Genomic DNA, 72,089 nt, shown 5'->3' with positions numbered 1-72,089 from the left:
TACCATATATATAGAGAGATAGAGAGAGATGAGGAGGAGAGATATATGAGGAGGAGGAGAGATACCATATATAGTGAGAGAGAGAGAGATGAGGAGGAGAGATACCATATGTAGAGAGAGATACATTTTTACATTTGAGTCATTTAGCAGACACTCTTATCCAGAGCGACTTACAGTTAGTGAGTGTATACATTTTCATACTTTTATTCATAATGGCCCCCCGTGGGAAACGAACCCACAACCCTGGCGTTGCAAGCGCCATGCTCTACCAACTGAGCTACACGGGGCCAATGTAGTGATACCATATATAGAGAGAGATAGAGAGAGATGAGGAAGAGAGATACCATATATATATATATATAGAGAGAGAGATAAGGAGGAGAGATACCATATATAGAGAGAGAGATAGAAAGAGATGAGGAGAGAGAGATACCGTATATATATAGAGAGAGAGATAAGGAGGAGAGATACCATATATATAGAGAGATAGAGAGAGATGAGGAGGAGAGATACCATATAGAGTGAGAGATGAGGAGGAGGAGAGATACCATATATAGAGAGAGTGAGAGATGAGGAGGAGAGATACCATATATAGAGAGAGATAGAGAGAGATGAGGAGGAGAGATACCATATATATAGAGAGTGAGAGATGAGGAGGAGGAGAGATACCATATAGAGTGAGAGATGAGGAGGAGGAGAGATACCATATATAGAGAGAGTGAGAGATGAGGAGGAGGAGAGATACCATATATAGAGAGAGTGAGAGATGAGGAGGAGAGATACCATATATAGAGAGAGATAGAGAGAGATGAGGAGGAGAGATACCATATATATATAGAGAGTGAGAGATGAGGAGGAGGAGAGATACCATATATAGAGAGAGATGAGGAGGAGAGATATATACCATTTATATACAGAGAGATAGAGAGAGGGAGGGTAGAAGAAGGATGGAGATAGAGGAATGAGGAGGAGAGAGGGAGGGAGGGAGGGAGGGAGGGAGGGAGGGGAATAACGGATGAGGCATCCATCACTGTGTTAGTACATCAACAACCACTACGACCTATGTGATGCCAACCTGGTACATCATAAGACATGAACAAAATGCATCAGTAGCTAAGGTTGCATCCAATTTGCGACAGATTCTCCTGCGAATATTCTAGATTTAGCTAAATGAAAATATGCGCATATTCCCACCAGTGGTGTGTTTCCACCAATCGTACTTGTTGCATATAAAGATCAGTGCGTGGTGATGTAGTGCACACAAAATGTACTTTTTTCGCTTAAGTTTTCGTGTACCAAATAAAAATATGAAGTTCAATGTGTTTCCGTCGCATTTTCAACTCTACTGATAGTTTTGTCACGAAAACTGTTGCATTAAATAGCAAATGTACGTACGCTCTAGCTAGCAGCTCGGAGATACAGTGCAGTCAAGCAACGATCATCATGTCACCAGAATAAGACCCTCAATATTTATTGTAAAGGAGCATCCAGCTCACCACCGTGCAATTTTACCACCCTGTGAAATTCATCATACCTTATTTCATCTGTAGCCTAATAAACTGCATGCTTTCCCGAGTCGTAGTGGGAGGATCACGCACCATATCATCACGTGACTCCAAATTTATTTTGACGGTTATTACATCACTTTGTTTAGCCGTTAGTGATGATGCTAATGTTATGACAACCATTTTCTGGTAGATAGAAAGGCTTTCCCAAAAACCTTCTCAATTAAACTAAACTGAACAAAAATATAAACGCAACATGCAACAATTTCAATTAAAATAAATAAATTAGGCCCTAATCTATGGATTTCATATGACTGGGCAGGGGCTCAGACATTGGTGGGCCTGGGAGGGCATAGGCCCACCCACTGGGGAGCCAGGTCCAGCCAGTCAGAATGAGTTTTTCCCCACAAAAGGACTTTAGTACAGACAGAAATACTCAGTTTTATCAGCTGTCTGGGTGGTTGGTCTCAGACGATCCTGCAGGTGAAGAAGCCGGATGTGGAGGTCCTGGGCTGGCGTGGTTACACGTGGTCTGCGGTTGTGAGGCCAGTTGGACGTACTGTCAAATTCTCTAAAACAACGTTGGAGGCGGTTTATGGTAAAGAAATTAACATCTCTAGCAACAGCGCTGGTGGACATTCCTGCATTCAGCATGCCAATTGCACGCTCCCTCAAAACTTGAGACATCTGTGGCATTGTGTTGTGTGATAAAACTGCACATTTTACAGTGGCCTTTTATTGTCCCCAGCACAAGGTGCACCTGTGTAATTATCATGCTGTTTAATCAGCTTCTTGATATGCCACACCTGTCAGGTGGATGGATTATCTTGGCAAAGGAGAAATGCTCACTAACAGGGATGTAAACAAATTTGTGCACCAAATTTGAGAGAAATACTATTTTGTGCTTATGGAACATTTCTGGGATCTTCAATTTCAGCTCATGAAACTTGGGACCAACACTTTACATGTTGCGTTTATATTTTTGTACAGTATAAAAAGTAGTGAATGCTTACCAGGCAGAATGATATCATGATTATTTGCGTCAATCCAGCGGCCATTTGTTATGCAAATTCTGCAATCCCATGAGCGCTACAGACATATTGCTTGCCAAACAATGGTCTCTGGCTGGTGCAAAGTTGAATTAAAGGGTAACTACACCCAGAAATCAAAATGTCTTAGAAGCCTTTGGTATGTGGTGAGCCCCCAGCATCCCTGGGATCGCCTCCAGAAGTATTCCACTTCCATTTGTCATCCCTAGAATATGGTGGTATCAGCGCTTCTGTCACACCACGGAGAGAGTCCATCCTGAGGTTACTACGGCCACTGGCCCACAGCATAATCTGATTATTCTGACCAATGACCAGTCATCTTTTATTTGCCTATGTATCTTCCTACTTTGAAGGCGTAAGCGCTAGTCTAGAGTCTAGACGATGTGTTCATGCAGGGATCATCTGCGAAAGAGACCGTGGTCTCAGCATGACTCCCTGCTTAAACAAAGGTTAAACAAAAAAAACATCTGCCAAATCAGGGCTGTGTATGTAAATATATAACAGTTTGTATCAACGCGCCCACACGATCCGACTGAGCGTTTCAATGGCAAAGGAGGCTCAGGGAAATAAAAAATAAAACATGGAATTATTTTCATTACATAAACACACAGTGATTTATTAGAAATGCAGTGATGATTTAAAAAATACTATTAACAAGACTGCATGGGGGCTTTAAGAGGCCATTTATCAAAGATGTGAAAAACACTTCTGAAAACTGTAAAACAAGATAGTGATACATTATTGAGTGCTACACTGATATGTCAGCTGGTCAAACGTGGTCTCGTTGTTAGGGATATGTGATGTGTAGCCTGAATTTATATGCAGTAGAGTGCGTCCTAGATTCAATCCATAGCGCGGAAGATCCACGCTATAGCTCAATTGAAATGTAAAAGGTAATTTGTGTTGAGGCAGCCTTAGTCTGTAATAATTCCTGCAATCTGTAAAAAATTAAAGTATTGTTTTTGTACAATCATGGGTCCTCCTCATTCCAACCTATCACCTCCCTTGGATACTCTGGGTCCGCTATTCTACATCATTTCCGATTGAGCCGACATATGCCGAGTGGCGCAGTGGTCTAAGGCACTGCATCGCAGTGCTAGCTGTGCCACTAGAGATCCTGGTTCGAATCCAGGCTCTGTCGTAGCCGGCCGTGACCGGGAGACCCATGGGGCGGTGCTTCAATTGGCCCAGCGTCGTCCAGGGTAGGGGAGGGAATGGCCGGCAGGGAGGTAGCTCAGTTGGTAGCTCAGTTGGTAGGGCATGGCGTTTGCAACGCCAGGGTTGTGGGTTCGATTCCCACGGGGGTATAAAAAATAATGTAAGTGGCTCTGGATAAGAGCGTCTGCTAAATGACGTAAATGTAAATGATGCAACGTTAACGGTGACGGCTGTCTCTGCGAACGCGGGAACGTGGCCTTTAAATTCCAATCGCCCTACAGCTTGGCTCTTACGCGCTACGGGTTGAATCTAGCCCTACGTTTGGATACTATTAAGTGGAAAACCTTAATATGAACAATTCATCTAGGTGTAGGGGAGAGTGGGGCAAGTTGAGCCAACCCTTGTTTCTGGGAAACCATACCCACAAAATTATTAATTTGACCAAATATCTCGGAAGAGGTCATCATTTCATGGAGTCTGTAAAAGACGAAACCACATGTCCAAAAAAAAAGATTTTCACCAAGTCAAATAAATGTATTTTGTTAGAGGTTTCATGATGGTTGTATCTAAACCAAAGTAGATAATTTAAAGATTGTTCTATACATCAGTTGGGATCCTATACACACTTAGAACAAAGGTGCTATCTAGAACCTAAAAGGGTTCTTCGGCTGTCCCCATAGGAGAACCCTTTAAAGAACCCTTTTTGGTTCCAGGTAGAACCCGTTTGGGTTCTTTGTAGAACCTGGAACCCAAAAAGGGTTCTCCTATGGGGACAGCAGAAGAACCCTTTTGTGTGTCAGCTTCAATATGACGTCCTTATCCTAGCATGAAAGTGCATCCTTGTAGCTGTGTGGGCTAATATAGCCAAAATGTTTGCCATGGGGTAAGTTTAGCTAATGGTTGAGCCAATGTTGCTGGGATATGTGATAACAACGGGGCCTGGCTAATGCTAAAAGTGTTTGTTAGGTGTCAAGCCTGTGGTAACCCCTTTACACCCGTATACTGGTTGAAAATTGATTTGGACACTGATAAGCGCCTAATGCAGTAGCTGTACAGTCAAGGCCCTCAACATTGCCAAAGACTCCAGCCACCCTAGTCATAGACTGTTCTCTCTGCTACCGCACGGCAAGCGGTACCGGAGCGCCAAGTCTAGGTCCAAAAGACTTCTCAACAGCTTCTACCCCCAAGCCATAAGACTCCTGAACAGCTAATCATGGCTACCCAGGCTATTTGCACTGCCCCCCCCCACCCCATCTTTTTACGCTGCTGCTACTCTGTTAATTATTTATGCATAGTCACTTTAACTCTACCCACATGTACATATTACTTCAACTACCTCAACTAGCCGGTGCCCCAGCACATTGACTCTGCACCGGTACCCCCCTGTATATATAGCCTCCCTACTGTTATTTTATTTTACTTCTGCTCTTTTTTTTCTCAACACTTTTTTGTTGTTGTTTTATTTTACTTTTTTTTATAAAAAATAAATGCGCTGTTGGTTAAGGGCTGTAAGTAAGCATTTCACTGTAATGTCTGCACCTGTGGTATTCGGCGCATGTGGCCAATACAATTTGATTTGATTTGAACATTCTGTACATGTAGTCAGAGCTCTGGTTCTGCTTCACAGCGCTCTGTGGGTTTTGACTGACAGCCGTTATGAACTGGGGCACTGCGTTAGATCCCTCCCGCTAATTGGGCAACTTTTGCAAAATGTTTCTCTGAGTGAGGGAGAATCTGTAAATTACGAGGACTCTATATATATTTTTTAATAAATACCGCTTTGATGTCATACAAGCAAGTCTAAATGTGCACTTCACATTTCCATATCATAAAACTCACGTAATACACAGTGTCAACATTTATGATCTCTATGTTTGATGTACAGTTACCAGATGACATGGCATCATTCCCTGGGTTGTCCTGAACAGAATGAGCCTATGTGTATTGTATTGTGCAGACCATTTGCCACAGACCACACCTCTGAATGCACTCATGACTGTATTCTATATGCACCAACATTACAATCTGTTTCTCTGAATTGCCTTGTGAAAGCCTAACACTGTGAGATCGTATTTCATAACTTAGCTAGTCATGTTGGCAATGGAACAAGCTTTTCAAATTATGCCCACCTTGACCCAGATTGTGATTTATAATGGACCGTTTTTTGGAATGCGTAAACAACAACAGTAATTGTGTGATGGCGGGGATGCAGGGCTGTGTTCCAAACAAAACAACTGCAAATCTGCTTGCTCTAGTTCCTCAACGGCACAGCTAGGAGAGCTCAAAACAGCCCATTATTGTTGAAAGCTCTTTGTCATAAAAGTGCATTGAAATTACGTAGAAACTGTGCTAACTTTGGAGAGGTGTGTGGCCACTTGGAGACAGCAGTTACAGCTCTCACTCAAACCCACAGTGTGGAGAGGTGTGTGGCCACTTGGAGACAGCAGTTACAGCTCTCACTCAAACCCACAGTTTGGAGAGGTGTGTGGCCAATTGGAGACAGCAGTTACAGCTCTCACTCAAACCCACAGTGTGGAGAGGTGTGTGGCCACTTGGAGACAGCAGTTACAGCTCTCACTCAAACCCACAGTGTGGAGAGGTGTGTGGCCACTTGGAGACAGCAGTTACAGCTCTCACTCAAACCCACAGTTTGGAGAGGTGTGTGGCCAATTGGAGACAGCAGTTACAGCTCTCACTCAAACCCACAGTTTGGAGAGGTGTGTGGCCACTTGGAGACAGCAGTTACAGCTCTCACTCAAACCCACAGTGTGGAGAGGTGTGTGGCCACTTGGAGACAGCAGTTACAGCTCTCACTCAAACCCACAGTTTGGAGAGGTGGGTGGCCACTTGGAGACAGCAGTTACAGCTCTCACTCAAACCCACAGTGTGGAGAGGTGTGTGGCCACTTGGAGACAGCAGTTACAGCTCTCACTCAAACCCACAGTTTGGAGAGGTGTTTGGCCACTTGGAGACAGCAGTTACAGCTCTCACTCAAACCCACAGTTTGGAGAGGTGTGTTGCCACTTGGAGACAGCAGTTACAGCTCTCACTCAAACCCACAGTGTGGAGAGGTGTGTGGCCACTTGGAGACAGCAGTTACAGCTCTCACTCAAACCCACAGTGTGGAGAGGTGTGTGGCCACTTGGAGACAGCAGTTACAGCTCTCACTCAAACCCACAGTGTGGAGAGGTGTGTGGCCACTTGGAGACAGCAGTTACAGCTCTCACTCAAACCCACAGTTTGGAGAGGTGTGTGGCCACTTGGAGACAGCAGTTACAGCTCTCACTCAAACCCACAGTGTGGAGAGGTGTGTGGCCACTTGAGACAGCAGTTACAGCTCTCACTCAAACCCACAGTTTGGAGAGGTGTGTGGCCACTTGGAGACAGCAGTTACAGCTCTCACTCAAACCCACAGTGTGGAGAGGTGTGTGGCCACTTGGAGACAGCAGTTACAGCTCTCACTCAAACCCACAGTTTGGAGAGGTGTGTGGCCACTTGGAGACAGCAGTTACAGCTCTCACTCAAACCCACAGTGTGGAGAGGTGTGTGGCCACTTGGAGACATCAGTTACAGCTCTCACTCAAACCCACAGTGTGGAGAGGTGTGTGGCCACTTGGAGACAGCAGTTACAGCTCTCACTCAAACCCACAGTGTGGAGAGGTGTGTGGCCACTTGGAGACAGCAGTTACACCTCTTACTCAAACCATTGTAATAATTTTTTGTCTTATGTTGCACCTGACCCAAATTATTATGTTTCTGGATGTATCCAGAGTAAATTTGAGATGTTATCAACAAATATGGCGAAAAGGAGAGTAAATGTAAATTGCACATAAAATCAACAGTGTAATATTTGGATTCAGTCTTGTGACAGGTGAACTGTTGTGTCCTCACCTTTAGTCTAATAATTTCCCCATAATTTCCAAACTGTTCCCTTTTAAATGCTACCATGCTATGCATATGCTTTCCACATTTCTTCTGTAAGAGATATTTCATTTTACCCCTCTCCGTATAGGCCAATACACACAAGTGTATTGTATGGTTTCCAAGATGCTTAAAATGACAATAAAGCGACCGTGATTGTGCTGAATTGTGTTTGGAAAATAAAGAGATACGGTTTTAAAAACATAGTGGTACTATTGCGCGGCTCAGTTAACCCCAGTTTACCCCATATCCGGGGTAAGTTGTGCCAAGGGGACCGCTTTTCCTGGACAAGCTATGTTTTCAAAACTGTAACGTTTACATGAATTCTGATTATTTCCAGGGATACACAACATCCTGAAATATATGTAGATATCTTTGTTAGAAAGAATACTATATTTCCCTTGTCGGAGTGATGCTAAATGTTGAAATGTCTCAACCTACCCCACTCTCCCCTGCTGATCCTCTATCATCTCATCACCCCTCTCACAAACACAGTCTGTCTGATTATCATTTTCCTCCTCTCCTCCCTCCCTCCCTTTCCCCCTTCCCTTCTTCCTCCCTCCCTATAAAAGAACCCCCCCGCCTCCCTCTCTCTTCCCTCTCCTCCCTCCCTCCCTTTCCCCCTTCCCTTCTCCTCCCTCCCTCCCTTTCCCCCTTCCCTTCTCCTCCCTCCCTCCCTTTCCCCCTTCCCTTCTTCCTCCCTCCCTATAAAATACCCCCCCGCCTCCCTCTCTCTTCCCTCTCCTCCCTCCCTCCCTTTCCCCCTTCCCTTCTCCTCCCTCCCTCCCTTTCCCCCCTTCCCTTCTCCTCCCTCCCTCCCTTTCCCCCTTCCCTTCTCCTCCCTCCCTCCCTTTCCCCCTTCCCTTCTTCCTCCCTCCCTATAAAAGAACCCCCCCGCCTCCCTCTCTCTTCCCGCTCCTCCCTCCATCTCCTCCCTCCATCTCCTCCCTCCATCTCCTCCCTCCATCTCCTCCCTCACTATACAACAAAAGCTCTCTACACCATAAGGCCAAACACTCAGTCACACCAGCCCTGTAGGATGACGATGTAATAAATTAAGCTTAATTAATTACAATGTTTCGCATAATTCCAGAGTTTTACGAAGGTCTTTGTATCAGTATGTGATTACTCAACACCATGAGTGTGGATTATAAATGAGGCAGTTAAGACACTGTCAGATTGCTGGGAAAGAACCTTAGTCTCAGAGAGACACACTCTCTCCGCTCTCTAACCCATTGCTCCCGTTTCACTAGGTCTTAGCTAGGCTACTCTTAAAGACTTCATGAGAGTCATGGTCTTAGGCTAGGCTACACTTAAAGACTTCATAGGAGTCATGTTAAAGCTGGTGTCTAGCTGTCAGCCCAGGAGACAGCAGGGCGAGCCAGGGGTGATGTGGTGAGGTTAGAGGTCTGTCTGTGGTAGCGGGTTCATTAAACGTTAGAGAGAGAAAGTCAAGAGTCCTGCCTCTGTTGAGGCATGTTAACCTGATCAAATGTGGCTTTTTAGAGTTCATTCCTGCACACACACTCACACACACACACACACACACACACACGCACACACACACACACACACACACACACACACACACACACACACACACACACACATACACTTGGTGCTGGCTGCCAGAGCAGAGCACAGAGCATAGCTGTTACCCAGGAGAGGGGCTGGGGAGAGGGGAGCACATTAGCCTAATAAGGACCATCTGGTGGCCATTCATTAACTTGACCATCCTTGAAGTCCCGACACGATATGTCATCACTTTGCAGAGAAATCAGTTTGGTGACAAGATGAAATTGGGCAAAATTATAGAAGATGGAAGACAAGTCAAGGAGAAAAGAGAGAGACGGAGACGGAGAGGGAGAGAGAGACAGAGAGAGAGAGAGAGAGAGAGAGAGAGAGAGAGAGAGAGAGAGAGAGAGAGAGAGACGGAGACGGAGAGGGAGAGAGAGAGACAGAGAGAGAGAGAGAGAGAGAGAGAGAGAGAGAGAGAGAGACAGAGACGGAGAGGGACAGAGAGAGAGACAGAGAGAGAGAGAGAGAGAGAGAGAGAGAGAGAGAGAGAGGAGAGAGACTGAGACGGAGAGGGAGAGAGAGAGACAGAGAGAGAGAGAGAGAGAGAGAGAGACAGAGACGAAAAGGGACAGAGAGAGAGACAGAGAGAGAGAGAGAGAGAGAGAGAGACAGAGAGAGAGAGAGAGAGAGAGAGAGAGAGACAGAGAGAGAGAGAGAGAGAGAGAGAGAGAGAGAGAGAGAGAGAGAGAGAGAGAGAGAGACAGAGAGAGAGAGAGAGAGAGAGAGAGAGAGAGAGAGAGAGAGAGAGAGAGAGAGAGAGAGACAGAGAGAGAGAGAGAGAGAGAGAGAGAGAGAGAGAGAGAGAGAGAGAGAGAGAGAGAGAGAGAGAGAGACAGAGAGAGAGAGAGAGAGAGAGAGAGAGAGAGAGAGAGAGAGAGAGACAGAGAGAGAGAGATCTTGTTCCGTGTAAGGTATGTTGTGTGTGCGCTACCTTGGTTAGTTTGTTGTTTTGTTGTGGTGTTTATCAGTGAATAAACATGTACGTATATCACGCTGCGCCTTGGTCTGTCCCGTCCTTCAACAAACGTGACAGAGGGAGAGAGAGAGACTGCCAGGGAGGGAGGGAGAGAGACTGCCAGGGAGGGAGGGAGAGAGACTGCCAGGGAGGGAGAGAGAGAGACTGCCAGGGAGGGAGGGAGAGAGACTGCCAGGGAGGGAGGGAGAGAGACTGCCAGGGAGGGAGAGAGAGAGACTGCCAGGGAGGGAGGGAGAGAGACTGCCAGGGAGGGAGGGAGAGAGACTGCCAGGGAGGGAGGGAGAGAGACTGCCAGGGAGGGAGAGAGAGAGAGCTGCCAGGGAGGGAGGGAGAGAGACTGCCAGGGAGGGAGGGAGAGAGACTGCCAGGGAGGGAGGGAGAGAGACTGCCAGGGAGGGAGGGAGAGAGACTGCCAGGGAGGGAGGGAGAGAGACTGCCAGGGAGGGAGGGAGAGAGACTGCCAGGGAGGGAGGGAGAGAGACTGCCAGGGAGGGAGAGAGAGAGACTGCCAGGGAGGGAGGGAGAGAGACTGCCAGGGAGGGAGGGAGAGAGACTGCCAGGGAGGGAGGGAGAGAGACTGCCAGGGAGGGAGAGAGAGAGACTGCCAGGGAGGGAGAGAGAGAGACTGCCAGGGAGGGAGGGAGAGAGACTGCCAGGGAGGGAGGGAGAGAGACTGCCAGGGAGGGAGGGAGAGAGACTGCCAGGGAGGGAGGGAGAGAGACTGCCAGGGAGGGAGGGAGAGAGTGTGAGAGAGAGTAAAGGAAGTTAGAAAGGTAGGTTAATTAGCTGATATTGTATTCACAGCAGCGGTTGGAAGCAAAATGATTTTCCAATTGTTTCGTTCTGAACAGAACCATTGTATGGGAAAAATGTATGCAATCACTAACTGTAAGTCGCTCTGGATAAGAGCGTCTGCTAAATGACAAAAAATGTAAATATATATATATTTTTTTCATTCCGTTCCACTGTTCCAACCAGCAAAATAAAGTTCTGCAACTGTTTGAACCCCCCCCAAAAAGCAAACGGTTTATAGTGTTATTTTCTGTTCCTTTTTAAACCTCTGAAATCAATTTGATTTTACATTTAGCTGGACATTAAATGACTTCACCCATCAGTGCAGATAGAGCAGCGTGCTGTGGAGCGGCCAAGCTATTGACATGCATTGGAAAAGACGAGTGTAGGGTTGACTGAGATGCGACAAACTTTGCGGACAGAGAACTACAGATGGTGGACGCTTTGGGCATCTTGTTATGACATTATCTGCATTATTATGACACGCATGAGCATTATCTGTATTAAAGCCCACAGAATTATCCCTACGGAGGAGCAGCTTCTATGACGGAACTTTGAATGTGGCACCAGAAGTCTTACCTTTTTGTAGTTTAATAAATCCAAATGTGAAACGTGATAACTATAGTATCCTTAACTAGCATTGAAAAGGTTAATCCATTCTTCTCTAATATATATATATTATTTTTTTTCGTAATCACGCTTGTAACATCAGCAGGCTACTAAGACTATGCTTCAGAGGAGGGGCCTAAACACTGGCAAAACATGTTCAGCTGGCAGGCAGGCAGACACTGGAGGCAGGCAGACACTGGAGGCAGGCAGACACTGGAGGCAGGCAGACACTGGAGGCAGGCAGACACTGGAGGCAGGCAGACACTGGAGGCAGGCAGACACTGGAGGCAGGCAGACACTGGAGGCAGGCAGACACTGGAGGCAGGCAGACACTGGAGGCAGGCAGACACTGGAATACGTTTCTGAGTGACAGAGTGGGGGCTTTGCATAGGCACCTTGCTGTGTTTTTTTGTGGAACTGTGAAAAAAATGCCTGGAACATAAAATAAAGTAATTAACCGGTTCCCATGCTTTAAAATAACGGTTCTGTTCCGGAACAGATCACTTTTATTTGCTGTTCTGATTCTATTCCTTGAAAAAATGACGTTTTCGGTTCTGTTCCCTGATTCAGAGGGATGATCTGGAGATGGTGATGATGACAGGTCATGTATATCTAATTAGTGAGTGTTTAATGTGGATAAAACACACTCCACATCACTGTTCCCTTCATGTCTAAATATACCTTTTTAAATTGTCTCTCGTTGTAAAACATGCAGCTCTAAAATGGTTGATTAAGATCCTCAGATCCTCGCTTTGATCTTAGGGAGATTATTCATCATCATCCGAACTCTGGATCCTCTCCCCTCTCCTCTCCTCTCCTCTCCTCTCCTCCTCTCCTCTCCTCTCCTCTCCTCTCCTCTCCTCTCCTCTCCTCTCCTCTCCTCTCCCTCTCCTCTCCTCTCCTCTCCTCTCCTCTCCTCTCCTCTCCTCTCCTCTCCTCTCCTCTCCTCTCCTCTTCTCTTTTTCCTCATAGGCCTGTTCTTCCCTCATTCCGTCGGCAGGGTAACGACCGGCTGGGCTGTAAACATGCTGAATGATGGACTGTTTAATGTGAGCCAGGACGGAACCATAATGGGCACATGAATGGCATTATATGGACAGATGAGTGATTGTTTGCAGTAAAAGTTAAGGGGGATAAACTACGGGACGCAAGGGAGTCGAAGCCATTGTGATTTAGACAATGCATCAAGCAATGCTAAAGTGCTAAGACAGTGTCACGCTCTGGCTCCGGGACTGTGTATTTTGAGCCAGGGTGTGTTCATTTTGGTTGTGTTTCCTTGTTTGGTCGTGTGACTCCCAATCAGTGGTAACGAGTGTCAGCTGTCGGCTCGTTATCTCTGATTGGGAGCCATATTTAAACTGTCAGTGTTCACCTTAGTGTGGTGGGTTTTTGTTCCGTATCAGTCATTGTAACTGAGGACTTCACGGTTCGTCATTGTTTGTTGTTTTCGTAGTGAGTACTTTTATTTAATAAAGTCATGTTCGCTCAACGCGCTGCGCTTTGGTCTCCCTCATTAGACGATCGTGACAGACAGCATGTTTGTCAGCTAATGCCTGCAACCCAAAACCCCTCCTGAGAAATAAGCATATACTGGCATTATTAATTCGGAAAGAAGAATTCAGACCCCTTGACTTTTTCCACATTTTGTTACGTTACAGCCTTATTCTAAAATTGATTAAATTGTTTTTTTCCTCATCAATCTACACACAATACCGCATAATGACAAAACAAAAACAGGTTTTTCGAAATTTTGCAAATGGATTACCAATAAAAAACTGAAATATCACAGTTACATAAGTATTCAGACACTTTACTCAGTTGAAGTTCCTTTGGCAGCGATTACAGCCTTGAGTCTTACATTTTAGTCATTTAGCAGACGCTCTTATCCAGAGCGACTGCATACATTTTCATGCTGGACCCCCGTGGGAAACGAACCCACAACCCTGGCGTTGCAAGTGCCATGCGCTACCAACTGAGCTACAGGGGACTACAGGGGACTTCTTGGGTATGACGCTACAAGCTTGGCACACCTGTATTTGGGGAGTTTCTCCCATTCTTCTCTGCAGATCCTCTCAAGCTCTGTCAGGTTGGATCGGGAGATTCGCTGCACAGCTATTTTCAGGTCTCTCCAGAGATGTTCGATCGGGTTCAATTCTGGGCTCTGGCTGGGCCACTCAAGGACATTCAGAGACTTGTCCCGAAGCCACTGCTGCGTTGTCTTGGCTGTGTGCTTTGGGTTGTTGTCCTGCTGGAAGGTGAATCTTCGCACCAGTCTGAGCGCTCTGGAGCAGGTTTTCATCAAGGATCTCTCTGTACTTTGCTCTGTTCATCTTTCCCTCTATCCTGACTAGTCTCCCAATCCCCACAGCATGATGCTGCCACCACCATGCTTCACCGTAGGGTTGGTGCCAGGTTTCCTCCAGACGTGATGCTTGGCATTCAGGCCAAATAGTTCATTCTTGGTTTCCTCAGACCAGAGAATCTTGTTTCTCATGGTCTGAGAATCCATTAACTGCTTTTTAGCAAACTCCAAGCGGGCTGTCGTGCCTTTCACTGAGGAGTGGCTTCCCTCTGGCCACTCTACCATAAAGGCCTGATTGGTGGAACGCTGCAGAGATGGTTGTCCTTCTGGAAGGTTCTTCCATCTCCATAGAGGAACTCTGGAGCTCTGTCAGAGTGACCATCAGGTTCTTGGTCACCTCCCTGACCAAGGCCCTTCTCCCCCGATTGCTCAATTTGGCCGGGCGGACAGCTCTAGGAAGAGTCTTGGTGGTTCCAAACATTTTCCATTTAAGAATGATGGAGGCCACTGTGTTCTTGGGGACCTTCAATGCTGCAGAATTTTTTGGTACTCTTCCCGAGATCTGTGCCTCGACACAATCCTGTCTCTGAGCTCTACGGAAAATTCCTTTGACCTCATGGCTTGGTTTTTGCTCTGACATGCACTGTCATCTGTGGGACCTTATATAGACAGGTGTGTGCCTTTCCAAATCATGTCCAATCAATTGAATTTACCACAGGTGGACTCCAATCAAGTTGTAGAAACATCTCAAGGATCAATGGAAACAGGATGCACCTGAGCTCAATTTCGAGTCTTATAGCGAAGGGTCTGAATACTTATGTAAATAAGGTTTTCACTTTGTCATTATGGGATATTGTTTGTAGATTGATGAGGGGAAAAAAAATATTTCATCCATTTTAGAATAAGGCTGTAACATCACAAAATGTGGAAAATGTCACGGGGTCTGAATACTTTCCCAAATGCACTGTATATTATTATCTTGTGTAGGTTGAAACGTATTAAATGTTTTCTTAAAAAATCAACCCAACTTTCATATAAAGAGTAAAATAACAACAGAAAAACATATTTATATTTATATTATATTATATTTATATCTCTGAACTGTGTTTGCACAAGCCGTGCCGAGGACTTGGTGTGCAAAATGCCAAGAGTAATTTTACCACTCATACACCTGATCTGGGGACGAGCCAAAGCGGGATTACATGTTTCTGTTTCTGTGCTGTAGTACAGTGGTTCCCAACACCAGTCCTCCAGTACCCTCAACAGCCCAACTCCAGTCCTCCAGTACCCCCAACAGTGGTTCCCAACTCCAGTCCTCCAGTACCCCCAACAGCACACATTTTTGTTGTAGGCCCGGACAAAACACTCCTGATTCATTGAGGGCCTGATGATTAGTTGACTAGTTGAATCAGGTGTGCTTGTCCAGGGCTACAATAAAATGTATTCTGTTGGAGGACTGGAGAATTGGAGGACTGGAGAATTGGAGAATTGGAGGATTGGAGAACTCGAGGACTGGAGAATTGGAAGACTGGAGGACTGGAGAACTGGAGAATTGGAGGACTGGATAGTTGGAGGACTGGAGAATTGGAGGACTGGAGAATGTGAGAATTGGAAGTCTGGAGGACTGGAGAATTTGAGGACTGGAGAATTGGAGGACTGGAGAATTGGAGAATTGGAGAACTGGATTGTTGGAGGACTGGAGAATTGGAGGACTGGATAATTGGAGAAATTGAGAATTGGAGAACTGGAGAATTGGTGGACTGGAGAATTGGAGAACTGGAGAATTGGAGGACTGGAGAATTGGAAGACTGGAGGACTGGAGAAGTGGAGAAGTGGAGGATTGGAGAACTGGAGAATGGGAGGACTGGAGAATTAGAGAACTGGAGGACTGGAGAATTGGAAGACTGGAGAATTGGAAGACTGGAGAATTGGAGTTGGAACCACTGCTGTAGAAGATCCGTAATTAAGTTCTCCTGTAGTAATGTAGGTTAGAGACTGACTGCATCCGATACATCAGACAAGAATAGTGTGTGTGTGTGTGTTTGTGTTTGAGTGTGTGTGTGTGTGTTTGTGTTTGAGTGTGTGTGTGTGTGCTTGTGTCATATAATCAAATAATTCCCTCAGATTACAGAGATCCACAAAGAATTTGAAAACAAACCCAATTTTGATAAACTCCCTTATCTACTGGGTGAAAAACCACAGTGTGCCATCACAGCAGCAAGATGTGACATGTTGCCACAAGAAAGGGGCAACCAGTGAAGAACAAACACCATTGTAAATACAACCCATATTTATGTTTATTTATTTTCCCATTTGTACATTTCCCCAAAAGTCCCCATTAACCTACTTGAAGGTAACGGCGCTCACTGTTGCCCCTATTGGCCGGTCTCCACGTCATCTCCCGATGTCCTCAGACGTGGACGGACGTTGAATACAGACTTGTATCCCGGGTGACCTGGCTATGCACACACACATACACACACACACACACAAACACACACAATGATCTGATGATGACTGTTCAATGTATTGAACATAGTGGAGTGATGGATCTCTAAGAAGTCCACATATATAGCTAAAGTGAAGGATTAAATTGAAACCTTAGCTGGAGGAAACTCCATCTGTAGCTCATTGCTATGAGCAGGGGGTGAAAGACTTCGGAGATGCCCCAATCTGATGATGACTCTGTTAAATGTATTGAACGGAGTGGGGTGATGGATCTCTAAAAAGTCCACATTTGTATTTTGTATTTATTAGGGATCCCCATTAGCTGTTGCCAAGGCAGCAGCTACTCTTCCTGGGGTCCAAACACATTAAAGCACTTACATTACATATAAAACAAGAGATAAAACAGTACATCATATGACATTATTACACCACTACATATCTACAATACAAAATGTTTAATACCACCATACAACAATATTACAATGTATGTGTGTGTAGAGTGCGTGTGCTAGCGCTTGTGTGCATATGCATATGTCTGTACCTTTGTGTGTGTTTCTTCACAGTCCCCGCTGTTCCATAAGGTGTATTTTTACCTGTTTTTTACAAATCTTATTCTACTGCTTGCATCAGTTACCTGATGTGGAATAGAGTTCAATGTAGTCATGGCTCTATATAGTACTGTGCGCCTCCGATAGTCTGTTCTGGACTTGGGGACTGTGAAGAGACCTCTGGTGGCATGTCTTGTGGGGGTATGCGTGGGTGACCGAGCTGTGTGCTAGTATTTTAAATAGAAAGCTTGGTACATTCAGCTTGTCAACACCTCTTACAAAAACAAGCAGTGATGAAGTCAATCTCTCTTCCACTCTGAGCCAGGAGAGACTGACCTGCATGTAATTAATGTTAGCTCTCCGTGTACTTTTAAGGGCCAGTCGTGCTGCCCTGTTCTGAGCCAACTGCAATTTTCCCAAGTCCCTCTTTGTGGCACCTGACCACACTACTGAACAGTAGTTTAGGTGCAACAGAACTGTAGGACCTGCCTTGTTGATATTGTTGTTAAGAAGACAGTGCAGTGCTTTATTATGGACAGACTTCTCCCCATCTTAGCTACTGTTGTATCAATATGTTTTGACCATGACAGTTTACAATCCAGGGTCACTCCAAGCAGTTTAGTCACCTCAACTATGTAGCTAAAGTGAATGATTACATTGAAACATTAGCTGGAGGAAACTCCACCTGTAGCTCATTTATGAGCTGAATGGCACAGTTGCTAGGGTGAGAACTGTGGAACATTTCCTTTGTTGTTTTCGTTGCACTTGCATTCAGTACCATCTATGAATCACATTATTATTATGAATAATATTGAAGTCAAACTGGAGAACCATGTTGTGAGATTTATGTTGTGAGATTTTCGCTAGTGTTTACAGAACAACTGGTTCGGAGAGATTAGGATGAGGACCCTGTAATAGTAAAAAACGGCTACTGCAGTGTAGCCGTTATTATGAGCACATGCTGCATGGATTGCTAAGGCATAAGAATATGAAAGTGTGTATTATTTTAAATATATGTAGTTCCGTACCTGTCTATTAATGTTATGCATTATGTCCTGTTATGTAGTTATGTACTTGTCTGTTAATGTGATGTATTATGTCATGTTTTTATGTTTTGTGTGGACCCCAGGAAGAGTAGCTGCTGCTTTGGCCTAGTTGGGATCCTAATGAAATACACACATGTACGCACGCACACACACACACACACACACACACACACACGCAGCATGACCATCTCTGATCTAATCTGTAGTTAACACGCAGCGTGACCATCTCTGCCCTAATCTGTAGTTAACACGCAGCAGGACCATCTCTGATCTAATCTGTAGTTAACACGCAGCAGGACCATCTCTGCCCTAATCTGTAGTTAACACGCAGCAGGACCATCTCTGATCTAATCTGTAGTTAACACGCAGCAGGACCATCTCTGATCTAATCTGTAGTTAACACGCAGCAGGACCATCTCTGCCCTAATCTGTAGTTAACACGCAGCAGGACCATCTCTGCCCTAATCTGTAGTTAACACGCAGCAGGACCATCTCTGCCCTAATCTGTAGTTAACACGCAGCAGGACCATCTCTGCCCTAATCTGTAGTTAACACGCAGCAGGACCATCTCTGCCCTAATCTGTAGTTAACACGCAGCAGGACCATCTCTGCCCTAATCTGTAGTTAACACGCAGCAGGACCATCTCTGCCCTAATCTGTAGTTAAAATGCAGCGTGACCATCTCTGCCCTAATCTGTAGTTAACACGCAGCAGGACCATCTCTGCCCTAATCTGTAGTTAAAATGCAGCGTGACCATCTCTGCCCTAATCTGTAGTTAACACGCAGCAGGACCATCTCTGCCCTAATCTGTAGTTAACACGCAGCAGGACCATCTCTGCCCTAATCTGTAGTTAACACGCAGCAGGACCATCTCTGCCCTAATCTGTAGTTAACACGCAGCAGGACCATCTCTGATCTAATCTGTAGTTAACACGCAGCAGGACCATCTCTGATCTAATCTGTAGTTAACACGCAGCAGGACCATCTCTGCCCTAATCTGTAGTTAAAATGCAGCGTGACCATCTCTGCCCTAATCTGTAGTTAACACGCAGCAGGACCATCTCTGCCCTAATCTGTAGTTAAAATGCAGCGTGACCATCTCTGATCTAATCTGTAGTTAACACGCAGCGTGACCATCTCTGCCCTAATCTGTAGTTAACACGCAGCAGGACCATCTCTGATCTAATCTGTAGTTAACACGCAGCATGACCATCTCTGCCCTAATCTGTAGTTAACACGCAGCAGGACCATCTCTGCCCTAATCTGTAGTTAAAATGCAGCGTGACCATCTCTGCCCTAATCTGTAGTTAACACGCAGCGTGACCATCTCTGATCTAATCTGTAGTTAACACGCAGCAGGACCATCTCTGATCTAATCTGTAGTTAACACGTAGCGTGACCATCTCTGATCTAATCTGTAGTTAACACGCAGCAGGACCATCTCTGCCCTAATCTGTAGTTAACACGCAGCAGGACCATCTCTGATCTAATCTGTAGTTAACACGCAGCAGGACCATCTCTGCCCTAATCTGTGGTTAACACGCAGCAGGACCATCTCTGCCCTAATCTGTAGTTAACACGCAGCAGGACCATCTCTGATCTAATATGTAGTTAACACGCAGCAGGACCATCTCTGCCCTAATCTGTGGTTAACACACAGCAGGACCATCTCTGCCCTAATCTGTAGTTAACACGCAGCAGGACCATCTCTGATCTAATCGGTAGTTAACACGCAGCAGGACCATCTCTGCCCTAATCTGTGGTTAACACGCAGCAGGACCATCTCTGCCCTAATCTGTAGTTAACACGCAGCAGGACCATCTCTGATCTAATATGTAGTTAACACGCAGCAGGACCATCTCTGCCCTAATCTGTGGTTAACACACAGCAGGACCATCTCTGCCCTAATCTGTGGTTAACACGCAGCAGGACCATCTCTGATCTAATCTGTAGTTAACACGCAGCAGGACCATCTCTGATCTAATCTGTAGTTAACACGCAGCAGGACCATCTCTGATCTAATCTGTAGTTAACACGCAGCGTGACCATCTCTGCCCTAATCTGTAGTTAACACGCAGCAGGACCATCTCTGATCTAATCTGTAGTTAACACGCAGCAGGACCATCTCTGATCTAATCTGTAGTTAACACGCAGCAGGACCATCTCTGCCCTAATCTGTAGTTAACACGCAGCAGGACCATCTCTGCCCTAATCTGTAGTTAACACGCAGCAGGACCATCTCTGCCCTAATCTGTAGTTAACACGCAGCAGGACAATCTCTGCCCTAATCTGTAGTTAACACGCAGCAGGACCATCTCTGATCTAATCTGTAGTTAACACGGAGCAGGACAATCTCTGCCCTAATCTGTAGTTAACACGCAGCAGGACCATCTCTGCCCTAATCTGTAGTTAACACGCAGCAGGACCATCTCTGCCCTAATCTGTAGTTAACACGCAGCAGGACCATCTCTGATCTAATCTGTAGTTAACACGCAGCAGGACCATCTCTGCCCTAATCTGTAGTTAACACGCAGCAGGACCATCTCTGATCTAATCTGTAGTTAACACGCAGCAGGACCATCTCTGCCCTAATCTGTAGTTAACACGCAGCAGGACCATCTCTGCCCTAATCTGTAGTTAACACGCAGCAGGCCAATCTCTGCCCTAATCTGTAGTTAACACGCAGCAGGACCATCTCTGATCTAATCTGTAGTTAACACGCAGCAGGACCATCTCTGCCTTAATCTGTAGTTAACACGCAGCAGGACCATCTCTGCCCTAATCTGTAGTTAACACGCAGCGTGGTGTATTATCCTCCACAGACCTGCCTCTGTCTCCCCGTTACTTCTGTCTACCATTACACACTGATACACACCGTACCTGAGCAACATCAAAGGGATCTGCATGTATTTAGCCCCTCACCGACCTTTGAAGGTAAAACACAGGCTAGTGAAATGCTAATTCCCAAATCAAAGGATTCTTTCCCCTTCCCTCTTTAGATTTAAAGTGGTATAATTTCAAATGAAAACAGCCATATATCTGTGATCAGTGAATAGCTGGACTTTATTTTCAAAAGGGAAAATAGTTAAAACATAAACTGAAGTGGCTTTTTGTTTTTCCCATATCTGTTCAGCTGTAATAGACCTATTCATACGAACAGGAGTGCTTGTCTCAATGACGGCTTCTATCACGGTTAATATGTCAGTACAAAGAGAAACTAAATACTTACATTTCTCCCCCTGGTGGTTTACAATACGTCATGCTGAGAAGAACATACAGTACATGTTTGGATTTAACCTCCTTTTGCACCAAGTTTCTCACCAAACGCTCAATATCAATCAGGATAAATTGTCGCCAATTGTCACAATTGTCAATTGTCCTGCTGGTAACATTTTACATTAAGCTGCCCCTGTTACTATGTGACTACACAGTCATACCTGTAGTAACAACATAGTAGTTACATGGGTGTTACTATGGTGACTACACAGTCATACAGGTGTAGCGGTATCAGTTAATACACAGTTGGAGGAAGTCCTGAAGGTTTTTCCACATGTGTAATTAGTGATGTTATTACACATTTTCTTGTTCTGTTTTGTTATTACACATTTGAAAGTCACCTCCAAATTACCATCTTAATAACTTGATGTGACCATGTTACGTGCAACTACAAGTTCAGTCATTACCTCCCGAGTGGTGCAGTGGTCTAAGGCACTGCATCGCAGTGCTAGCTGTGCCACTAGAGATCCTGGTTCGTATCCAGGCTCTGTCCTAGCCGGCCTCGACCGGGAGACCCAAGGGGCGGCGCTTCAATTGGCCCAGCGTCGTCCAGGGTATGGGAGGAGAATAGCCGGCAGGGATGTAGCTCAGTTGGTAGAGCATGGCGTTTGCAACGCCAGGGTTGTGGGTTCGATTCCCACGGGAGGCCAGTATGAAAAAAATAAAAAATAATGTATGCACTCACTAACTGTAAGTCGCTCTGGATAAGAGCGTCTGCTAAATGACTAAAATGTATGTAAATGTAAGGTGCCGCTACCATCAGGTAATCATCTTGATCTAATGATAAAAATAGGCTCGGACCTGGTAACAACAACTGTAACAAGTAACACCCTGTCATTAACTACCTTTTTAAGTATATTTCTATGTTAGGACCTGGCTCAAAAGCTATACCGTATAAAGTGTCATGTAAGAACAATGTTGTTACAAAGGATACACTTGTATTTATAATGTACCTAGTCAGGAGCAAAAAAAACTTAATGTGAAAAAACTTTTTAATTACTACTGCAGCAATTTTTCAGAAATAGGCTAACCTGGCCTGCGTTCAGTGCGGAAAAAAAAAATGGTGTGCAACGTTCAATTAAACGAAAACGTTATTGTTCTGAATGACCAGTTGAAAAACGGGGAAGGGTTGGGTTGTGGGTTCCAAATGCACCGCTACCCTTTAAATATGTCATTTTCCAAAAATGTTATTGGCCCATCTACCACTCCCCCTCTTCGGAGGACAAAAATAGCTTTGTTTTTACATATATTTTTTTGTTGTTGTTCTTACATTTACATTCTACACACATTTTACATACATGGCACTTTTTTTTTTACACAGTAGTTACATAGCTAAATATAGTTATTTGATATACAATCCATTACAGCTGGATTGATAGTACTTAAACACATCCGGTATACATTATATACAGTATTATAGATCATGGGCTTTTAAACCAATCACTCAGCTGCTCTCAGTCCATCCCACCTATCTCTGTAAACCACCCTCTTATGATTTCCACGTGCCATAATATTTTCAACTGTGCTGCGATGTTTCACATACATTCTGAACCTTTCTAATCGCATGGCATCTACACATTGTAAATTAAAGATTAATATTTTTTTACTAAGAGTGTTATTGTATTGTCGATTGACAACAATTGCTATTTGTAGGGTTAGTTTCAAGTAAATGTTGCCACTCCTGAACCTGTGACCTGAAGCACTAGGGGAAAATACTAGAATAAGCGATCTAATGTTCCTGCCTCTTCACAGCACATTTAGCAGAGCTGAGATGGTTGTATGACCCATATACATAGCATTCTGTTGGTGGCAAGAATTTTGTATAATAATTTAAATTGAAAAACTGTCGCCCTTTCCTGCAGTCAAATGACCTAGTGGCCTCATGGGTGGAATGTTACTAATATTTTTCATAATTTAATAATTCATAAACATTATTACAAAAGAACCCAGCCGAAGATCCGGTGTTTCTATGTCAAACGGTTTTGTTATATTTCAGTCTTCTTTGATGTACTGTATATAAAGTGTAATATTGGGAAGCAAACTCAAAATTGAAGACATTTAATCTCTGTCAGCATTTTGGTCCTCAAATGAAACTGGTATATCTGTCTATTTATGCTAAAATAAATTATTCACATTTTAGTCTTCAATGAAGGGCAGACACTTACACTTGCCTCCTCTATTTTTGTGGTAATGCTGGATAGAGCAAACATTTCCATATATTTTTGTTAACTGCACGTGACATAACTCCACCATTCATATTCATAATATCATTATTAACAAAGATTATTCCATAAATAATGTTTTTATTTTATTTTATTTTTTATCAATCAGTATATTTTAGTTTAACCATAATATTTGTTGTAATATTTGTTCTGTCTTTTCTGAGGGATGAAACTGGAATTGCAACCAGCTTTGTATGTCTTGTTTTAGAAAAGGTGATACTTTGAACAAGGTTTTATTTTAAGTTAACCGAAAGTGAGCGGTTGTAATCTGGAAAAAAGGCAGAACGGCAATTTTTGAACAAGGTGTGAGCCATTCATACTAATCTACTGGAGAAGCCGTTCAGGTTTATCTATAACTTTTGTATGAATGAAGCTTTTAGTGAGAGGATTAATGCTTTAATATTTCATAATTTTACCCTCCCAAACTTGCATTCATTATTTAAATATGCAAGTTTATTTTTGTCTGGCTTACCGTTCCAAAAAAAAAGCGAAATTTGAAAATGATTGGTCTGGAGTAGGCAGCGGCATAAGTAAATAAGTAAACTGTAATACGACTAAAGAGTTAATCAGGGTGTTTTTTTTTCAATAAATAGACACCTTTCCATGGTTGCAAGATCTTTTCTATTATTGCTAACTTTCTATTCAAATTCTTTGTAGTGAGTTCATTTACATCTTCAGGGATATGAATACTATGTCTACTTTACCATCAGACCATTTTATAGGTAAACTACAGGGTAATGTAAAAGTGTATTTTAATGATCCAATAATTATCATAATTAGGTTTAAGTCCAGAGAGGCTAGAGAAATTATCTAGATCCTCAATGAGACTGTGCAGTGATCCAGATTGCGGACTTAAGATAAAACTTGAGTCATCGGCATTAATGGACACTTTTTTTCTTAAGCCCTGGATTTCCAACCCCTTGATATTATTGTTGGATCTGATTTGAATACATAATATTTTGATGGCCATAACCAATAGATATGGAGACGATGGACGACCTTGTTTAACTCCTCTTGACAGTTCAATACTTTCTGAGAGGTAACCATTATTTACTACGCTGAACAAAAACAAAAATATAAACGCAACATGTAACATGTAAAGTGAGCTGAAATAAAAGGTCCCAGACAAGTTTCATATACACAAAAAGCTTTCTCTCAAATGTTGTGCACCAATGTGTTTACATCCCTGTTAGCGAGCATTTATCTTTGACCAAGATAATCCATCCACCTGACAGGTGTGGCATATCAAGAAGCTGATTAAACAGCATGATCATTACACAGGTGCACCTTGTGCTGGGACAATAAAAGGCCACTCTAAAATAAGCAGTTTTGTCACACAACACAATGCCACAGATGTCTCCATTTTTGAGGGAGCATGCAATTGGCATGCTGACTGCAGGAATGTCCACCAGAGCTGTTGCCAGATAATTAAAATGTTAATTTCTCTACCATAAGCCGCCTTGAACATAGTTTCAGAGAATTTGGAAGTACAGTTGAAGTCGGAAGTTTACATACACCTTAGCCAAATACATTTAACTCAGTTTTTCACAATTCCTGACATTTAATCCTAGTAAAAATTCCCTGTCTTAGGTCAGTTAGGATCACCACTTTATTTTAAGAATGTGAAATGTCTGAATAATAGTAGAGAGAATGATTTATTTCAGTTTTGATTTCTTTCATCACATTCTGAGTGGGTCAGAAGTTTACATACACTAAATTAGTATTTGGTAGCATTGCCTTTAAATTGTTTAACTTGGGTCAAACATTTCGGGTAGCCTTCCACAAACTTCCCACAATAAGTTGGGTGAATTTTGGCCCATTCCTCCTGACAGAGCTGGTGTAACTGAGTCAGGTTTGTAGACCTCCTTGCTCGCACACGCTTTTTCAGTTCTGCCCACAAATGTTATATAGGATTGAGGTCAGGGCTTTGTGATGGCCACTTCAATACCTTGACTTTGTTGTCCTTAAGCCATTTTGCCACAACTTTGGAAGTATGCTTGGGGTCATTGTCCATTTGGAAGACCCATTTGCGACCAACCTTTAACTTCCTGACTGAGATGTTGCTTCAATATATCCACATAATTTTCCTTCCTCATGATGCCATCTCCTGCAGCAAAGCACCCCCACAGCATGATACTGCCACCCCCGTGCTTCACAATTGGGATGGTATTCTTCGGCTTGCAGTGATGTACTTGGCCGTACGCACTACCCTCTGTAGCGCCTTGCGGTCCGAGGCAGAGCAGTTGCCATGCCAGGCGGTGATGCAACTGGTCAGGATGCTCTCGATGGTGCAGCTGTATAACTTTTTGAGGATCTGGCGACCCATGCCAAATCTTTGCAGTTTCCTGAGGGGGAATAGGCATTGTCGTGCCCTCTTCACGACTTTCTTGACGTATTTGGACCATAATAGTTTGTTGGTGATATGGACACCAAGGAACTTGAAAATCTCAACCTGCTCCACTACAGCCCCGTCGATGAGAATGGGGGCGTGCTCAGCCCTCCTTTTCCTGTAGTCCATGATAATCTCCTTTGTCTTGATCACGTTGAGGCAGAGGTTGTTGTCCTGGCACAACACTGCCTGGTCTCTGACCTCCTCCCTATAGGCTGTCTCATCGTTGTCGGTGATCAGGCCTACCACCGTTGTGTCGTCAGGAAACTTAATGATGGTGTTGGAGTCGTGCTAGGCCACGCAGTCGTGGGTGAACAGGGAGTACAGGAGGGGACTAAGTATGCACCCCTGAGGGGACCCCATGTTGAGGATCAGTGTGGCAGATGTGTTGTTGCCTACCCTTACCACCTGGGGGCGACCCATCAGGAAGTCCAGGATCCAGTTGCAGAGGGAGGTGTTTAGTCCCAGGATCCTTAGCTTAGTGATGAGCTTTGAGGGCAGTATCGTGTTGAACGCTGAGCTGTAGTCAATGAACAGCATTCTCACGTTCAGTTGAAGTCGGAGGTTTACATACACTTAGGTTGGAATCATTAAAACTTGTTTTTCAACCACTCCACAACTGTCTTGTTAACAAACTATAGTTTTGGCAGGTCTACTTTGTGAATGAAACAATTAATCTTTCCAACAATTGTTAACAGACAGATTATTTCACTTATAATTCACTGTATCACAATTCCAGTGGGTCAGACGTTTACATACACTAAGTTTACTGTGCCTTTAAACAGCTTGGAAAATTCCAGAAAATTATGTAATGGCTTTAGAAGCTTCTGATAGGCTAATTGACATCATTTGAGTCAATTGGAGGTGTACCTGTGGATGTATTTCAAGGCCTACCTTCAAACTCAGTGCCTCTTTGCTTGACATCATGGGAAAATCCAAAGAAATCAGCCAAGACCTCAGAAAAAAATTGTAGACCTCCACAAGTCTGGTTCATCCTTGGGAGCAATTTCCGCCTGAAGGTACCACGTTCATCTGTACAAACAATAGTATACAAGTATAAACACCATGGGACCATGCAGCCGTCATACCGCTCAGGAAGGAACACGTTCTGTCTCCTAGAGATGAACGTACTTTGGTGCGAACAGTGCAAATCAATCCCAGTACAACAGCAAAGGACCTTGTGAAGATGTTGGAGGAAACAGGTACAAAAGTATCTATATCCACAGTAAATGAGTCCTATATCGATATAACCTGAAAGGCCGCTCAGCAAGGAAGAAGCCACTGATCCAAAACCGCCATAAAAAAGCCAGACTACGGTTTGCTACTGCACATGGGGACAAAGATCGTACTTTTTAAAGTTAAAGCTGGGTCGCAAATGGGTCTTCCAAATGGACAATGACCCCAAGCATACTTCCAAAGTTGTGGCAAAATGGCTTAAGGACAACAAAGTCAAGGTATTGGAGTGGCCATCACAAAGCCCTGACCTCAATCCTATAGAAAATGTGTGTGCGAGCAATGAGGCCTACAAACCTGACTCAGTTACACCAGCTCTGTCAGGAGGATTGGGCCAACATTTACCCAACTTATTGTGGGAAGCTTGTGGAAGGCTACCCGAAACGTTTGACCCAAGTTAAACAATTTAAAGGCAATGCTACCAAATACTAATTGAGTGTATGTAAACTTCTGACCCACTGGGAATGTGATGAAAGAAATAAAAGCTGAAGTAAATAATTCTCTTGTCAGGGGTGCTGAAGGTGGGTGTGGTGCAGGAATCAAGCGCAGGACGCAGAAGCTAAGTCCAAAAGACTTTAGTGAATTATTCACGTAGTAAGCGAGCACAATAAGCCCGGAGGCGAAATAAAGGCGCACACAGGCGGCAAACAAAAGGCGCACTAACATGTGCGAAAACCTCTCCAAACGGAGGGAAGTACGTAGCTCAGAACACCAAAACAGAAGAGCAATCACACACAACACCATACACACACAACGAGAACTAAATAGGACACTAATGAGGACTAACTAGACACAGGTGTACAACATCAAGACAAAACCAAACGAACATGAAACATAGATCGGTGGCAGCTAGTACTCCGGGGACGACGACCGCCGAAACCTGCCCGAACAAGGAGGAGGAGCAGCCTCGGCCGAAACCGTGACAGTACCCCCCCCTTGACGCGCGGCTCCAGCCGTGCGCCGACCCTGGCCTCGGGGACGACCAGGAGGGCGCGGAGCAGGGCGCGCGGGATGGTCCCAGTGGAACTCCGACAGGAGAGATGGGTCTAGGATGTCCCTCCGCGGCACCCAGCACCGCTCCTCCGGGCCGTACCCCTCCCACTCCACGAGATACTGGAGACCCCCCATCCGGCGTCTTGAGTCCAAGATGGACTGAACGGTGTACGCCGGAGCCCCCTCGATGTCCAGTGGGGGCGGAGGAGTCTCTCCTATCTCACCTTCCTGGAGTGGACCAGCTACCACCGGCCTGAGAAGAGACACATGGAACGAGGGGTTAATATTCTTATATTCAACAGGCAGATGTAACCTATAACACACCTCGTTCAATCTTCTCAGGACTTTAAAGGGCCCCACAAACCGCCGACCCAGCTTCCGGCAGGGCAGGCGGAGGGGTAGGTTTCTGGTAGAGAGCCAGACTCGATCTCCGGGTGCGTACACCGGCCCCTCACTGCGGTGGAGATCGGCGCTCGCCTTGTGACGACGGATGGCCCGCTGCAGGTGGACGTGTGCAGCGTTCCACGTCTCCTCCGAGCGCCTCATCCAATCATCCACCGCAGGGGCCTCGATCTGGCTCTGCTGCCAAGGTGCCAGAACCGGCTGGTAACCTAACACACATTGGAAGGGGGTTAGGTTGGTAGAGGAGTGGCGGAGAGAGTTCTGGGCCATCTCGGCCCAGGGAATGTACCGAGCCCACTCCTCAGGCCGGTCCTGGCAATACGACCTCAGAAACCTACCCACATCCTGGTTGACTCGTTCTACCTGCCCGTTACTCTCCGGGTGGTACCCTGAGGTAAGGCTCACCGAGACCCCCAAACGCTCCATGAACGCTCTCCATACTCGGGAGGTAAACTGGGGGCCTCGATCAGACACTATATCCTCGGGTACCCCGTAATGCCGGAAGACGTGGGTAAATAGTGCCTCTGCGGTTTGTAAGGCAGCAGGAAGACCCGACATAGGGAGAAGACGACAGGCCTTAGAGAACCGGTCCACAACAACCAGGATGGTGGTATTCCCCTGAGAGAAGGGAAGGTCTGTCACAAAATCCACCGAGAGGTGGGACCATGGTCGTTGTGGAACGGGCAGGGGTTGTAACTTACCCCTGGGCAGGTGTCTGGGCGCCTTACACTGGGCGCACACCGAGCAGGAGAAGACATAAACCCTCACATCCCTGGCTAACGTGGGCCACCAGTATTTAGTGCTAAGACAATGCACTGTCCGGCCAATACCCGGATGTCCAGAGGAGGGTGACGTGTGAGCCCAGTAAATGAGTCGATCCCGAATCTCGAGCGGAACGTACTTCCGACCCTCAGGACACTGTGGAGGGCTGGGGTCGGGCCGCAACGCTCGCTCGATTTCGGCATCGACCTCCCACACCACCGGTGCCACAAGACAAGACTCCGGTAGTATGGGAGTAGGCTCAACGGACCTCTCCTCCGTGTCATACCGCCGGGACAGCGCATCTGCCTTACCATTCTGGGACCCAGGGATGTACGTGATTTTAAATACGAACCTGGCGAGAAACATGCTCCATCGAGCCTGGCGAGGGTTCAGTCTCCTCGCTGCCCGGATGTACTCCAGGTTCCGATGGTCAGTCAAAATGAGGAAAGGGTGTTGAGCCCCCTCAAGCCAATGCCTCCACACCTTAAGGGCCTGAACTACAGCTAACAGCTCCCTGTCCCCGACGTCATAATTTCGCTCCGCCGGGCTGAGCTTTTTAGAGTAAAAAGCACAGGGGCAGAGTTTAGGTGGCGTGCCGGACCGTTGAGAGAGTACGGCCCCTATACCGGCCTCAGACGCGTCCACCTCGACCTGAAAGGGTAATGCGGGGTCCGGATGCGCCAGCACCGGGGCCGACGTAAACAGGTCCTTCAGTCTCCTAAAGGCCCTGTCCGCATCAGCTGACCACTGCAGGCGCACCGGACCCCCTTTCAGAAGGGACGTGATGGGAGCTGCCACCTGTCCAAAACCCGGATAAACCTCCGGTAGTAATTCGCAAAGCCCAAGAACTGCTGCACCTCTTTGACAGTGGTTGGGGTTTGCCAATTACGCACAGCTGACACACGATCCACCTCCATTCTCACCCCTGACGCGGACAACCGATAGCCCAAAAAGGAGACTGACTCCTGGAAAAACAGACATTTCTCTGCCTTGACATATAGGTCGTGCTCCAACAGCCTCCTCAATAGACGACGCACCAGGGCTATATGCTCGGCTCGGGTAGACGAGTACACTAGAATGTCATCAATGTACATGACCACCCCTTGCCCCTGCATATCCCGGAAAATGTCATCTACGAAGGATTGGAAGACTGATGGAGCATTCATCAACCCATATGGCATGACGAGATACTCGAAATGACCTGACGTGGTACTAAACGCTGTTTTCCATTCGTCGCCCTCCCTAATGCGCACCAAGTTATACGCGCTCCTGAGATCCAGTTTTGTGAAAAACCGCGCTCCATGCAATGACTCCGTCATGGTCGCAATCAGAGGGAGTGGATAACTGTATTTCACAGTAATCTGATTGAGACCACGGTAATCGATGCACGGGCGCAACCCTCCATATTTTTTCTTCACAAAAAAGAAGCTAGAGGAGGCGGGAGAAGTGGAGGGCCGTATGTATCCCTGTCTCAAAGATTCGGCTATGTAAGTTTCCATAGCTTTTCTCTCCTCTTGAGACAAGGGATACACGTGGCTCCGTGGGAGCGCTACTCCTGCCTGGAGATCAATCGCACAATCCCCCTGTCTATGAGGAGGCAACTGCGTCGCCCTAGCTTTACTAAACACGAGAGCTAAATCCCCATATTCAGGCGGAATGTGCAGTGCGGGCACTTGGTTTGGACTTTCCACCGAAGTCGCCCCTACGGAAACACCCAGACATCGCCCCTCACACTGAGCAGACCACCCATTGAGAGCCCTCTGTTGCCACGAAATAGCAGGGTTATGGGTGCTTAACCAGGGAATTCCCAGCACCACCGGGTACGCAGGAGAGTCGATCAGATACAACTGTATAGTCTCCTCATGACCCCCTGCGCACACATCCTAAGTGGCGCTGTGACTTCCCTAATCAACCCCGACCCCAACGGGCGGCTATCTAAAGCATGAACGGGAAAAGGCTTGTCAACAGGTAGGAGAGGGATCCCTAAATCTAAACAAAACTTCCGATCAACAAAATTCCCAGCTGCGCCTGAATCTACTAGCGCCTTATGCTGGGAATGAGGTGCAACCTGTGGGAAACAAACAGGTATACAAAAGTGCGCAACAGAGAGCTCTGGGTAAGTGGGGCGTCTACTCACCTGGGAAGGCTCCCCAGTGCGTGGCCTGTTGTCTCCTCCCTCGGGGAACCCTCCCCAGCACCTGGCCGCAGTGTGCCCTCCACGACCGCACTTGGTGCAGGGGACAGGCCCCCTCAGGCTCCTCCTCTTCCTTTCTCTAGCGCCAGCACCCCCGAGCTCCATAGGGCTCGGCTCGGAGGGTGGAATGGACGGACCCCACTCGGGACGTCCACGGGTGGCCAGCAGGGTGTCCAGACGGATGGACATATCGACCAACTGGTCGAAGGTGAAATTGGTGTCCCTGCATGCCAACTCACGTTGAACGTCCTCCCGTAGGCTACATCGAAAATGGTCGATGAGGGCCCGTTCATTCCACCCTGCGTCTGCCGCTAGAGTCCGGAACTCCAGCGCGAACGCCTGTGCGCTCCTCCTCCCCTGTCTCAGGTGGACTAGACGCTCCCCCGCCGCTTTGCCCTCAGGTGGATGGTCGAACACGGCCTTGAAGCGACGGGAGAACTCGGTGTAGGAGATGGTGGTGGCGTCCATCCTCCTCCACTCGGTGTTGGCCCATTCCAACGCCTTGCCCGTGAGACAGGAGATGAGGGCGGAAACGCTCTCGTGTCCCGAGGGCACCGGGTGTACAGTGGCCAGGTAGAGCTCCACCTGCAGGAGGAACCCCTGACACCCGGCGGCTGTACCGTCATACGCCCTCTGGAGCGAGAGCCGAATCCCACTGGGTTCCGGACCTGGGACTGGTGGACCGGCCGATGGGGGTGGCAGGGTAGGTGGAGGTGTGGGTACGCCTCTGGATTCCCATCGGTGCAGGGTGTTGATGACGTCCTGTAGAGCGGTCCCCAGTTGTCGTATCTGGTCATCCTGGCCGCGGACATGCTCCTCCAGCGACTCAGGCGTGACTGTTGCTCCTGCTGATTCCATTATTAAAGGTGTGTGATTCTGTCAGGGGTGCTGAAGGTGGGTGTGGTGCAGGAATCAAGCGCAGGACGCAGAAGCTAAGTCCAAAAGACTTTAGTGCAATATTCACGTAGTAAGCGAGCACAATAAGCCCGGAGGCGAAATAAAGGCGCACACAGGCGGCAAACAAAAGGCTCACTAACATGTGCGAAAACCTCTCCAAACAACGGAGGGAAGTACGTAGCTCAGAACACCAAAACAGAAGAGCAATCACACACAACACCATACACACACAACGAGAACTAAATAGGACACTAATGAGGACTAACTAGACACAGGTGTACAACATCAAGACAAAACCAAACGAACATGAAACATAGATCGGTGGCAGCTAGTACTCCGGGGACGACGACCGCCGAAACCTGCCCGAACAAGGAGGAGGAGCAGCCTCGGCCGAAACCGTGACATCTCTCTGCTATTATTCTGACATTTCACATTCTTAAAATAAAGTGGTGATCCTAACTGACTTAATACAGGGAATTTTTACTAGGATTAAATGTCAGGAATTGTGAAAAACTGAGTTTAAATGTATTTGGCTAAGGTGTATGTAAACTTCCTTGAAAGCGGCAGCTCTACTCTTCAGCTCAGTGCGGATGTTGCCTGTAATCCATGGCTTCTGGTTGGGGTATGTACGTACAGTCACTGTGGGGATAACATTATCGATGCACTTATTGATGAAGCCGGTGACAGATGTGGTCTACTCCTTAATGCCAACGGATGAGTCCCGGAACATATTCCAGTCTGTGCTAGCAAAACAGTCCTGTAGCTTAGCATCTGCGTCATTTGACCACTTCCGTAGTGAGCGAGTCACTGGTACTTCCTGCTTTAGTTTTTGCTTGTAAGCAGGAATCAGGAGGATAGAATTATGGTCAGATTTGCCAAATGGTGTTGGAGAGAGAGCTTTGTACGCGTCTCTGTGTGTGGAGTAATGGTGGTCTAGAGTAAATGTTTTCTCTTGTTGCACATGTAACATGCTGGTAGAAATGAGGTAAAGCGGATTTAAGTTTTCTTGTTTGCTTATGGCTTTATACAGCTCGTTGAGGGCGGTCTTAGTGCCAGCATCGGTTTGTGGTGGTAAATAGACAGCTACGAAAAATATAGATGAAAACTATCTTGGTAAATAGTGTGGTCTACAGTTTATCATGAGATACTCTACCTCAGGCGAGCAAAACCTAGAGACTTCCTTAACATTTGATTTGGCGCACCAGCTGTTATTGACAAATAGACACAGACCGCCACCTCTTCTCTTACCGGAGGCAGCTGTTCTCTCTTGCCGATGCACGGAAAAACCAGGAAACTGTATATTATCCATGTCGTCATTCAGCCACGACTCGGTGAAACATAAGATATTACAGTTTTTAATGTCCCGTTGGTAGGATAGTCTTGAATGGAGCTCATCCAGTTTATTTTCCAGTGATTGGACGTTGGCCAATAGGACGGATGATAGAGGCGGGTTACCCACTCGCCGACAAATTCTCACAAGGCACCCGGACCTGCGTCCCCTGTATCGGCGTCTTCTCTTCAAGCGAATGACAAGGATTTGGGCCTGGTCGGGTATCTGGAGTAAATCCTTCGCGTCCGACTCATTAAAAAAAAATTATTCTGTTCTGATATCCAGAAGCTCTTTTCGGTCATAAGAGACGGTGGCAGAAACATTATGTACAAAATAAGTTACAAACAAAGCGAAAAAACACATAAAATAGCACAATTGTTCAGGAGCCCGTAAAACGGCAGCCATCTCCTCCGGCGCCATTAGTGACAAAGATTAGGGGTTAAATACATGTAAAAAAAATACTGATTTTTCTTATATCTCTCAGATATAGGACAGACACTTCAGAACAAACTTTCTTTAGATATTTCTTTGGGTGACTATCTGAGTCTTGGTGGTTCCAAACGTCTTCCATTTAAGATTGATGGAGGCCACTGTGGTCTTGGGGACCTTCAATGCTGCAGAAATGTTTTGGTACCCTTCCCCAGATCTGTGCCTCCACACAATCCTGTTTCGGAACTCTACGGACAATTCCTTCGACCTCATGGCTTGGTTTTTGCTCTGACATGCACTGTGGGACCTTATATAAACAGGTGTGTGCCTTTCCAAATCATGTCCAATAAATTGAATTTACCACAGGTGGACTCCAATCAAGTTGTAGAAACATCTCAAGGATGATCAATGGAAACAGGATGCACCTGAGCTCAATTTCGAGTGTCATAGCAAAGGGTCTGAATACTTATGTAAATAAGGTATTTCCGTTTTTTGTTTTTAATACATTTTCTATTTTTCTTTTATAAAAACCTGTTTTTGCTTTGTCATTATGGGGTATTGTGTGTAGATTGATGAGATATATATATTTGTAAATCCATTTTAGAATAAGGCTGTAACTTTACCAAATGTGGAAAAAGTCAAGGGGTCTGAATACTTTCTGAATGCACTGTAGCGTGGTAGTACCCCTCCCCTGGCTTAGACAGGGCTTAGCCTCTTATGGGTTAATGTAATAATAATTAGCCAATTACTCTGAAATTAGGAACACGTTGTTTGACGGCTGTTTTTTATTAACCCCTGTGATGGTCTTAATTGGAACTCTTAACATCATTAGTTGCTCACAAAAGGCACTGACAATTGAAATAATTGTTTTGGGAACTATTTTACTCTCTAATCAGACGAGTGTTTATACAAAAACTGCACTCCTATTCACGACTGAGTTGAAATCGCTTGACATAAAGAGGAAACTCGCCAGATAAAGAGACAAGCGTTCTTCTAAAATAGTCAAACATCATGATAATGTACTCTGTAACTACATAATAAACTTCAATACAATAAACATACTCTCTTTCCAACAAATAGATAGCATAGGCCCTGCCCTGTTGTATCACCTGCTTACATTGTATCAGGCCCAAGTTTGCTCAGTATATCGACAGTATCGGGTTGTTGACTCTCTGGTTGAGTACACATCTGGGTGAGCTGATAAACAGGGAACAGGCACCATGACAACAGCGGAACCCGATAAACGGGCGTGTGGCAACAGCGGAACATGGTCTGTATGTACTCAGGTGGACAGAGTTCCGTAGACACGGCTGGGTAAAGATGGAAGGGAAAACAGAGACATCATGCACTAGTTTACCTCATTCACACAGCCAATGGAAACCATTGAAACGTTCTGGTTATTTGTCACTTGTGATAGGTGAAATAGTTTTATAATTTGTTCAGTAAATCTCTCTTGTCATTTACTGTTGCATGAACTTTAAAATGCAGTCTCTCACCTGTAACACAATAATAACCTCTACACTGTACCTCTTTCTAGACTGTTATGTACTGCATACCTTTTCTCATGTGTCTAAATACCTTTATAACCTAATACAGCTATTCTGCACTTTATAACCTAATACTACGGTGGCCGGGAAGTGCAAAGCAACATTACAAAGAATGAAACACTTTTACAAAGCTCGAGACAAATTAACATTTTGGAAAACAAATTAACATTTTATAAAACAAATTTACATTTTATAAAACAAATTTACATTTTATAAAACAAATTTACATTTTATAAAACACATTTACATTTTAGAAAACAAATTTACATTTTAGAAAACAAATGTACAGTTTAGAAAACATATTTACATTTTAGAAAACAAATTAACATTTTAGAAAACAAATTAACATTTTAGAAAACAAATTTACATTTTAGAAAACAAATTAACAAGACGCAAAACACTTTTACCAGTCCCGAAACAAATTTACAAATGACAGATTCTTCACGGAAAGGGAATGTACCACATACCGGAAGTGACACGGAAGTGATGAGCGTGGTCTTTTCGTGTTGTTGTTGTGGAGTTTATGGCGTCAAAGAAGTTTATGGTGACCGCCCGAACATGGACTGCGGCCGAGGGATGTTTTGCCCGTTTTGTGGCAAACACATGAACAGCTTAACGCGGTTTTGCTTTACGTGTGGTCGGTGTTTGGAGTTTTTAAAGGACGCGGACAAGACGGAAACATTGGAAACACAGGGGACGTCTCGACAGCCGGACAGTGCTATGCAAAGTAAGTTTAGCAAAACCAAAACGCTAGCTATCTAAGGACAGTAACGCTAATGATTTTTTGAGCGGCTTCTAACTTTCTGTTTCCTGATGAGGAAAAAGATTAATATTACTATTTTAAATTGAATCTATAACGAAACAAAGTTGTGAAAAAGTGCAATGGGTGTGTAGACTTTCTGAAGGCATCGTGTGAGTGCTCAAGCCACCCATCCGTCTGTGTCATTCCAGTCTTTTGTTTCTGTGTGTTATACTTACAGTTTGTAACAATTAACGTTTAATGTGCAATGCAAAAATAGGGTTTTTGAAATAAATTTTCAACAATGTTAAGGTTCTAATCCCCGAGCCGACTAGGTGAAAAATCTGTCGATGTGCCCTTGAGCAAGGCACTTAACCCTAATTGCTACTGTAAGTCGCTCTGGATAAGAGCGTCTGCTAAATGACTAAAATGTAAATGTAAATGTAAGGTGGATAGTAATTGTAGAGAAGAGAATATTTAATAGTTTTCTTTAGATAATTTTAAATTCAATTGGCACTACACAGCAGTGAAACAATGTTTGTGTTCACTCTGTAGATTCAGAGATGGTCTTTCAACCCTGGAGTTTTTGACTGCACTACAGCAACACCCTACTTTGCTGGCCCCTGTCATGTGCCACTCTGAAAGGCGACTCACTGCTTTTGAACTTGAGAGACTCTTCAAACCTGACCTCAGTCCTTCGGGGAGTAATCGAAGACTTAAAGAAAGTCAAACCATGGCCTACTGGGCAGACTATCTCCTTGATTGTGAAGGTTTGTTAGTTTGTTTTTTATAACTAGTTAAGAAAACACATGGCAGTGATGTATCTGAATTGTTTTTCTTTGCAGAAGGCCAGGCTGCTGTGTCTGTGGAAGATGTTTTGATGTTTGCTACTGGGCTGTCTTCACTTCCCCCATCTGGCTTGGAACCACTGCCACAAATAGAGTTCCTGGAGGACTCTGCGTTCCCAATGGCAAATACATTTGTTTAAGTCACAAATGGACTTTGGAATTCAAAATAGTCCAGGATTCGGCTGTTTCTAAGCTATATGATGGATGACCCCTAGAGTTAAGACTCTGAAAAAGTTGTTGTTGTTAAAGGTTAGGGTTGGGCATCATTTAGATTTTAACGATTCTGATTCCAATTCCGATTCTTCCTTTTGATTCCGGTTCTTATCGATTCTCGATTCCGATTCTTTGAGTGGTGGAGTTGAAACGGGTCACATGCTTATTTCACAAATAAGAGGAACGTTTTATTTTGATTCAAAGGTGGGTTGCAGTTTGACGGGGCTTTTTCAATGTAAAATAAAGCCACACTAGAGCACCGCTTACTGTGCTCCATGGCTGCAACACAACAAGCACCTGGCCGCTACAGAAACCAAAACTTGCGCATGTTAAATTTGGAACCCAATCCTCCAAAACGATTCCAATAAAGAAACAATTCCGATGGAATCGTAATTTTTGTAACTATTCCAAGTAGGAATTGGTTCTTGATGCCCAACCCTATTAAAGGTGCACTTTTAAAGTGCAGTTGCCAAAGTTGTTTTTATAATGTTACTGTATGTGAGCATGTTCTTTTCTCACAGTAAACATTTTGAAAATGTTTTAGATCCATTACTCTCAATACTACAAAAGTGTAATAAATACTGATTACTATTTTTGATTAATTTACTTCACACTTAAAAACAATTAAGCTTTGGGTGACAGATTCATAAATATTGTGTTCAGACAGACAGCAGTATTCCACCACTACAAAAAAACCTCCCTTTTTTGATCATTTCATAGCTGAGCCATTTCTTTTAGTTTCATGTACAGTTCGGATGCAGACTCCCAGTTGTCTGGCTTCTGTAACTGATTGTGTTCCATGGCAAAGTCCAAGTACTCCTGCATGTTTGGGTCCCCACAAGGAGTCATTGACAGGCTAGCCTCAGGAAGGGCATCCAGTTCAGCTTGTTCACTTTGAAATCCGCAGTCTCTGGAGCCAAACCTTTGTTAAATAGAATACATAATTGCATTTATTTTCATTTAAGCTAAAACGTTACATTAATGCTTTTATCTGTTTATTATCACCAATGTATCACCTGTGTGGTAAGTAGTAGAGTTCATTGGGCACTCCTCCTGGACATGCTGCTGTTCTGGAAGGGCGAATCCTGTGGCTGTTCCACAGTCTCACACACTCATCCAAGTCCTTCTGAATAACATCACCAAAGCAATATCTCAATAGGCATTGATGCTCATGACTCCCGTTGAAGTATCCGGCATCTCTAAGGTCGGCAAATAACTCCATCCAGAACTGAGACCTATAGAAATGGATACAAATGTTTAGTTATACTATAAATAATAAAGGTTAGTTATAATGAAATGTATGGTCTGTGCATCTTTTGGTCATTCGATTTTCTTTTCAGGAACAGCTACTTTTCCTGACGGGCAGGATTTGCTTTACAAATTTGTATTGATAATTATTGTGCTCGTTTTTCATTAATCGTTCCTGAGAAGAAAATCGAATGACCAAAAGATGCAATGACCCTTTATGAAGACAACTCACCTTCCCTTTCTAAATATAGACCACCAGGACTCAATACGCTGTTTATTTATAGATGAGCCGTACATGTGGCTGGACGCTCCAGAGTAGTAGTCACTGTGATGGTGGCGTAGGGTACATTGAATTGCAGCCATTATGCCGTTCTCAGTGCCGCAATCAGTCCTCAGTCTCATGGGGATGACACCGAGGTTTCGCACACATGACATGAAATAGTGAGCAATCACTGTTGGGTTATTATTTGTTGGTCCACATTGAAGCCACAATACTTTACGTGAAAATCCATCTATGCATCCCGAAATGGCCAAACCGAATGGCTTAAGTCATAACCATCTGCGTGCCACATATAGTTAGGTCCCATTGAGTGGTAGGTTCTTCTTGTAAACCTTCTGCGTGCTCTGCTCTCACACCCTCGAGGATTAAGCTCCCGGAGCAAATTCATCACATCATCTCTCTTCAATCGAAGATTGTACTTTTGTTTAAGTACTTGCCACATCGTGCGGTAACCAAATAGTTGTCCAGGTCCACGAAGTTCAAATCTGATGGCGTTACTCACGGCGTTTGGCAAGGAATAATCCTTTCTGCGGTACAACCCGGCTTCGTTCAGTTTACTTTTAAGAGTCCTCAAGCTGATGTTTACACCGTGTAGGCTTGACATCATGTCCACGATTACAGCGTACGAGTGACCCTCGTTAAAATATTGAACGCAATGATGCAGTATGTCTGGTGTTTCCGTCTGGTCCGCGTCCTTTAAAAACTCCAAACACCGACCACACGTAAAGCAAAACCGCATTAAGCTGTTCATGTGTTTGCCACAAAACGGGCAAAACATCCCTCGGCCGTAGTCCATGTTCGGGCGGTCACCATAAACTTCTTTGACGCCATAAACTCCACAACAACAACACGAAAAGACCACGCTCATCACTTCCGTGTCACTTCCGGTATGTGGTACATTCCCTTTCCGTGAAGAATCTGTCATTTGTAAATTTGTTTCGGGACTGGTAAAAGTGTTTTGCGTCTTGTTAATTTGTTTTCTAAAATGTAAATTTGTTTTCTAAAATGTAAATTTGTTTTCTAAAATGTAAATTTGTTTTCTAAAATGTTAATTTGTTTTATAAAATGTAAATGTGTTTTCCAAAATGTAAATTTGTTTTCCAAAATGTTAATTTGTTTTCCAAAATGTAAATTTGTCTCGAGCTTTGTAAAAGTGTTTCATTCTTTGTAATGTTGCTTTGCACTTCCCGGCCACCGTATAATACAGCTATTCTGCACTTTGTAACCTAATGCAGCTATTCTGCACTTTATAACCTAATGCAGCTATTCTGCACTTTATAACCTAATACAGCTATTCTGCACTTTGTAACCTAATACAGCTATTCTGCACTTTATAACCTAATACAGCTATTCTGCACTTTATAACCTAATGCAGCTATTCTGCACTTTGTAACCTAATGCAGCTATTCTGCACTTTATAACCTAATACAGCTATTCTGCACTTTATAACCTAATGCAGCTATTCTGCACTTTGTAACCTAATGCAGCTATTCTGCACTTTGTAACCTAATACAGTTATTCTGCACTTTGTAACCTAATACAGTTATTCTGCACTTTATAACCTAATACAGCTATTCTGCACTTTATTACCAAATACAGATATTCATGATTTCCTTTTGAAGACAGCAGTATAAGTCCACTGTGAAGTCCACTCTGATATGAAAAATGTATGCACTCACTAACTGTAAGTCGCTCTGGATAAGAGCGTCTGCTAAATGACTAAAATGTCAATGTAATGTCCTCTGTGATGTCCTCTTAGTGGACCCTACAGCAACACTGAGTGAGACTGTCAGTTCAGCCTCCCTCATACCTCCCCACCTCACCCCACCGGCATAACAAAACAGGTAACCACTGTGATGGAATTTCAAGATCATGAACAGACAGACAGACAGACAGACGGACACCTTGCTTGAGGCCCAGGGAATCTAATTAGCAGATTAGCATTTCCAGCTAATCCGTTTAAACCACTGTCTCTGGCGTTGGCTAGAGGTGAACTGATCTGTGTCTCAAACAGTAGTCCTAAATAGCTTCCTATATCTTCATCTCCTTTCCTTAGTGGCCTTTGGACCATCAGATGTAATGAAGGAGGTGGGACAGAATAGGAGTATTGAGACACGTGCTATATGATGGATGCTGAGCTCCAGCCTAAAGGGTGGGTCCCGTAACCTGAAGCGCAGGCGAGAACACTGTTCTCCAGCCGTGAGGTGAGGCTTCTCCCCTCTACACTACCATAACCCCTCAGGCCTCCACTCCCCCACATACAACCTCACATCCCCTCACCACTGACGTGTGTCTAACAGGAACTAATGTAGAGGCTTCAGCGTCAACAGCCCTGGCATGTGAGCATTACAGGATTGTGAAGGACGGTACAAACCCCTGGAGGACCATACGAGTAGTACAGAGAGGAACCACGGGAGCTGTCTCAACCCTTATACAAGCTTGAAGGAAATCTGGGCTGTCTTAGGCCTAGTCTTGGAGAGCTGTATAAGGTACTGTTTATCCATGACCAAATATTCATGTGATGTCAAAAAAAATAAAAAATAAAGATGAAGATATCCTTTCTTACCTCTGTCTGTGCAGTGGATGGGCAAACAGTACATTTCAGGGAGGACGATTTACCTGTTAAGAACTGCCAGTATCAATTCAACTCAGATTCGTTTGTATGGTGCATCGGTTTGACACACTCCCAAGTAGCCATGTGGAGAAAGTGAGCTAAAGCAAGGTCATACTAGAGTGGCAATAACAGCGGAATAATATATTCATTTACTACACTGACATTGTGTTTAAAAGAGGGGCTATGAAAAGTCAGAACATGTACTTATTTGACCTACTGTATCTATGGCCTTGCCTTATCCACTTCCTCTGTAGCAACAACTCCTGTATCTATGGCCTTGCCTTATCCACTTCCTCTGTAGCAACAACTCCTGTATCTATGGCCTTGCCTTATCCACTTCCTCTGTAGCAACAACTCCTGTATCTATGGCCTTGCCTTATCCACTTCCTCTGTAGCAACAACTCCTGTATCTATGGCCTTGCCTTATCCACTTCCTCTGTAGCAACAACTCCTGTATCTATGGCCTTGCCTTATCCACTTCCTCTGTAGCAACAACTCCTGTATCTATGGCCTTGCCTTATCCACTTCCTCTGTAGCAACAACTCCTGTATCTATGGCCTTGCCTTATCCACTTCCTCTGTAGCAACAACTCCTGTATCTATGGCCTTGCCTTATCCACTTCCTCTGTAGCAACAACTCCTGTATCTATGGCCTTGCCTTATCCACTTCCTCTGTAGCAACAACTCCTGTATCTATGGCCTTGCCTTATCCACTTCCTCTGTAGCAACAACTCCTGTATCTATGGCCTTGCCTTATCCACTTCCTCTGTAGCAACAACTCCTGAACCTACTCTTTTAGCCATAACATTGACCAGATATCTGCTCATTCAATCCACATAATGTAGACAAAGATGATAAAGATATCTATACTGTAATCACTATAGAAGTGGTCCAGCCTATCCAACTCTAGCTAATAAGACTGCTGCAGATGACCAGGGACGTTTCCCCCCAAGAAATGCTTTACAGTGCCTAACCATAATTGACCATGGTAAAAAATGCTCACATAACACTTAATCACCGAATAAGATACAGTATATCGTCCTGGTAAAATCACGATGGATATTCTCAGGTGTGCGGCTCTCTTTCGAAAGTCTGTACCTTGAAAACGTTCATTGGTCACCCAAGCACTGAGATTACCACATTAATGCTGAGGCACCCTGACAGGAACCGATGTGAGTCAGAAGAGGAACTTTGTACAGTTTGAAAAAGGTATTGTTTCCATCCATAGATTATTTCACCGTTCTTGCTATTAGCCATATTGAAATAAAATGTAATATAGGGGTGTAACGATCCATCTACTACATCGATGTATCGATTTATATTCCTATGATCCAACTACATCGATCTGTGCTCGGCGAGTTGGCCTTTTGGACAACATATATCAATCTAACATCGTTTTAAAATGTAATAAATCGATTGTATCGATACTAGGAAATAACCCATTGGATTTAAGCACGTCAGACTTTATATGGATGTTTTTTCTTAGCACTTTTAATGATAAAGGCTTTAAACATTACTCGATTCAGTCTGCCTATCCGTGACGTCATCGCCCCGCCAGCAGCAGCGCAAAGGCGCAAAGACAACAAAACATAGCATGGCGGACGACAGAGGAGAAGCCGACGAGCGAGAAATTATCAAGCCACCATTGCGGTCCTTACAAGAAACAGGAATCTAGGAAACTTCACCTGCACTGTCCAGTATCCAGGTATTTATTTCAGTCACACTGGTTGAATTTTTGGCTAAAAGGTTACTGAATCGATTTCAAGTCACTGAATCGTTTCGGATCGTATCGTTCTAAATGAACCAATATCGTCCTTGAATCGTATTGACAACCACGAATCGTGATACAAATCGAATCGTTGTTAAAACGAATCGTTACACCCCTGATATAATACCATCCACAACCTATTCCTGGTAAAGGTCAAGGTAAAGGTGAACATAATTTGCCTTAATGTAACACTGTATTAAAAACATCCTATATTACCTCAAATGAACGTAAGGGTCAACATATCTTAGAAAATAAGGTGCTATCTAGAACCTAAAAGGGTTCTCCGGCTGTCCCCATAGGAGAACCCTTTGAAGAACCCTTTTTGGCTCCAGGTCGAAACCTTTTGGTTCCAGGTAGAATCCTTTACACAGAGGGTTCTACATGGAACCCAAAATAGTTCTACCTGGAACCAAAAAGGGTTCTCCTATGGGGACAGCCGAAAAAGTATTTTGGAACACTGTATTTATAACAATCTCTGAAAAATGGGAGTTTGGTCATTCTAAACAGGATAAGAATCTAGTGAAGCCCACACACTGGGTTCCATTAACTGACCGATGGCGGGTTTGAAAGCGTGGAGAGAGCTGGGCATTTGATAAGTAAAGACGAATGCTCAGAAAGGAACACAAATCGATGGCTGCTGTGTCTGGCTGGATCACTGCATTGACTATCACACAGACAGAGAAGCATTGGCGCCATGCAGGGAAACAAAGTATCAGGGCCAAAGGTCAAAACTGCAGGATACACCCAGCCCAGTTACTATACACCCAGCCCAGTTACTATACACCCAGCCCAGTTACTATACACCCAGCCCAGTTACTATACACCCAGCCCAGTTACTATACACCCAGCCCAGTTACAATACACCCAGCCCAGTTACTATACACCCAGCCCAGTTACTATACACCCAGCCCAGTTACTATACACCCAGCCCAGTTACTATACATACACCCAGCCCAGTTACTATACACCCAACCCAGTTACTATACACCCAGCCCAGTTATTATACACCCAACCCAGTTACTATACACCCAGCCCAGTTACTATACACCCAGCCCAGTTACTATACACCCAGCCCAGTTACTATACACCCAGCCCAGTTACTATACACCCAGCCCAGTTACTATACACCCAACCCAGTTATTATACACCCAGCCCAGTTACTATACACCCAGCCCAGTTACTATACACCCAGCCCAGTTACTATACACCCAGCCCAGTTATTATACACCCAGCCCAGTTACTATACACCCAACCCAGTTACTATACACCCAACCCAGTTACTATATATACACCCAGCCCAGTTACTATACACCCAACCCAGTTACTATACACCCAGCCCAGTTACTATACACCCAGCCCAGTTACTATACACCCAGCCCAGTTACTATACACCCAGCCCAGTTACTATACACCCAACCCAGTTACTATACACCCAACCCAGTTACTATACACCCAGCCCAGTTACTATACACCCAGCCCAGTTACTATACACCCAGCCCAGTTACTATACACCCAACCCAGTTACTATACACCCAGCCCAGTTACTATACACCCAACCCAGTTACTATACACCCAGCCCAGTTACTCTACACCCAGCCCAGTTACTATACACCCAGCCCAGTTACTATACACCCAGCCCAGTTACTATACACCCAGCCCAGTTACTATACACCCAGCCCAGTTACTATACACCCAGCCCAGTTACTATACACCCAGCCCAGTTATTATACACCCAGCCCAGTTACTATACACCCAGCCCAGTTACTATACACCCAGCCCAGTTACTATACACCCAGCCCAGTTACTATACACCCAGCCCAGTTACTATACACCCAACCCAGTTACTATACACCCAACCCAGTTACTATACACACCAGCCCAGTTACTATACACCCAACCCAGTTACTATACACCCAGCCCAGTTACTATACACCGAGCCCAGTTACTATACACCCAGCCCAGTTACTATATACACACCCAGCCCAGTTACTATACACCCAGCCCAGTTACTCTACATCCAACCCAGTTACTATACACCCAGCCCAGTTACTATACACCCAGCCCAGTTACTATACACCCAACCCAGTTACTATACACCCAGCCCAGTTACTATACACCCAGCCCAGTTACTCTACATCCAACCCAGTTACTATACACCCAGCCCAGTTACTATACACCCAGCCCAGTTACTATACACCCAGCCCAGTTATTATACACCCAGCCCAGTTAATATACACCCAACCCAGTTACTATACACCCAACCCAGTTACTATACACCCAGCCCAGTTATTATACACCCAGCCCAGTTACTATACACCCAGCCCAGTTACTATACACCCAGCCCAGTTACTATATACACCCAGCCCAGTTACTATACACCCAGCCCAGTTACTATACACCCAGCCCAGTTACTATACACCCAGCCCAGTTACTATACACCCAGCCCAGTTACTATACACCCAGCCCAGTTACTATACACCCAGCCCAGTTACTATACACCCAGCCCAGTTACTATACACCCAGCCCAGTTACTATACACCCAGCCCAGTTACTATACACCCAGCCCAGTTACTCTACATCCAACCCAGTTACTATACACCCAGCCCAGTTACTATACACCCAGCCCAGTTACTATACACCCAACCCAGTTACTATACACCCAGCCCAGTTACTATACACCCAGCCCAGTTACTCTACATCCAACCCAGTTACTATACACCCAGCCCAGTTACTATACACCCAGCCCAGTTACTATACACCCAACCCAGTTACTATACACCTAACCCAGTTACTATACACCCAGCCCAGTTACTATACACCCAGCCCAGTTACTCTACATCCAACCCAGTTACTATACACCCAGCCCAGTTACTATACACCCAGCCCAGTTACTATACACCCAGCCCAGTTACTATACACCCAGCCCAGTTACTCTACATCCAACCCAGTTACTATACACCCAGCCCAGTTACTCTACACCCAGCCCAGTTACTATACACCCAGCCCAGTTACTATACACCCAGCCCAGTTACTATACACCCAGCCCAGTTACTATACACCCAGCCCAGTTACTATACACCCAGCCCAGTTACTATACACCCAGCCCAGTTATTATACACCCAGCCCAGTTACTATACACCCAGCCCAGTTACTATACACCCAGCCCAGTTACTATACACCCAGCCCAGTTACTATACACCCAGCCCAGTTACTATACACCCAACCCAGTTACTATACACCCAACCCAGTTACTATACACCCAGCCCAGTTACTATACACCCAACCCAGTTACTATACACCCAGCCCAGTTACTATACACCGAGCCCAGTTACTATACACCCAGCCCAGTTACTATATACACACCCAGCCCAGTTACTATACACCCAGCCCAGTTACTCTACATCCAACCCAGTTACTATACACCCAGCCCAGTTACTATACACCCAGCCCAGTTACTATACACCCAACCCAGTTACTATACACCCAGCCCAGTTACTATACACCCAGCCCAGTTACTTCTACATCCAACCCAGTTACTATACACCCAGCCCAGTTACTATACACCCAGCCCAGTTACTATACACCCAGCCCAGTTATTATACACCCAGCCCAGTTAATATACACCCAACCCAGTTACTATACACCCAACCCAGTTACTATACACCCAGCCCAGTTATTATACACCCAGCCCAGTTACTATACACCCAGCCCAGTTACTATACACCCAGCCCAGTTACTATATATACACCCAGCCCAGTTACTATACACCCAGCCCAGTTACTATACACCCAGCCCAGTTACTATACACCCAGCCCAGTTACTATACACCCAGCCCAGTTACTATACACCCAGCCCAGTTACTATACACCCAGCCCAGTTACTATACACCCAGCCCAGTTACTATACACCCAGCCCAGTTACTATACACCCAGCCCAGTTACTATACACCCAGCCCAGTTACTCTACATCCAACCCAGTTACTATACACCCAGCCCAGTTACTATACACCCAGCCCAGTTACTATACACCCAACCCAGTTACTATACACCCAGCCCAGTTACTATACACCCAGCCCAGTTACTCTACATCCAACCCAGTTACTATACACCCAGCCCAGTTACTATACACCCAGCCCAGTTACTATACACCCAACCCAGTTACTATACACCTAACCCAGTTACTATACACCCAGCCCAGTTACTATACACCCAGCCCAGTTACTCTACATCCAACCCAGTTACTATACACCCAGCCCAGTTACTATACACCCAGCCCAGTTACTATACACCCAGCCCAGTTACTATACACCCAGCCCAGTTACTCTACATCCAACCCAGTTACTATACACCCAGCCCAGTTACTATACACCCAGCCCAGTTACTATACACCCAACCCAGTTACTATACACCCAACCCAGTTACTATACACCCAGCCCAGTTACTATACACCCAGCCCAGTTACTCTACATCCAACCCAGTTACTATACACCCAGCCCAGTTACTATACACCCAGCCCAGTTACTATACACCCAGCCCAGTTACTATACACCCAGCCCAGTTACTATACACCCAGCCCAGTTACTATACACCCAGCCCAGTTACTATACACCCAACCCAGTTACTATACACCCAGCCCAGTTACTATATACCCAGCCCAGTTACTCTACATCCAACCCAGTTACTATACACCCAGCCCAGTTACTATATACCCAGCCCAGTTACTCTACATCCAACCCAGTTACTATATACCCAGCCCAGTTACTATACACCCAGCCCAGTTACTATATACCCAGCCCAGTTACTCTACATCCAACCCAGTTACTATACACCCAGCCCAGTTACTATATACCCAGCCCAGTTACTCTACATCCAACCCAGTTACTATATACCCAGCCCAGTTACTATATACCCAGCCCAGTTACTATATACCCAGCCCAGTTACTATACACCCAGCCCAGTTACTATACACCCAGCCCAGTTACTATATACCCAGCCCAGTTACTATACACCCAGCCCAGTTACTATACACCCAGCCCAGTTACTATACACCCAGCCCAGTTACTATACACCCAGCCCAGTTACTATACACCCAGCCCAGTTACTATACACCCAGCCCAGTTACTATACACCCAGCCCAGTTACTATACACCCAGCCCAGTTACTATACACCCAGCCCAGTTACTATACACCCAGCCCAGTTACTATATACTCAGCCCAGTTACTATACACCCAGCTCAGTTACTATACACCCAGCCCAGTTACTATACACCCAGCCCAGTTACTATATACTCAGCCCAGTTACTATACACCCAGCCCAGTTACTATACACCCAGCCCAGTTATTATACACCCAGCCCAGTTACTATACACCCAGCCCAGTTACTATATACTCAGCCCAGTTACTATACACCCAGCCCAGTTACTATACACCCAGCCCAGTTACTATACACCCAGCCCAGTTACTATACACCCAGCCCAGTTACTATATACTCAGCCCAGTTACTATACACCCAGCCCAGTTACTATATACTCAGCCCAGTTACTATATACTCAGCCCAGTTACTATACACCCAGCCCAGTTACTATACACCCAGCCCAGTTACTATATACTCAGCCCAGTTACTATACACCCAGCCCAGTTACTATACACCCAGCCCAGTTACTATACACCCAGCCCAGTTACTATACACCCAGCCCAGTTACTATACACCCAGCCCAGTTACTATACACCCAGCCCAGTTACTATACACCCAGCCCAGTTACTATACACCCAGCCCAGTTACTATACACCCAGCCCAGTTACTATACACCCAGCCCAGTTACTATATACTCAGCCCAGTTACTATACACCCAGCCCAGTTACTATACACCCAGCCCAGTTACTATATACTCAGCCCAGTTATTATACACCCAGCCCAGTTACTATACACCCAGCCCAGTTACTATACACCCAGCCCAGTTACTATACACCCAGCCCAGTTACTCTACATCCAACCCAGTTACTATATACTCAGCCCAGTTACTATACACCCAGCCCAGTTACTATACACCCAGCCCAGTTACTATACACCCAGCCCAGTTACTATACACCCAGCCCAGTTACTATACACCCAGCCCAGTTACTATACACCCAGCCCAGTTACTATACACCCAGCCCAGTTACTCTACATCCAACCCAGTTACTATACACCCAGCCCAGTTACTATACACCCAGCCCAGTTACTATACACCCAGCCCAGTTACTATACACCCAGCCCAGTTACTATACACCCAGCCCAGTTACTATATACTCAGCCCAGTTACTATACACCCAGCCCAGTTACTCTACATCCAACCCAGTTACTATACACCCAGCCCAGTTACTATACACCCAGCCCAGTTACTATACACCCAGCCCAGTTACTATATACTCAGCCCAGTTACTATACACCCAGCCCAGTTACTATACACCCAGCCCAGTTACTATACACCCAGCCCAGTTACTATATACTCAGCCCAGTTACTATACACCCAGCCCAGTTACTATACACCCAGCCCAGTTACTATACACCCAGCCCAGTTACTATACACCCAGCCCAGTTACTATATACCCAACCCAGTTACTATATACTCAGCCCAGTTACTATACACCCAGCCCAGTTACTATACACCCAGCCCAGTTACTATACACCCAGCCCAGTTACTATACACCCAGCCCAGTTACTATACACCCAGCCCAGTTACTATACATACACCCAGCCCAGTTACTATACACCCAGCCCAGTTACTATACATACACCCAGCCCAGTTACTATACATACACCCAGCCCAGTTACTATACACCCAGCCCAGTTACTATACACACCCAGCCCAGTTACTATACATACACCCAGCCCAGTTACTATACACCCAACCCAGTTACTATACACCCAGCCCAGTTACTATACACCCAGCCCAGTTACTATACACCCAGCCCAGTTACTATACACCCAGCCCAGTTACTATACACCCAGCCCAGTTACTATACACCCAGCCCAGTTACTATACACCCAGCCCAGTTACTATACACCCAGCCCAGTTACTATACACCCAGCCCAGTTACTATACACCCAGCCCAGTTACTATACACCCAGCCCAGTTACTATACACCCAACCCAGTTACTATACACCCAGCCCAGTTACTATATACTCAGCCCAGTTACTATACACCCAGCCCAGTTACTATACACCCAACCCAGTTACTATACACCCAGCCCAGTTACTATACACCCAGCCCAGTTACTATACACCCAGCCCAGTTACTATACACCCAGCCCAGTTACTATACACCCAGCCCAGTTACTCTACACCCAGCCCAGTTACTATATACCCAGCCCAGTTTGTCACGAGTTACAAAGCCAGAACCCAGAAGCAGACCAGGACAAGGTAAGTTGAAACGAAGGTGAGTGTTTATTTACAAATTCAAGAGTGATGCTGAATAATCCAGGGAACAGAGCGGGCGGCGTTGATTAGTTGTTGGGGGTGCAGTGGTTGATCCAATCATGGCTCGGCAGCCGCCGACCACCACGCAGAGGTTGGATGAAGGTTCCGGACGAGTGACTGCAGATGGAACAAAACGAGGTAAGTAAACAACAAACCAACAAGGTGCAAAACAACAAAACTAACGCTAGAAGCTCTAAGACTGATACTCTGGTAAACCTACTGTTCATGGCTAACCATCCGGCAGGGAATGGATGTTAGGCCAGAGCCTAAGAAGGGTGATGATCAGGACCAGGTGTGCAGATTGCTGATGGGATGCAGGTGCGAAATCAAGAGAGCTCCCCGCTCAGCAACGTTGCCCGGCAACCAGGCAGGGAGCGTTCCAGAACCCTCGGAAACTGGAGAAAAACTAGTACACAGACCGGACCCGACTCAGACTGCCGGGATCGTTACAGTACCCCCTCCGACGAACGCCACCGGGCGGACTCCCCGGAGCGCCAGGATGGAGGCGGTAGAAGTCACGGATGAGGTCAGCATCTAGGATCTGTCGCCGCGGAATCCAACTCCTCTCTTCAGGACCATACCCCTCCCAGTCCACGAGATACTGGAAACCCCTGCCCCGCGTCTGGAATCCATGATGCGTCGCACCGTGTAGGCAGGACCACCTCCGATCATCCGAGGAGGAGGAGGAGGAGGCGGAGGAGGCAACAGAGGACTGAGGAAAACAGGCTTGAGGCAGGAGACATGAAAGGTGGGATGGACTCTGAGCGTCCTCGGGAGTTTGAGTCAAACTGCCACCGGATTGATCACCTTCTCCACCACAAACGGACCAATGAACTTGGTAACAACTTCCTAGACTCAGTCCGTAAAGGAAGATCCCGTGGCCAACCAGACCCTATCTCCGATGGTATAGGTGGGAGCGGGATCCGGCGACGATTCGCCTGGAGCTGATACCGTCCGAACTCTAAGGAGTGCCTTTCTGGCCCGATGCCAGGTCCGGTGGCAACGACGAATATGGGCCTGAACAGAAGGCACTGAGAGCTCCTTCTCCTGAGAAGGGAACAAGGGAGGTTGGTAGCCATACAGGCACTGGAAGGGAGACATCCCAGTGGCAGATGTAGGGAGAGTATTGTGGGCATACTCAACCCAAGGCAACTGAGAGACCCAGGAGGTGGGGTTGGAAGAGGCCAGGCAGCGTAGCGTGGATTCCATCTTCTGGTTGGCTCTCTCCGCCTGACCATTAGATTGGGGGTGAAAACCAGATGTGAGACTGACTGTCAGCTCCAATGGCCAAACAGAAGGACTTCCAGACAGCAGAGGTAAACTGAGGGCCACGGTCGGAAACGATATCACTGGGCAAACCGTGGACCCTGAAAACCTCCTAACCAGGATCTCGGACGTCTCCGAGGCAGAGAGGGAAGCTTGGCAATTGGCACAAAGTGGGCGAACTTGCTGAATCTGTCCACGATAGTCAGAACGACCGTGTTCCCCTCAGAAGCGGGCAACCCAGTGACAAAGTCCAGGGCCAGATGCGACCATGGTCGCCGGGAATAGGAAGGGGGTGAAGTAGTCCAGAGCTGGGCCGATTGGTACTCTTATTCTGCGCACACACTGGACAGGCAGCAACATAACCCCCGAGTATCCTCGGCCATGGCAGGCCACCAAAAACGTTCTGCGAAGAAACGCCATCGTCCGAGCCACGCCAGGGTGACAAGCCATCTTGCTGGCGTGGGACCATTTGAGGACCGCGAGGACGAACCGACTCAGGCACAAACAACCGACCGGGTGGACCGTTACCGGGACCGGGCTGCGTCCGAAGGGCCGCCATCACCTCCTCCTCAATCTTCCACCTAACAGCTCCCACGACGCAGTTCCGGGGGAGAATTGTCTCGGTCTTGGACCCACTCTCCTCCGTCTTGGAGAACATCCGAGACAAGGCGTCCGCCTTGCCGTTCTTAGATCCAGGTCGGAACGTCAGGGAAAAATTGAATCGTCCAAAAACAACGACCACCTGGCCTGGACGGGAGTTGAGACGTCTAGCCGATTGCACGTAAGCAAGATTCTTGTGGTCAGTCCAGACAATAAACGGTTGCTCCGCCCCTCCAACCAGTGGCGCCACTCCTCCAAGGCAAGTTTCACCGCGAGAAGCTCCCGGTTACCCACATCGTAATTCCTCTCCGCAGGCGAAAGGCGACGAGAGTAGTAGGCGCAGGGATGGAGTTTACTGTCCGTGGAGCATCGCTGCGACAGGATGGCGCCAACTCCCACATCAGACGCCGTCCACTTCAACGACGAACTGACGGGCCGTGTCCGGTTGAGAGAGAATCGGTCGTTGGTGAATCGCCTCTTCAAATCCAGAAACGCTTCGATCCGCTCCGGATTCCACTTGAAGCTCCTGATACTGGAAGTCAAGGCAGTTAACGGAGCGGCCACACGGCTGTAATCCCGGATGAATCTGCGGTAGAAATTCGCAAACCCCAAAAAATCTCTGGAGCTGCAATCTCGCATCGGGCTGGGCCCATTCCAGAACCGCTCTAACCTTCTCCTGGTCCATCCTAATCTCTCCCCTGGAGATGATGTACCCGAGAAAGGATGTCGTGTGGGCGTGAAACTCGCACTTCTCGGCCTTCACGAACAGGCGATTCTCCAACAATCGCTGCAGAACCTGCCGGACATGCTGGACGTGGTCGGAAGGTTCCTTCGAGAAGATCAGAATGTCATCCAGGTAAACAAACACAAAGAGACCGATCCTATCTCTCAGGACGTCGTTCACCATACTCTGGAATACCGCTGGAGCATTGGTCAGTCCAAACGGCATCACCTGATACTCGAAGTGACCCATCGGTGTATTGAAACCCGTCAACCACTCGTCTCCCTCTCTGATCCGGACCATGTGATACGCATTGCGTAGGTCTAGCTTGGTGAACACCGTAGCACCCTGTAAGGAGTCGAAGGCAGAACTCATCAAGGGCAGGGGATACTTGTTCTTGACCGTGATGTCATTCAACCCCCGATAATCAATACACGGTCGAAGAGAGCCATCCTTCTTACCCACAAAGAAGAATCCTGCCCCAGGGGTGATGACGAGGGACGAACGAGACCAGCAGCTAGGGACTCCTTGATGTAGGTCTCCAAAGCCTCACGTTCAGGGCGGGAGATACTGTATAACCTTCCCTTGGGGTAGACAGCTCCAGGGAACAGGTTGATGGCACAATCATATGGTCGGTGGGGAGGGAGTGACAGAGCCTTCTGCTTACTGAACACTTCCCCCAAATCGTGATATGTCTCGGGAACCAGGGACAAATCTGGGGGTTTAGCCTCAATCACCTGACTGGGAACCGAATGGGGACAGGCAGTCTTGAGACAGTTAGCATGACAATCAAGGCTCCAACTCGCTACCTTGCCCGTCACCCAATCGAACGTGGGATTGTGTTCCTTCAGCCAGGGGGTATCCAAGGACCAGAGGAACATGGGAAGACGGCAGAATGAAGAATGAAATCATCTCCGAATGATTCCCGACAACAGCATCTTAACCGGTTCAGTCCTCATCGTGATACGTGCCAGACTACTGCCGTTCAGAGTGGTCGCCTCAATGGCTTCCGGCAATTGCTCCTTGGAAAGCCCCAGCTGTTCCACCAACTCGGCATCAAGAAAGCTTCCATCGGCACCTGAATCGATAAAGCGTTAATCGCTAAGCTCTGATTCCTGTTCACAAGGGTAGCCGAGAACGGGGTCTGACAGAGGTATTGAGAGGTCGAAACTGGCTCGCTAAAAGTCCTCCCAACTTTAGCGAGCCGCGCAGTTTGACGACCGCCGGGAACAGGTGGCGAGGTAATGTCCCGAACCACCACAGTAGAGGCAACAGTTAGTCCTACGTCTGAGTTGGCGTTCCTCCTTGGTTAACCCGTGCCGCCCTACTTGCATTGGTTCAGAATCGGGAGACAGGACCTCTCCACTAATCCTGTGTGGTGGACGATGATCGACGTATTCTGGTCCAATCCCCGACCCGACTGGAACCTGAGAAGCTGATCGATTGGACGGACCCCATTGCTTCTCCCTCCTTCGCTCTCGGACTCGATTATCCACCCGAATAGACAAGGCTACCAAGCTGTCCAGGTCACTAGGCTCCGGATAGGAGATCAACTCATCCTTGAGCTGCTCCGACAGACCCTGGTAAAAGGCCGCTTGCAGAGACTCCTCATTCCACCCACTCTCCACAGCCAACGTCTTGAACTCGATCACGAAGTCGGCCACGCTGCGAGTTCCTTGGTGAAGCGAAAACAGGCGCCTAGCTGCGTCCCCTCCCTCGGACGGAATGGTCGAAGAGCTTCCTCATCTCGGCCGTGAACCCCTGGTGTGAAGCCATGCAGGGGTCTTGTCGTTTTCCCAAACGGCTGAAGCCCACTCCAGCGCTCGACCACGCAGCAACTCAATCACAAAGGCTATCCTAGCCTTGTCTGTGGCATAAGAGTAGGGCTGTAGATCGAACACTAACCCACACTGCATAAGGAAAGAACGGCATCTTCCCAGCTCCCCTCATATTTATCCGGCGGAACCTTGGGCTCACGGAAGGACACAGCTCCAGACGCGGCAGGCGAGATGGGTGAAACCGGTAGTGGATCCTCCACCGGAAACTTGCGCTGGTTCTGGACCTCCGTCAGACCGGTAGAAAGGTTCCGAACTGCTAACGCGATCTCCTGTAGCTCCGTGCTATGATGGCCCAACATCTTCTCCTGATGGGTAATGGCATGGCGAACAGAGTCCAGGTCCGCTGGGTTCATTACTGGCCGGATCGTTCTGTCACGAGTTACAAAGCCAGAACCCAGAAGCAGACCAGGACAAGGTAAGTTGAAACGAAGGTGAGTGTTTATTTACAAATTCAAGAGTGATGCTGAATAATCCAGGGAACAGAGCGGGCGGCGTTGATTAGTTGTTGGGGGTGCAGTGGTTGATCCAATCATGGCTCGGCAGCCGCCGACCACCAGGCAGAGGTTGGATGAAGGTTCCGGGACGAGTGACTGCAGATGGAACAAAACGGAGGTAAGTAAACAACAAACCAACAAGGTGCAAAACAACAAAACTAACGCTAGAAGCTCTAAGACTGATACTCTGGTAAACCTACTGTTCATGGCTAACGATCCGGCAGGGAATGGATGTTAGGCCAGAGCCTAAGAAGGGTGATGATCAGGACCAGGTGTGCAGATTGCTGATGGGATGCAGGTGCGGAAATCAAGAGAGCTCCCGCCTAGCAACGTTGCTCGGCAACCAGGCAGGGAGTTTCCCAGAACCCTCGGAAACTGGAGAAAACTAGTACACAGACCGGACCCGACTCAGACTGCCGGGATCGCTTACACAGTTACTATACACCCAGCCCAGTTACTATACACCCAGCCCAGTTACTATACACCCAGCCCAGTTACTATACACCCAGCCCAGTTACTATATACTCAGCCCAGTTACTATATACTCAGCCCAGTTACTATACACCCAGCCCAGTTACTATACACCCAGCCCAGTTACTATACACCCAGCCCAGTTACTATACACCCAGCCCAGTTACTATACACCCAGCCCAGTTACTATACACCCAGCCCAGTTACTATACACCCAGCCCAGTTACTATACACCCAGCCCAGTTACTATACACCCAGCCCAGTTACTATATACTCAGCCCAGTTACTATATACTCAGCCCAGTTACTATACACCCAGCCCAGTTACTATACACCCAGCCCAGTTACTATACACCCAGCCCAGTTACTATACACCCAGCCCAGTTACTATACACCCAGCCCAGTTACTATACACCCAGCCCAGTTACTATACACCCAACCCAGTTACTATACACCCAGCCCAGTTACTATACACCCAGCCCAGTTACTAACACCCAGCCCAGTTACTATACACCCAGCCCAGTTACTATACACCCAGCCCAGTTACTATACACCCAACCCAGTTATTATACACCCAGCCCAGTTACTATACACCCAGCCCAGTTACTATACACCCAGCCCAGTTACTATACACCCAGCCCAGTTACTATACACCCAGCCCAGTTACTATACACCCAGCCCAGTTACTATACACCCAGCCCAGTTACTCTACACCCAGCCCAGTTACTATACACCCAACCCAGTTATTATACACCCAGCCCAGTTACTATACACCCAGCCCAGTTACTATACACCCAGCCCAGTTACTATACACCCAGCCCAGTTACTATACACCCAGCCCAGTTACTATACACCCAGCCCAGTTACTATACACCCAGCCCAGTTCCTATACACCCAGCCCAGTTACTATACATACACCCAGCCCAGTTACTATACACCCAGCCCAGTTACTATACACCCAGCCCAGTTACTATACACCCAGCCCAGTTACTATACACCCAGCCCAGTTACTATACACCCAACCCAGTTACTATACATACACCCAGCCCAGTTACTATACACCCAGCCCAGTTACTATACACCCAGCCCAGTTACTATACACCCAGCCCAGTTACTATACACCCAGCCCAGTTACTATACACCCAACCCAGTTACTCTACACCCAGCCCAGTTACTCTACACCCAGCCCAGTTACTATACACCCAGCCCAGTTACTATACACCCAACCCAGTTACTATACACCCAGCCCAGTTACTCTACACCCAGCCCAGTTACTATACACCCAGCCCAGTTACTATACACCCAGCCCAGTTACTATACACACCCAGCCCAGTTACTATACACCCAGCCCAGTTACTCTACATCCAACCCAGTTACTATACACCCAGCCCAGTTACTATACACCCAGCCCAGTTACTATACACCCAGCCCAGTTACTATACACCCAGCCCAGTTACTATATACCCAGCCCAGTTACTATACACCCAGCCCAGTTACTATACACTCAGCCCAGTTACTATATACTCAGCCCAGTTACTATACACCCAGCCCAGTTACTATACACCCAGCCCAGTTACTATACACCCAGCCCAGTTACTATACACCCAGCCCAGTTACTATACACCCAGCCCAGTTACTATACACCCAGCCCAGTTACTATACACCCAGCCCAGTTACTATACACCCAGCCCAGTTACTATATACTCAGCCCAGTTACTATACACCCAGCCCAGTTACTATACACCCAGCCCAGTTACTATACACCCAGCCCAGTTACTATACACCCAGCCCAGTTACTCTACATCCAACCCAGTTACTATACACCCAGCCCAGTTACTATACACCCAGCCCAGTTACTATACACCCAACCCAGTTACTATACACCCAACCCAGTTACTATACACCCAGCCCAGTTACTATACACCCAGCCCAGTTACTCTACATCCAACCCAGTTACTATACACACCCAGCCCAGTTACTATACACCCAGCCCAGTTACTATACACCCAGCCCAGTTACTATACACCCAGCCCAGTTACTATACACCCAGCCCAGTTACTATACACCCAGCCCAGTTACTATACACCCAACCCAGTTACTATACACCCCAGCCCAGTTACTATATACCCAGCCCAGTTACTCTACATCCAACCCAGTTACTATACACCCAGCCCAGTTACTATATACCCAGCCCAGTTACTCTACATCCAACCCAGTTACTATATACCCAGCCCAGTTACTATACACCCAGCCCAGTTACTATATACCCAGCCCAGTTACTCTACATCCAACCCAGTTACTATACACCCAGCCCAGTTACTATATACCCAGCCCAGTTACTCTACATCCAACCCAGTTACTATATACCCAGCCCAGTTACTATATACCCAGCCCAGTTACTATATACCCAGCCCAGTTACTATACACCCAGCCCAGTTACTATACACCCAGCCCAGTTACTATATACCCAGCCCAGTTACTATACACCCAGCCCAGTTACTATACACCCAGCCCAGTTACTATACACCCAGCCCAGTTACTATACACCCAACCCAGTTACTATATACCCAACCCAGTTACTATACACCCAGCCCAGTTACTATACACCCAGCCCAGTTACTATATACCCAGCCCAGTTACTCTACATCCAACCCAGTTACTATACACCCAGCCCAGTTACTATACACCCAGCCCAGTTACTATACACCCAGCCCAGTTACTATACACCCAGCCCAGTTACTATATACCCAGCCCAGTTACTATACACCCAGCCCAGTTACTATACACTCAGCCCAGTTACTATATACTCAGCCCAGTTACTATACACCCAGCCCAGTTACTATACACCCAGCCCAGTTACTATACACCCAGCCCAGTTACTATACACCCAGCCCAGTTACTATACACCCAGCCCAGTTACTATACACCCAGCCCAGTTACTATACACCCAGCCCAGTTACTATACACCCAGCCCAGTTACTATATACTCAGCCCAGTTACTATACACCCAGCCCAGTTACTATACACCCAGCCCAGTTACTATACACCCAGCCCAGTTACTATATACTCAGCCCAGTTACTATACACCCAGCCCAGTTACTATACACCCAGCCCAGTTATTATACACCCAGCCCAGTTACTATACACCCAGCCCAGTTACTATATACTCAGCCCAGTTACTATACACCCAGCCCAGTTACTATACACCCAGCCCAGTTACTATACACCCAACCCAGTTACTATATACTCAGCCCAGTTACTATACACCCAGCCCAGTTACTATATACTCAGCCCAGTTACTATACACCCAGCCCAGTTACTATACACCCAGCCCAGTTACTATACACCCAGCCCAGTTACTATATACTCAGCCCAGTTACTATACACCCAGCCCAGTTACTATACACCCAGCCCAGTTACTATACACCCAGCCCAGTTACTATACACCCAGCCCAGTTACTATACACCCAGCCCAGTTACTATACACCCAGCCCAGTTACTATACACCCAGCCCAGTTACTATACACCCAGCCCAGTTACTATACACCCAGCCCAGTTACTATACACCCAGCCCAGTTACTATACACCCAGCCCAGTTACTATACACCCAGCCCAGTTACTATACACCCAGCCCAGTTACTATACACCCAGCCCAGTTACTATATACTCAGCCCAGTTACTATACACCCAGCCCAGTTACTATACACCCAGCCCAGTTACTATACACCCAGCCCAGTTACTATACACCCAGCCCAGTTACTCTACACCCAACCCAGTTACTATACACCCAGCCCAGTTACTATACACCCAGCCCAGTTACTATACACCCAGCCCAGTTACTATACACCCAGCCCAGTTACTATACACCCAGCCCAGTTACTATACACCCAGCCCAGTTACTATACACCCAGCCCAGTTACTCTACATCCCAACCCAGTTACTATACACCCAGCCCAGTTACTATACACCCAGCCCAGTTACTATACACCCAGCCCAGTTACTATACACCCAGCCCAGTTACTATACACCCAGCCCAGTTACTATACACCCAGCCCAGTTACTATATACTCAGCCCAGTTACTATACACCCAGCCCAGTTACTCTACATCCCAGCCCAGTTACTATACACCCAGCCCAGTTACTATACACCCAGCCCAGTTACTATACACCCAGCCCAGTTACTATATACTCAGCCCAGTTACTATACACCCAGCCCAGTTACTATACACCCAGCCCAGTTACTATACACCCAGCCCAGTTACTATATACTCAGCCCAGTTACTATACACCCAGCCCAGTTACTATACACCCAGCCCAGTTACTATACACCCAGCCCAGTTACTATACACCCAGCCCAGTTACTATACACCCAGCCCAGTTACTATATACTCCAGCCCAGTTACTATACACCCAGCCCAGTTACTATACACCCAGCCCAGTTACTATACACCCAGCCCAGTTACTATACACCCAGCCCAGTTACTATACATACACCCAGCCCAGTTACTATACACCCAGCCCAGTTACTATACATACACCCAGCCCAGTTACTATACATACACCCAGCCCAGTTACTATACACCCAGCCCAGTTACTATACACCCAGCCCAGTTACTATACATACACCCAGCCCAGTTACTATACACCCAGCCCAGTTACTATACACCCAGCCCAGTTACTATACACCCAGCCCAGTTACTATACACCCAGCCCAGTTACTATACACCCAGCCCAGTTACTATACACCCAGCCCAGTTACTATACACCCAGCCCAGTTACTATACACCCAGCCCAGTTACTATACACCCAGCCCAGTTACTATACACCCAGCCCAGTTACTATATACTCAGCCCAGTTACTATACACCCAGCCCAGTTACTATACACCCAGCCCAGTTACTATACACCCAGCCCAGTTACTATACACCCAGCCCAGTTACTATACACCCAGCCCAGTTACTATATACCCAGCCCAGTTACTATATACTCAGCCCAGTTACTATACACCCAGCCCAGTTACTATACACCCAGCCCAGTTACTATACACCCAGCCCAGTTACTATACACCCAGCCCAGTTACTATACACCCAGCCCAGTTACTATACACCCAGCCCAGTTACTATACACCCAGCCCAGTTACTATACACCCAGCCCAGTTACTATACACCCAGCCCAGTTACTATACACCCAGCCCAGTTACTATATACCCAGCCCAGTTACTATACACCCAGCCCAGTTACTATACACCCAGCCCAGTTACTATACACCCAGCCCAGTTACTATACACCCCAGCCCAGTTACTATACACCCAGCCCAGTTACTATACACCCAACCCAGTTACTATACACCCAGCCCAGTTACTATACACCCAGCCCAGTTACTATACACCCAGCCCAGTTACTATACACCCAGCCCAGTTACTATACACCCAGCCCAGTTACTATACACCCAGCCCAGTTACTATACACCCAACCCAGTTATTATACACCCAGCCCAGTTACTATACACCCAGCCCAGTTACTATACACCCAGCCCAGTTACTATACACCCAGCCCAGTTACTATACACCCAGCCCAGTTACTATACACCCAGCCCAGTTACTCTACACCCAGCCCAGTTACTATACACCCAACCCAGTTATTATACACCCAGCCCAGTTACTATACACCCAGCCCAGTTACTATACACCCAGCCCAGTTACTATACACCCAGCCCAGTTACTATACACCCAGCCCAGTTACTATACACCCAGCCCAGTTACTATACACCCAGCCCAGTTCCTATACACCCAGCCCAGTTACTATACATACACCCAGCCCAGTTACTATACACCCAGCCCAGTTACTATACACCCAGCCCAGTTACTATACACCCAGCCCAGTTACTATACACCCAGCCCAGTTACTATACACACAGCCCAGTTACTATACACCCAACCCAGTTACTATACATACACCCAGCCCAGTTACTATACACCCAGCCCAGTTACTATACACCCAGCCCAGTTACTATACACCCAGCCCAGTTACTATACACCCAGCCCAGTTACTATACACCCAACCCAGTTACTATACACCCAGCCCAGTTACTCTACACCCAGCCCAGTTACTATACACCCAGCCCAGTTACTATACACCCAACCCAGTTACTATACACCCAGCCCAGTTACTCTACACCCAGCCCAGTTACTATACACCCAGCCCAGTTACTATACACCCAGCCCAGTTACTATACACCCAGCCCAGTTACTATACACCCAGCCCAGTTACTATACACCCAGCCCAGTTACTATACACCCAGCCCAGTTACTATATACTCAGCCCAGTTACTATATACCCAGCCCAGTTACTATACACCCAGCCCAGTTACTATACACCCAACCCAGTTACTATACACCCAGCCCAGTTACTATATACTCAGCCCAGTTACTATATACCCAGCCCAGTTACTATACACCCAGCCCAGTTACTATACACCCAACCCAGTTACTATACACCCAGCCCAGTTACTATACACCCAGCCCAGTTACTATACACCCAGCCCAGTTACTATACACCCAACCCAGTTACTATACACCCAACCTAGTTATTATACACCCAGCCCAGTTACTATACACCCAGCCCAGTTACTATACACCCAGCCCAGTTACTATACACCCAGCCCAGTTACTATACACCCAGCCCAGTTACTATACACCCAGCCCAGTTACTATACACCCAACCCAGTTACTATACACCCAGCCCAGTTACTTCTACACCCAGCCCAGTTCCTATACACCCAGCCCAGTTACTATACATACACCCAGCCCAGTTACTATACACCCAGCCCAGTTACTATACACCCAGCCCAGTTACTATACACCCAGCCCAGTTACTATACACCCAGCCCAGTTACTATACACCAGCCCAGTTACTATACACCCAACCCAGTTACTATACATACACCCAGCCCAGTTACTATACACCCAGCCCAGTTACTATACACCCAGCCCAGTTACTATACACCCAGCCCAGTTACTATACACCCAGCCCAGTTACTATACACCCAACCCAGTTACTATACACCCAGCCCAGTTACTCTACACCCAGCCCAGTTACTATACACCCAGCCCAGTTACTATACACCCAACCCAGTTACTATACACCCAGCCCAGTTACTCTACACCCAGCCCAGTTACTATACACCCAGCCCAGTTACTATACACCCAGCCCAGTTACTATACACCCAGCCCAGTTACTATACACCCAGCCCAGTTACTATACACCCAGCCCAGTTACTATACACCCAGCCCAGTTACTATATACTCAGCCCAGTTACTATATACCCAGCCCAGTTACTATACACCCAGCCCAGTTACTATACACCCAACCCAGTTACTATACACCCAGCCCAGTTACTATATACTCAGCCCAGTTACTATATACCCAGCCCAGTTACTATACACCCAGCCCAGTTACTATACACCCAACCCAGTTACTATACACCCAGCCCAGTTACTATACACCCAGCCCAGTTACTATACACCCAGCCCAGTTACTATACACCCAACCCAGTTACTATACACCCAACCCAGTTATTATACACCCAGCCCAGTTACTATACACCCAGCCCAGTTACTATACACCCAGCCCAGTTACTATACACCCAGCCCAGTTACTATACACCCAGCCCAGTTACTATACACCCAGCCCAGTTACTATACACCCAACCCAGTTACTATACACCCAGCCCAGTTACTCTACACCCAGCCCAGTTACTATACACCCAGCCCAGTTACTATACACCCAGCCCAGTTACTATACACCCAACCCAGTTACTATACACCCAACCCAGTTATTATACACCCAGCCCAGTTACTATACACCCAGCCCAGTTACTATACACCCAGCCCAGTTACTATACACCCAGCCCAGTTACTATACACCCAGCCCAGTTACTATACACCCAGCCCAGTTACTATACACCCAACCCAGTTACAACACCCAGCCCAGTTACTCTACACCCAGCCCAGTTACTATACACCCAGCCCGGTTACTATACACCCAACCCAGTTACTATACACCCAGCCCAGTTACTCCACACCCAGCCCAGTTACTATACACCCAGCCCATTTACTATACACCCAGCCCAGTTACTATACACCCAGCCCAGTTACTATACACCCAGCCCAGTTACTATACACCCAGCCCAGTTACTATACACCCAGCCCAGTTACTATATACTCAGCCCAGTTACTATATACCCAGCCCAGTTACTATACACCCAGCCCAGTTACTATACACCCAACCCAGTTACTATACACCCAGCCCAGTTACTATACACCCAGCCCAGTTACTATACACCCAGCCCAGTTACTATACACCCAACCCAGTTACTATACACCCAACCCAGTTATTATACACCCAGCCCAGTTACTATACACCCAGCCCAGTTACTATACACCCAGCCCAGTTACTATATACCCAGCCCAGTTACTCTACATCCAACCCAGTTACTATACACCCAGCCCAGTTACTATATACCCAGCCCAGTTACTATACACCCAGCCCAGTTACTATACACCCAACCCAGTTACTATACACCCAGCCCAGTTACTATACACCCAGCCCAGTTACTATACACCCAGCCCAGTTACTATACACCCAACCCAGTTACTATACACCCAGCCCAGTTAATATACACCCAGCCCAGTTACTATACACCCAACCCAGTTACTATACACCCAGCCCAGTTACTATACACTCAGCCCAGTTACTATACACCCAGCCCAGTTACTATACACCCAGCCCAGTTATTATACACCCAGCCCAGTTACTATACACCCAGCCCAGTTACTATACACCCAGCCCAGTTACTATACACCCAGCCCAGTTACTATACACCCAGCCCAGTTACTATACACCCAGCCCAGTTACTATACACCCAGCCCAGTTACTATACACCCAGCCCAGTTATTATACACCCAGCCCAGTTACTATACACCCAGCCCAGTTACTATACACCCAACCCAGTTACTATACACCCAGCCCAGTTACTATACACCCAGCCCAGTTACTATACACCCAGCCCAGTTACTATACACCCAGCCCAGTTACTATACACCCAGCCCAGTTACTATACACCCAGCCCAGTTACAATACACCCAGCCCAGTTACTATACACCCAGCCCAGTTACTATACACCCAGCCCAGTTACAATACACCCAGCCCAGTTACTATACACCCAGCCCAGTTACTATACACCCAGCCCAGTTACTATACACCCAGCCCAGTTACTATACACCCAGCCCAGTTACTATACACCCAGCCCAGTTACTATACACCCAGCCCAGTTACTATACACCCAGCCCAGTTACTATACACCCAGCCCAGTTACTATACACCCAGCCCAGTTACTATACACTCAGCCCAGTTACTATACACCCAGCCCAGTTACTATACACCCAGCCCAGTTACTATACACCCAGCCCAGTTACTATACACCCAGCCCAGTTACTATACACCCAGCCCAGCCTACCATACTGCTGGTTACACTCAGCCCAGTCCGGCTACTCTACACTCAGCCCAGTCCGGCTACTCTACACTCAGCCCAGTCCGGCTACTCTACACTCAGCCCAGTCCGGCTACTCTACACTCAGCCCAGTCCGGCTACTCTACACTCAGCCCAGTCCGGCTACTCTACACTCAGCCCAGTCCGGCTACTCTACACTCAGCCCAGTCCAGTTACCCAGCCCTGGAACCCAAAGTGTTCTAACTGCAACCAGAAAGGGTTCTTCAAAGGGTTCTGCTATGGGGACAGCCGAAAATAACCCTTTTAGGTGTAGATAGCACCTTTTTTTCTAAGAGTGTAGTGATGCGGAACCAAGCCAGTACAGCTCAGCTTTGCATGGTTGGTCTCAGCTCAGCTAAGTGGTGTAAAGGGGTACCAGGCTACTGCAGCCCACAGTACGGTGACTCTATTCAGGGTGTGTTTCCACTGCCACCCATAGCTTTCTAATGGCATCTCTTGACTCATTTGTCCTTCAGGTATTTTCGTTCAAGAGGCATCTCTTTATTCCTTCTCCTTCCTTTTCCCTTGGTATGGTCATTATTAAATAAATGTTGGTGAACAGCACAACACAACACAGTAGGGATGGTCATTATTAAATAAATGTTGGTGAGCAGCACAACACAGTAGGGATCAACATAACAAGTAAACAAGAATGTGGTGAACTAACACAAATACTCCTCTCCATCCGTTCTGTGAGACGGCATGACTTTTTAAACGACTCTTTACAAAGTTTACGGCTAAGTGGACCAGGGGTACAGCCCAGCTGCCAGCTAGACACCAGAGCGTTGTTTATTGACAGAGCCGGGTTGTGTTTAGTGATTCTGTGTGTTTAGGTCAGTGAGCAGATAGCAGAGAAGCTGTTGAAGGTGAGCTATCTAGGATGAAGTCTTCTCCCAGGACGAATATAGTCTATTTTCATTCTCTGCACAGCATGCACGCTGACACCTGGGCTGAACGTACGATTAAAATGAGTGCCACTGTAAGGGACCTTGACAAAACCATGACTTTGACTGGCTTCATCAGCCCGTCTCTGGGGGTGTGAATGTCGGGAGGAGGAGCGAGGCAGTGACACCCTAGAGCTTCTTATATGATAGTGATAGCTACTGTAATGATACATAGAAAATATAATAGTTGGAATAAATAGTGATTGGTGTAAATATTTCCACAAACAAAGAGTGAGCAACTCTTTGTTTGAATATAGAGACTGTCTGTCTCCAAATACAAAATGGAAATTGAAATTACGTCTATTTCTGGGCCCTTATAGTCCTTCATCAACAAAGTATATAGCATGGTTATGGCTGAGCTTTTCTAGTACCTGACAATACCCACTGGATAAACTTTGAACACACTCTCAGGGAGACGTCGATAGCTGTTAATGTTTAATTCACCCTCCCTCTCCCACAATGCATTCCACTGAAACAAAACTTTACCGGATTGAATTCAAGATAGATAACAGCGACATGTCATTGAGGCTTTTTAGTATTCTCCACCCCAGTTTGTCATTATTAGTGCCTCCCGTGGTATTTAAATGTATTTGCATCAGTCTTAAAAAGTTCATACACATTTTTTCAATTATTGCATCTTATTTAGTGTTGGATTTTCAACTGAGGAACAAGCAATGATCAACACAGCTATCTCATCTTATTTCTTAAACTTTTATTAACTTAAATTGTTCCAGTATTAAAGCAACAAGAAAACATTTAGAACGTCCTTTGGTGGGATCTCATTACACTGTAGAATACTGCAGATATAAACCCATATTCTTTGATGCCAGCACGTTGCCAATATTGCGGAAACTGCACCACGAAAAGGAAATAACTAAAACTAAAACTGAACAAAAGTCAAAGGCATTTCTTCTGCATTTTACAGTAGTTTTCATCTGGAATAGACAGTAACAAGTTGCCTTTTAACACTGTTTGGCAAACAGTACAAAATACGTTATTACATGTTGTTTTGCTCTGTGAAGAAAATACCTAATGATTCTCTAAGCACTTTGTCAGCTCAAGTGAACACCAGGCTCTTTGACCAAGGTATCACGTAATGCAGTCGTGGTCTGAAGGTAAAATAAGTATACAGGTAGTCTGACTTCTTTTGGAGGGTATTACACATCACTAACATTGGACAAAATATATTTCAACCGGCAAGGGTTACAGAGTAACATTCACAAAAGCAAAGGTCAGTGGAGGGAGGGTCTGGGTAGGACTGGAGGGAGGGAGGGGCTGGATAGGACTGGAGGGAGAGGCTGGGTAGGACTGGAGGGAGAGGCTGGGTAGGACTGGAGGGAGGGAGGGGCTGGATAGGACTGGAGGGAGAGGCTGGGTAGGACTGGAGGGAGGGGCTGGGTAGGACTGGAGGGAGAGGCTGGGTAGGACTGGAGGGAGGGGCTGGATAGGACTGGAGGGAGGGGCTGGGTAGGACTGGAGGGTGGGGCTGGGGTAACTGGAGGGAGGGGCTGGATATGACTGGAGGGAGGGGCTGGGTAGGACTGGAGGGAGGGGCTGGATATGACTGGAGGGAGGGGCTGGGTAGGACTGGAGGGAGAGGCTGGGTAGGACTGGAGGGAGGGGTAGGACTGGAGGGAGGGGCTGGATATGACTGGAGGGAGGGGCTGGGTAGGACTGGAGGGAGAGGCTGGGTAGGACTGGAGGGAGGGGCTGGGTAGACCTGGAGGGAGGGGTAGGACTGGAGGGAGGGGCTGGGTAGACCTGGAGGGAGGGGCTGGGTAGGACTGGAGGGAGGAGCTGGGTAGACCTGGAGGGAGGGGCTGGGTAGACCTGGAGGGAGGGGTAGGACTGGAGGGAGGGGCTGGGTAGACCTGGAGGGAGGGGCTGGGTAGACCTGGAGGGAGGGGTAGGACTGGAGGGAGGGGCTGGGTAGGACTGGAGTGAGAGGCTGGGTAGGACTGGAGGGAGGGCAGGACTGGAGGGAGGGGCTGGGTAGGACTGGAGGGAGAGGCTGGGTAGGACTGGAGGGAGGGGTAGGACTGGAGGGAGGGGCTGGATATGACTGGAGGGAGGGGCTGGTAGGGACTGAGGGAGAGGCTGGGTAGGACTGGAGGGAGGGGCTGGGTAGACCTGGAGGAGGGGTAGGACTGGAGGGAGGGCTGCGTAGACCTGGAGGGAGGGGCTGGTAGACCTGGAGGGAGAGGCTGGGTAGACCTGGAGGGAGGGGCTGGGTAGGACTGGAGGGGAGGAGCTGGGTAGACCTGGAGGGAGGGGCTGGGTAGACCTGGAGGGAGGGGCTGGGTAGGACTGGAGGGAGGGAGGGGCTGGGTAGACCTGGAGGAGGGGCTGGGTAGGACTGGAGGGAGGGGCTGGGTAGGACTGGAGGGAGGGGCTGGGTAGGACTGGAGGGAGGGAGGGGCTGGGTAGACCTGGAGGGAGGGGCTGGGTAGGACTGGAGGGAGGGAGGGGCTGGGTAGACCTGGAGGGAGGGGCTGGGTAGGACTGGAGGGAGGGGGTAGGACTGGAGGGAGGAGCTGGGTAGACCTGGAGGGAGGGGCTGGGTAGACCTGGAGGGAGGGGGTAGGACTGGAGGGAGGGGCTGGGTAGACCTGGATGGAGGGGCTGGGTAGACCTGGGAGGGAGGGTAGGACTGGAGGGAGGGGCTGGGTAGACCTGGAGGGAGGGGCTGGGTAGACCTGGAGGAGGGGTAGGACTGGAGGGAGGGGCTGGGTAGACCTGGAGGGAGGGGCTGGGTAGACCTGGAGGGAGGGGTAGGACTGGAGGGAGGGGCTGGGTAGACCTGGATGGAGGGGCTGGGTAGACCTGGAGGGAGGGGCTGGGTAGACCTGGAGGGAGGGGCTGGGTAGGACTGGAGGGAGAGGCTGGGTAGACCTGGAGGGAGGGGCTGGGTAGGACTGGAGGGAGAGGCTGGGTAGACCTGGAGGGAGAGGCTGGGTAGGACTGGGTAGACCTGGAGGGAGGGAGGGGGACAGCCGAGGAATATAGGGAGAGAGATAGAGAGAAGTAGGGAGAGGAAGACAGAAATATAAATAGAGAGAGGGACAGAATAAGAAAAAGAGAGAGAGAGATAGACGTGGGCAAGATTTTTTTACGCAGGTCAAAATGTGGCAGTCTGGATGGATTTCCTTATATCCACAATGTACTGACAGCAAACAATGCTTACATTTCCTGGTTTCTTTTTCCTCTGCCTCAATTTCTCTTTTTATTTAGTTATTTTTTTCAAATCAGCATGGGTAGGGACAGTTTTATGTAGTCAGCCAGCCAGCCAGTCAGTCAACCAGTCAGCCAGTCAGCCAGTCAACCAGTCAGCCAGCCAGTCAGTCAACCAGTCAGCCAGCCAGTAAGCCAGCCAGCCAGCCAGCCAGTCAGCCAGCCAGCCAGTCAGTCAGTCAACCAGTCAGCCAGCCAGTCAGCCAGTCAGCCAGTCAGCCAGTCAGCCAGCCAGCCAGCCAGTCAGTCAACCAGTCAGCCAGGCAGCCAGTCAGCCAGTCAGTCAGTTCAGCCCAGAAGCGGTTCAGTCCAGCCAGCATCAAACCCCTGGCCTTGCTATCTCGAGCTCGCTGGTGCTGATTGGTTCACAGCTGCTGTTTCCGTGGCGATAATAGAGGAAGTGAGAAAAGTGTCTGTCATCTCCAGTCCCACCTTTTGACAGTAAGGGGGAAAAGTCTCTGGTATGCTTTAGGTCACTGGTCTCCGTTGGTTGACTTTTTATGAAGCAAATGTTCAAGCTAAACTATTTTTTAAATATCTGGTATTTATTTATTTATTTATTTATTTAGTTTACTCTAATTTCTATATGTACTTTTATTTTATTTACTTTAAATTAAAGTTTTGCTTTCATTCTGGCACATTCCCTTATAGACGGCGTGTGTCCTTGCTGTGACTGGTGGACAGCTCGTACAGTACATTACAGTAGAATAAACTCATGGGTGTTCTGGTTGTAGTTGTAGTTCTGGTTGTAGTTGTAGTTCTGGTTGTAGTTGTAGTTCTGGTTGTAGTTGTAGTTCTGGTTGTAGTTGTAGTTCTGGTTGTTGTTGTAGCTGTAGTTGGTAATTGGGCAGTACGCTCCACCACTTCAGACTAGGTCTATGGTTCTCAGAGCAGAGCAGGCCAGGGCCAGTACGAGGCCCTTCTGAGGAGCGTCCAGCCCAGCAGGAGCAGCAGCAAGGTGGGGAGCGATGTAGGCGAGAGGGCGGCTTGGCCCGAGTTGGGCCCACCACAGCCCCCCAGCTCCGACTCACAGCGGGGCTTCTCACACAGCAGGCCCGTGAAGGCCGGGGTACACTGGCACCGCAGGCTGTTCAGACATACACCGCCGTTCTGACAGCGCAGGAGCTCGTTGTCACACACTCGGGCTGAGAGAGAGGGAGAGAGATGTTTGACACACACACACACACACACCTAGAGAAGCAGACTGCACCGCTCACTACTCTGACTGTTATGTTGATATACAAAACTTCATGTGATCTGAGCTGATCTTCGTCTCAAGGTCTAGTCAGTGCAATAACTCAAGCTAATAGCATTAAGTTGAATTAAGCATTTTCTGGACTTTGCAGATCAATCATCAATAACATTCATGTATTACATGCAGATTTACCAGTGCATAAATTTGAAATACAATTAATAGATGTCAGTAATTTATATTGGTTAGTAAAAAAAAACTAAAAAAAACAACAACAACAAAAAACGATGTCATTGACGTGTAATTTTAATTGTAGAAAGACTAAACTGAAATACATCAAACTACAATGGAAATAGAGAACGCAAATATTTGTAACTCAATTTAAAACCATCTGATTCCCACAGTTCAGAGGACTTGGCAGAATAAGGATGTGAGAAGACCATAATATTTAAGATCAGATGTATATTTTGACCGGACATTTATTATGACCATGCTGTTGTCACAATCATGCCAGCCCCATGATGCATTGCGGTAAGGTAGCAGTTTTATTTTCCAACATTTATTTTGTCAAACGTGTTCTCTAGACCATTTCTCTTCCTGCTGTAAGTGAAGGAAACTTTTCTCGTTGTGCCCGTCAAAGTGAATGCCTGGTCTTTCAGCACTATCTAGAAGATGCACAACTAGCATTAAGCATTTCCTTCTTCCCGTTCGTAATTGCATTGCTGTAATAGATAGAGCAGGGATGGCAACTGTGATGGGAGTTGGGGGGCCACATCATGAGGGGCCGCAGTGGCTCGCGGATCTGCATACCCACATCCATACACAAACGTGGAGTCGGAACTGACTTCTGCAATCAATCCATTTAAACGACATAAATCCCTTAACTAAATGCATTATACCAGTAGCCAGGGCCGGCCCTAGCCTTTTGGGGGGCCCTAAGTGACATTTGGTTGGGGGGGTCCCCACACCTTGCTGGCAAAACATTTTATTGGCTCTGTCTTGACGGCAAA

General features: G+C 46.8%; 2 protein-coding genes and 2 long non-coding RNA genes across 6 annotated transcripts in view; 2 read left to right on the top strand and 2 right to left on the bottom strand.

The window, feature by feature from the left end:
* The first annotated feature begins 36,011 nt into the window (after positions 1-36,011).
* LOC121569365 lies at positions 36,012-37,998 on the top strand. The gene is made up of 3 exons (XR_006001353.2): positions 36,012-36,334; positions 36,902-37,116; positions 37,192-37,998. It is a non-coding gene; the product is annotated as an uncharacterized LOC121569365 (long non-coding RNA).
* Positions 36,806-39,896, bottom strand: LOC121569364. Its single transcript, XM_041880259.2, has 3 exons — positions 38,888-39,896; positions 38,424-38,642; positions 36,806-38,329 (listed from the first exon to the last, which is right to left on the bottom strand). Exons 1-3 carry the CDS (start codon positions 39,088-39,090, stop codon positions 38,122-38,124), a joined length of 630 nt encoding a protein of 209 aa, XP_041736193.1. The 5' UTR covers positions 39,091-39,896; the 3' UTR covers positions 36,806-38,121.
* Positions 39,897-40,007: 111 nt separating this feature from the next.
* LOC121570496 lies at positions 40,008-41,490 on the top strand. Its single transcript, XR_006001473.2, has 2 exons — positions 40,008-41,139; positions 41,236-41,490. It is a non-coding gene; the product is annotated as an uncharacterized LOC121570496 (long non-coding RNA).
* Positions 41,491-70,652: 29,162 nt separating this feature from the next.
* LOC121570344 (netrin-G1-like) overlaps positions 70,653-72,089 on the bottom strand; it is a 217,913-nt gene continuing 216,476 nt past the window's right edge. For all 3 annotated transcript variants that reach the window (XM_045221423.1, XM_045221424.1, XM_045221425.1), the window contains one exon: positions 70,653-71,032. In XM_045221423.1, the coding sequence (XP_045077358.1) occupies positions 70,773-71,032 (260 nt within the window). In that variant the 3' untranslated portion in view covers positions 70,653-70,772. The remainder of the gene's footprint in view (positions 71,033-72,089) is intronic.

Source organism: Coregonus clupeaformis, chromosome 7 (assembly GCF_020615455.1).
Source record: "Coregonus clupeaformis isolate EN_2021a chromosome 7, ASM2061545v1, whole genome shotgun sequence".
NCBI lineage: Eukaryota > Metazoa > Chordata > Actinopteri > Salmoniformes > Salmonidae > Coregonus > Coregonus clupeaformis.
The sequence above is the reverse complement of the archived record's forward strand: the minus strand, read 5'-3'. Positions and strand labels throughout refer to the sequence as shown.

What these genes read in the sequence shown, in the direction of transcription:
- LOC121569364 (XM_041880259.2), bottom strand. Translation starts at nt 39,090, where the DNA reads ATGTCATGTGTGCGAAACCTCGGTGTCATCCCCATGAGACTGAGGACT. An exon ending in TCTATATTTAGAAAGGGAAG is followed by an intron (nt 38,643 to 38,887) that starts GTGAGTTGTCTT and finishes CCATTTCTATAG; the next exon opens with GTCTCAGTTCTGGATGGAGT. An exon ending in CTCTACTACTTACCACACAG is followed by an intron (nt 38,330 to 38,423) that starts GTGATACATTGG and finishes TATTTAACAAAG; the next exon opens with GTTTGGCTCCAGAGACTGCG.